General features: G+C 37.8%; 4 protein-coding genes, 1 non-coding gene and 1 pseudogene across 5 annotated transcripts; 1 reads left to right on the forward strand and 5 right to left on the reverse strand.

Moving 5' to 3' along the window:
* Nucleotides 1–21,773: 21,773 nt before the first annotated feature.
* Nucleotides 21,774–23,343, reverse strand: LOC143542438 (uncharacterized). Its single transcript, XM_077035022.1, has 3 exons — nucleotides 23,193–23,343; nucleotides 22,239–22,395; nucleotides 21,774–21,944 (listed from the first exon to the last, which is right to left on the reverse strand). The coding sequence occupies exons 1-3, from the start codon at nucleotides 23,193–23,195 to the stop codon at nucleotides 21,898–21,900; spliced, it is 207 nt and encodes a 68-aa protein (XP_076891137.1). The 5' UTR covers nucleotides 23,196–23,343; the 3' UTR covers nucleotides 21,774–21,897.
* An 866-nt stretch (nucleotides 23,344–24,209) lies between these two features.
* On the forward strand, nucleotides 24,210–24,291 carry TRNAS-UGA (transfer RNA serine (anticodon UGA)). Its single transcript has one exon. It is a non-coding gene; the product is annotated as a tRNA-Ser (tRNA).
* A 663-nt stretch (nucleotides 24,292–24,954) lies between these two features.
* Nucleotides 24,955–27,837, reverse strand: LOC143542439 (calnexin homolog). The gene is made up of 6 exons (XM_077035024.1): nucleotides 27,742–27,837; nucleotides 27,580–27,649; nucleotides 25,803–26,917; nucleotides 25,651–25,722; nucleotides 25,444–25,560; nucleotides 24,955–25,363 (listed from the first exon to the last, which is right to left on the reverse strand). Exons 1-6 carry the CDS (start codon nucleotides 27,835–27,837, stop codon nucleotides 25,253–25,255), a joined length of 1,581 nt encoding a protein of 526 aa, XP_076891139.1. The 3' UTR covers nucleotides 24,955–25,252.
* Nucleotides 27,838–39,570: 11,733 nt separating this feature from the next.
* Nucleotides 39,571–40,748, reverse strand: LOC143542436 (uncharacterized). Its single transcript, XM_077035021.1, has 4 exons — nucleotides 40,728–40,748; nucleotides 40,491–40,627; nucleotides 39,746–40,030; nucleotides 39,571–39,664 (listed from the first exon to the last, which is right to left on the reverse strand). Exons 1-4 carry the CDS (start codon nucleotides 40,743–40,745, stop codon nucleotides 39,571–39,573), a joined length of 534 nt encoding a protein of 177 aa, XP_076891136.1. The 5' UTR covers nucleotides 40,746–40,748.
* A 1,254-nt stretch (nucleotides 40,749–42,002) lies between these two features.
* On the reverse strand, nucleotides 42,003–43,647 carry LOC143542440 (pentatricopeptide repeat-containing protein At5g61800 pseudogene; annotated as a pseudogene).
* A 1,474-nt stretch (nucleotides 43,648–45,121) lies between these two features.
* Nucleotides 45,122–48,862, reverse strand: LOC143542453 (calcium-dependent mitochondrial ATP-magnesium/phosphate carrier protein 2-like). The gene is made up of 4 exons (XM_077035034.1): nucleotides 48,242–48,862; nucleotides 46,622–47,404; nucleotides 46,451–46,541; nucleotides 45,122–45,531 (listed from the first exon to the last, which is right to left on the reverse strand). Exons 1-4 carry the CDS (start codon nucleotides 48,669–48,671, stop codon nucleotides 45,339–45,341), a joined length of 1,497 nt encoding a protein of 498 aa, XP_076891149.1. The 5' UTR covers nucleotides 48,672–48,862; the 3' UTR covers nucleotides 45,122–45,338.
* Nucleotides 48,863–72,089: the final 23,227 nt, after the last annotated feature.

A 72,089-nucleotide genomic window follows, 5' to 3' on the forward strand; every position in this document is an offset into this window, starting at 1 on the left:
GGTTGATAACAGAAAGAGAGGCCGAGGCGGGTGTAACTACAAGTCGTTCAAGGGTTGTGACCAGCCGAAGCGAACTGGCTTGGGAGACACAATCGCTACTCTCCAATGGATAGCCCTAATGGAAAAGGTTATCCGAATTAGCGAGTGCCGCCCCGACCAAGCGGTAAGTTATGCCACTCAGTCGTTTGGGGAGGAAGCTATGTACTGGTGGGAAAGTGTGGAGCAGAGGAAGAGTAGGTGTCACACCCCGACCAAAGGCGGCGGAACATGCCGGGGTGAAACGATTGCCCATAAACGCATGACACTATTTAAAGCGACAATATTTAACAAACTCATTTCATTTCACAACATCGAAAATGTCACATAACCAAATATTCATAAATCAAATACAACAAAATATAACAAAATTTAGCAAATCAAATATTGTTCATTTTTGCTAATAACTTAAAGGTCTTGACATTCGTTTTCGCCACAAGCATAGAATCAACCGACATGTAAACCTGTAATATTTCAAAAAATAAAGTTTGTCAACACAAAGGTTGGTGAGCAATTCATAAGTTTGAGCATATAAGTATATAGTAATAAGAAGCCACAAAACTTGTATACAAAACAATAAATAAAAGCAACAACTTGGATAAATTGACAATCGCTAATAGAATTACGTTAGCGCCATCTAGCTATAAGGAGATGCCAAATAGTCTAGAATTTTATAGTTTATCGTTAATTACATTACGTTAAAGACACCTTGCCATTACCAAATGGTCTAGGATTTATAGTTCCACCATCCAAAAGCGATAAACACATATACAAATAAGCATAGAACATCAAATCGAGCAATTATTCAAGTAAAGTATACAATCACATTTGTGGGTTTAAGATTCAAGTAAATAAAGCATTTAGTTTGATAAGTATGAAATGTCACCCCAAAACGGAAGATGGAAAAAGGGGTATGAAAGTACTCACGTTCAAGTAATAAAACTTGAAAGATTGATTATTTGTAAATTTGCCGGAAGGATGAGTTAACGGATGAAGCCTAAAATAAAAGAAGTCTTGGATTTAGAAAGGTTGCCTTGAAGATCTTTAAATAAAATAATTGTTGCAAAAAGAAAACAATTTAAAGTTCAAGGTTTAAAATGTAACTATTTAAGAATTTATAATAATACCCTTTAAAAATGTTAGATTTCTCGAAACCGGGTTGAAGTATCTAACCTTAATATTTACTTAACCAATGTTAAGTAATAGGGTCGGAAAATGCTAAGATGCAAGTTCCATTGGGACAAAGATACTAAAACGAGTTTTTAACGAGTGTTTGGGTTGTCGGTTCGGGTATTGACAAGTGGTCAAACCAAAGTCAACTTTCCAAAATATTAATTATTATGAAATAACCCATTAAAACATAATAACACTTAACCAAGTATGTAGATCTATTGTTTTAGAACTAACAACGTACGTTAAGCGAGTGTTCGGTTTTGTCGGTCCAACTATGTTATGAGACCAAGTTGGATCCAACATTTCCAAGTACTTAAGAAAATGATTAAAATCAGTTTGTAAACTATTTTTAAAGAAATATACAAATCTTGATAGCTAAAAACACACTTGTGTGTCTTAAGCGAGTAAAATCAGATCGGTTCGGTTTCCATCTCACAACAAGTTCATAGATGGATTCTACATACCCATATATCATAGATCTTGTATAAAAATGTACAAATGAAAATATTTAAGTTCTACAACTAAAAAGGTCAACAACAAGTCTTTTTAACAAAAGTTCGGTTTGGTTCGGTTTCCATCTCACAATGAGTTCATAGATGGATTCCACATACCCAAGACTTGTAAATGTGACTAACAAACTAAAATGAGCAGAAGTTAGACATAAATAATATGTATAAATAAGTTATGTGTGTGTATATATATCAAGAACTCGAAGTCCTCCATGATGCTTTGCCTTATGACGTTCGAAACTCAACCAACCGGAGTCGGTGAAGTAACTAACAAAGGTAACAAGGGGTTTGTTTTATATATATGTTGTACCACCATATTCAAGAGTTAGTAATGTTAGATGAACAAGTTAGAATTAAAGATAAACTCAGTTTGACTTTTAGAAGTCAAACCTTCAAGAACACAATGAAAATAACCTTAAGATCTTTGAATTTGAGAGAGAAATTTGGAGTTGTAGCAGAGATTAATGGATGGAAAGGGTGGTGTATATATAGGGTAAGTTGAAATGGTCAAACATAAAGGGTCTTGCAAGAAAATGGGGTGTTTTGGTCACATGTTTACATAAAAATAACCAAAAAAACGAGCTGATGTGCAGGTGTGCCTTCGCGCTACCCGACCGGATAGGGTGTCCCCCGTCGCGGGGCGCGACGGGGTATATTTCCTGATTTTCCAATTTTTCAAAACTGGCTGTTTTGGCCCTTGAATTTCGTTTTAAGTGATTTTTTTAAGCGTTCTAAATACCGAATTGAATGTTTTCAAGACCCAACAAGTGTAAAATAATATTGCAACATAAAATCCATCATTTGATTATATCCAAAGTTTCGGTTTACAAAACGGGTCGGTTTACATTAATAAAGTTTATAAAACGAATACGAATCGATACCCGAAATTGACGAATGTCACAGTATCCCATACTTTAGGAAATTTCGTCCCGAAATTAAAATGAAGGCGACGATGCAAACAAATATGGATACTTCTCTTTCATTGCGTCTTCTCGTTCCCAAGTAAGCTCCGTGCCACGCCGCAATTCCCATCGAACTTTCACTAACCGAATTCGACTACGCTTAGTTTTCTTCTCGTTGTGATCCATGATCTCAACGGGTCGTTAAACCATAAGCATAGACTCATCAACATGAACTTCGTCGAGAGGTATATGAAGATTTCCCTCGGCTAGGCACTTTTTGAGATTCGAAACATGAAATGTCGGATGAACACCGGCAAGTTCTTGCGGTAGTTCGAGTCGATACGCTACTTTCCCAACATGTTCAAGAATTTTGAAAGGACCAACGAAACGAGGAGCTAGTTTACCCTTCTTTCCAAAACGGACTACACCCTTCCAAGGAGATACTTTTAGAAGAAAAAGATCGTCAACATTAAATTCGATAGGTTTTCGCCGTTTGTAGGCGTAACTCTTTTCACGATTTCTAGCGGCTAGGAGATTTTTACGGATTTGATCAATGACATCGGTTGCTTCTTGGACCATTTCGGGTCCCGTGATTTGGGCTTCACCGATTTCGTTCCAACAAATCGGGGAACGACATTTACGACCGTAAAGAGCTTGAAAAGGAGCCACATCAATGATAGAGTGGTAGCTATTGTTGTAGGAGAACTCGATGAATGGAAGATGAGAATCCCAATTCCCACCGAAATCAAGAACACATGCTCGTAACATATCCTCGAGTGTTTGGATTGTACGTTCGGATTGACCGTCTATTTAAGGATGATAAGCGGTGCTAAGATCGAGACGTGTTCCCAAAGCTTCTTGAAGAGATCGCCAAAATTGAGAGGTAAAACGGGCATCGTGATCGGAAGTGATAGACAATGGCAAATCGTGTAGGCACACGATTTCCCGAACATAGATTTGAGCAAGCTGCTAGACAGAATACTTCTCGCGGATCAGAATGAAATGAGCAGATTTGGTCAAACGATCGATGATCACCCAAATGCTATCGTTGCCTTTTTGAGTGTTGGGTAATTTGGTGATAAAGTCCATAGCAATGTCTTCCCATTTCCAAAACGGGAATCGGTGTTTGCTCGAGTAGACCAAAAGGTCTTTGATGTTCGGCTTTGACTTTTGAGCAAGTAAAACATTTAGATACAAACAACGCTAAGTCCTTTTTCATACCCGGCCACCAAAAGGTAGCACGAAGATCGAAATACATCTTATCCGCACCGGGATGAACGGAATACCGCGAATTGTGAGCTTCGTCAAGTATACAAGTACGAAGGTCATCGCGATCGGGAATCCACAAACGATTGAGAATGTACAAAAGACCATCGGGTTTGGTTTCGAGTTGAAGTTCGGCTCCACATGACATTTCGTCATACATGTTACCTTCTTCAACGGAGGTACGTTGAGCTTGAAAGATACGAATTTGAAGATCGGTTTGAACAATGACGCTTAGAAGCAGAACGGATTTAACATTATCCTTTCGACTTAGGGCGTCGGCGACAACATTCGCTTTACTGGGGTGGTAGCGAATCTCGCAGTCGTAATCACTAAGTAATTCGGCCCATCATCGTTGTCTCATGTTAAGATCTTTTTGGTCAAAAATGTGTTGAAGGCTTTTATGATCGGTAAAAACCACACATTTTGTTCCATAAAGGTAATGTCTCCAGATTTTAAGAGCGAAAACAACGGCACCAAGTTCGAAATCGTGAGTCGTATAGTTATTCTCGTTGACCTTAAGTTGCCTTGATGCGTATGCGATAACTTGACCTCGTTGCATGAGAACGTAACCAAGGCCTTGATGGGAGGCATCGCAAAATACAACAAAATCGTCGTTTCCGTCGGGAAGGGTTAGAACGAGAGCATTGCAAAGCATGTCCTTGTTGGGTCAAGAATTTGACCCAAATGAGGAGATTTGACCGAAAACGAAGAATATGGAAGATTGGAATCTTCTCAACCTCCTCAGAAACTGCTAAGTATTGAATCCGAGCACACCTTGGACCTTCGAGTAAGCTTTTACTTAGCCGAGTACGAGATTTTGCCTCCCAGGCAAGGTTTACTTCAAATAGACTTCTTAAGTGGATATCCGAGCAATGTATACTTTTTATTGATTTTCCGAGTAAGGATCATTGATTTGGCATATCCGAGCAAGGTTCACTTTGTCAAGCAGGATTGTTCTTCAAGACCAAGTATTTTACTCTTCCGAGTAAGGTATGGTCAACCAAGTCCAAGAAGCCAAGTAATTGGAAGACCGGGCAAGGTATTCTTGATGAGTTAATGGAATATCTCTAAGTTATATCGAGTAAGGTTCTGCTCAAGTAAGGTATGTATTCTCGAGTACGCCTTATCAATAAGTTATTCAATGACAATGAGCCGAACAGGACCATAGAAGAACAAGGTTGCTCGTAAGGATTTGTCGGGCAAAGTTTGATAAGTCCAAGAAGATTGAAGTCTACTCGGTGAATATTTTACTTGGTAAAATATTCTTTAAGTAAAGTCTACCCGGAAACTGATTCCGAGTACACTTCTATGTTTACCAAGTCCGAAGGAAGGCCGAGTACACTGCGTACTCGGAGACTGAAGATTAATGAAAAGCCTACCCGGAAGACTTGTTTTACACTTAGTTTTATTTTTGAATATGTAATTTGAATATGTACTATCGGATAGGGTTTCTAGAAGGAATGACAGCTGTCTTAGGTTGGCAGGCCTATAAATAGAATAATTAGGGCACGCCGCCGAGAGAGACACAGAGACAGAGAGACAGAATACACACGACACATTAATTGAGAATATTTTGTGTGTGTAACGGCTGTCCGAGGATTCCTTATAAACCCTAAATCGGTTACTCCTTTTGTATGACTAACATTATATAAATGGAAATCTTTTGAGTGAATCCTGTGTGTGTCTTCTATCTTTGAATATTCATTGCAACCGTATGTTTGTTATTGATTCCGCCTTTAACAAACGGTCATCTTTCTAAATATAGTAACCCGTCATTAACTCTCTTGTCAACACGATTAATTTTGTGTGAGTTATGACATGATTGATTAAAGATTTGAGCCGAATCGACCATAAAAGTGGGACCTGACAAGTGGTATCAGAGCTGGTTACTGCTATTTTAAGAAAGATTGTTGCTGATTGAAGATTTGAAGAAGAATAACGTAAGCAGAGCACTGTTCGATTGATTTGTGACGTCAGCTGCCCTGTTTTTCATTTTTCTTTCAGATCTACAATTTTCCGGTGTTTTCTCTTCCTTGTTTCATTTAAAGTTTTAATCTTTATATCTAAATCTTGTTCTAATCACATCAGACACATCAGATCTGAGCATTCTGGTTTCAGATCTGATTATTTTGAAAACTTTTTATAAGAAACTGATATTTGTTTTCTCAAAATGTCTGGATATGAGGAACAAGAGGTGTCTACTAACAAGATACCTAGGTTGTATGGACAGGAAAACTTTATCAAATAGAAGGTACTCTTTGAAGCAGCCGTATGCTACAATGACATTGACATGTGGAACTCTATCAAGAATGGTCCACAAACTACTGTTGAAGAAGGTGCAAATGCTACTGCAACTGCTGTTATAAGAGAAAATATGAGAAAGGTGGATGACAAAGCCTTGGCTATGATTAAGCTAGGTTTGTCTTGGGAAATTCTGACCAAGGTGGCTCATCACACAACTGCCAAACAAATGTATGATGCCATCCTTGAGATGGATGAAGGGAACACTGAATTGATGAACAATAAGAAGCAAAGACTGAAGCAACAGTTGGAAAGGTTCAAGTATAGAGATGGAGAAAGTTTGAAGTTAATACTAGAACGTTTTCTGAGTATTGTGAATGAGTTGAGAACAACTGATTATGTAATGACTGACTTTGATTTGAATACAAAGTTGCTCAACTCAATGCCAAAAGAATGGTATACTGCTTGTAAATTCATCCTTCAAAAGCAAAAATTTCAATGAATTGAAATTGGATGATGTGGTATGTTTTCTTCAAGCTGCTGAACTTGAAATGATTGAGAATGAGATGATCAAGGAAGATAGACCAAGTTTTCATGTTTCAAATGCTTTGATTGCACCAATGGGAAATATGTCCATCAATAACCAACAGCAAATTCCCATAATAGAAGAACCAGCTGAACATAATGTTGTGACTCCAAAATCTTTTATTGGGAGTAGCACAAGCACTCAAGGAAATCAGCACAGGTTCAATGTGCAATTGATTGATGATTCTGACTCTGCCTCTGTGTCTAATGGAAATGTTCCTAACCCTGGAACAGGACATGTTCAAAGCAATGAGACACAAGCTTTGTTTTTGATGTTTACTGAGTCATATAATGCCTTTGTTGCAATGAACATGATTCACACAAGTGTGGTTCAAGATGATTTGGAACAAATTGATGCAGATGACTTAGAAGATATGGATTTGAAATGGCAAGCTGCTATGTTGGGATTGAGAAGTAGAAGGCTGTACAATAGAACTGGTAGATCTCTGGTTTCTGGTCCAAATGACAGGATTGGGTTTGACAAGTCAAAAGCAATATGCTACAATTGTCAGCAACCTGGTCATTTTGCTAGAGAATGCAATCAACAAAGAAATTTTCAGATGAATCAATTTCAGAATCAACAACCAGGAGGTCAACCTCAATATCAAAACAATCAATCTAGAGGTCACCAGCATTACCAGCAAAATCAGCCAAGATTCAACAACAACAGCAATCAGATGAACAATTTCAACAACAACAACAGTTACAATCCAAACTTCAATCCAAACTTCAATAACTTTCAGTCTCAAATGAACAATCAACAACAGAACATGCAACAGAGTCAAGGATTTCAGCCTCAATGAATCACAATAAAAACCTTCAAGGAACTCAAAATAGTCAAAACAACAATGTTCCAGCAAATCAAAATTAGATCAGAAATCAAGGAAATGTAGCAGTAACTACACAACGTGAAGGAAGTTTTGATTGGAGCAGTCATGAGGAGGATATTGCTGATGACATCAGAAAGGCAAATGTAGCATTCATAGCCATAATTGAGAAAGAAAAGGGAACCTCCTCTCAGGTACACTCTGCTCCTACAGTTGATTTGAATGAACTTATTAGTGAACTAAAAACAAAAGTAGGCAAGCTGGAAGGTGAGTGTTTTAGAAAGCAAATTACCATAAATGAGTATGAGGCAAGTGAAATGATAAGTGATGAAAAGATTAAGAGCCTTGAAGATGATTGTATGATCATTTATAGATCTCAAACAAGATACATCACTGAGATTGATGGTCTAAAGAAGATGTTGATTGAAGAAAAGGTGCAAATCACAAGACTAAAGGTTGAAACTGAATTTCTTAAGAATTTGGTCTCAACTTGGGACATTTGTGGAATACTGAATCAAGTGAAAGAACAGGACAAATACAAGACAGTTCCACCTCCATTCAACAACAACTTTATGCCAAAGGTTGACAAAGAGAAAAGAGATGCATACTTACAACAATTCAAAGATGTCTTTCAAGACAGGGAAGAATTTGTTGATTTATACAAAAAGGTAGAAGTGAATGAAGATGGAGAGTTTGTGATTAAGAAATAAGTGAAAATGGAAAAGTCAATTGGAGTTCAAGTCTCTGAGGATGACTTTGATTCAGATGAGTTGGATCAAGATGATCTGAGTGATTTGAGTGATCAAATCACTGAAAAGGAAATTCAAGTTGCTGAAAAAGGAAGAAAGTATAAAAAACCTGAATCTGTTGATAAGCTTCCAAAGTATCCACCAATCCCACCAAAATCAAAGAAACAAAATGATAACATTAAAAGGGAACATGTCTCTTTTGATATCTGTGAAAGGAGAAAGATAAACTACAATGCAGTCAGACCTCCAAGCAAGACTGTATTGAATAGGATAAAGCAGAACAACAAGAAGAAGAATGTGAATGAAAAGACTAATACAGAAATCTTTATCCCGGTTTATCCAATCTTTTCTAGTCATGAAGTGTTGGATGTTGGAGAGGTGGAGACAATGGAAGAATATGAGAAAAGACAGTCAAGGGTTAGAGAAAGCAGTAATGAAGAACCTATGATTATGAAGAAGATTGTCATTGTCAAAAGCAATGTTGAAAGACAAGACATCAAGATTGAGGAATTTGTTCCTTTTTCAATTGACTTTGATGGTTTGAAGAATCAGAAGACTTTAGGAGTCAATACACCTAAGCCAAGTGAAAGATTCAAGAAACCAAAAGAACATGAAGTCTTCAAAGGAAAGGTTTGGTGCAGAAAATGTGATGAATATGGTCACCACACAGATTCATGTCATGAAAGATTCAAACTCAAACCATTTCATGTACCAGATGGAAAAATGTATGGTCAAGACTTTGCATTGTACAAACAGAAATATGAAATGTATTTGGGAAAAGGGAATGTCTGTGGAAAGAAGACAATTAATGAAGAGAATGTTGAAATCAAAGGAAAGACACATGTGACTGAGTGTGCAAGAAGAAGTAAGTCACCACAGAAGCACAAGAAGATGACAAAGAAGAAAAATCAGTCATTGAAGATTAATCAAGACATTCAATCAGTTAAGTCTGATGAATCATATGGATCATCAAACAGTGAAAAGACAAGAAGAAAAGATACTTATCAGAGAATGAAATCAACTGAGCTTACTGGTGATGAGAAGTTCTTGATGAAACATGGATATGAACCACAAGGTTTCACTTGGAAACCTAAAGCAGAAACTAAAATTGAAGCTGTGGCTGATGTAAGAGACTACTCAGAAACAAAGGACTATGTCTTGAAAGAAAATGTCACTGACTCAGTTGAGCCTCAATGTTCAGTTTCACTTTTCAAAACACCAAGAGAATGTGGCTATGAAACTGATCATTCTGATAATCTGGAAATCACTCATGCAGATCCTGAATCTACAACACTCACTTCCCAGGCTGTCACTGAAATTGACACTGATAAGTTGCAAGTTGATGAAACTTGCACCTCATCACCTGACTAATCAAATTTCTCTTTGTGCAGGAACAGGCCACTCCATTGAATGACATATGGTATATGGATAGTGGTTGTTCTAGGCACATGACTTGTGACAAGAGGTCACTTGTGAACTATGAAGATAAATATGAAGGTCCTGTTGCCTTTGGGAGTGATGAAAATGGTGGAAAGATTGTGGGTTAAGGAATCTTGACAAATGGAAAGGTGTCATTTGATAATGTGTTTCATGTTGAGGGACTTCAATACAATCTTCTGAGCATATCACAGATGTGTGATAAAGGTTACAAAGTTAGTTTTGATGATTCTCATTGCTTCATCTTAAAACCTGAATTTGTTATTCCACCTGAGATGATTATGATGATGGCACCCAGAAATGGCAACTTATATGAGTTGAATATGAAATAAGCCATTTCAAGAGGTGGTGCATGTTTTGTTTCCAAAGCCACTGAAAATGAATCAAAATTGTGGCATAGGAAATTGTGTCATGTAAACTTAAAGAACATGAATAGACTGGTCAAGGGTGAACATGTGATTGGTTTACTTACAAGAGAATTTAAGTTTGATGATCACTGTGATTCATGTCAAAAGGGCAAGCAACACAAGTCTACTCATAAGACAAAGCTCATCAATTCAATTGATCAACCACTTGAGTTACTTCACATGGATCTTTTTGGTCCTGTGAGTGTGCCAAGTATTGGAAAGAAAAGATATTGTCTGGTGATCATTGATGACTATTCAAGATATACTTGGGTCTATTTCCTAAGTACCAAGGATGAGTCTGCTGAGTTGATTATGGGTTGTGTTACAATGATTGAGAACAAGCTGAATACGAAAGTCAAAATGATGAGAAGTGACAATGGTACAGAGTTCAAAAATGGAGTTATGGAAGAATTCTGCACAAAGAAAGGAATATTTCAACAATTCTCAGCTCCTAGAACTCCTGAACAAAATGGTGTGGCAGAAAGAAGAAACAGAACTTTGATAGAAGCTGCCAGAACCATGTTGACTGATGCAAATATGCCTGTCACTTTTTGGGCTGAAGCAATCAATACAGCATGTTATGTTCAGAACAGGGTACTTGTAAACAAAAGGCATAACAAGACTCAATATGAAATTTTCAATAACAGAAAGCCTTACATCAAGTTTTTCAAGCCCTTTGGTTGCAAATGTTTTCTATTGAACACTAGAGATTATTTGAACAAGTTTCAAACTAAGTCACTAGATTGTTTCTTTGTTGGATATTCTACTCACTCAAAGGCATACAGAGTTTATGTGAAAGATCACATGAGTGTGTTAGAGTCATCTGACATCATTTTTAATGAAAATCAATTCAATACAGTCAGTGGTGCAACATGGCTGTTTGATCATGAGAGACTAATAAAGTCATTCAAGATTTCATCTGAAGACTTTGATGATTCATTCTACAAGACCAGTGTGATTGAAGAGAATAAGAAGAAAGAACTGGACTTGGAAGAATTGTGGAAGAAGGTTGCTAGAAAAGAAAAGGAATACACTTTTGTGAAGAGCTCCTCAAGCAATGCAATTGAACAAGATCTGGAGATAACAAGTCAAGACAGTCCTAATGTACAAAATGATCATGTTCAGAATGGGAGTGACACAGGCAACCAATCAAATGAAGATGAAGCTGCAACAACAGCAAGATTTCAAGACTTGTTTCAAAGCTTGAATCTTGGAAACAATGGTGCATCTACTTCAGGACAAAACAATGATGAAGCACCAGAGTTTCATGATGCAGAAGCTGATTTGATCATTGAAGAACCTGAACTTAATGAATCAAATCTTGACACAAATTTGTCTACAAATATGATAATACAAACTCCTACTGTTGAAAAGAATCATCCTGCTGAAAATATCATTGGTGACTTGCATGAAAGAGTAACAAGGAGTCATTCTGAGATAGCAAACATCTGTCTTTACTCTTGCTTTCTATCCCAATTAGAACCAAAGAATATTGCTCAAGCATTAAAAGACAACAGTTGGGTAGAGGCTATGCAAGAGGAATTGGCCCAGTTTAGAGATTTACATGTATGGGATCTTGTAGACAAGCCACATGACAGATATGCAATTGGAACCAAATGGGTGTTCATAAACAAAAGGGATGAAAGGGGTTTGGTTATTAAGAACAAAGCAAGACTTGTAGCACTGGGATGTCTTCAAGAAGAAGGGATAGACTTTGAGGAAGTATTTGCACCAGTTGCAAGACTGGAAGCCATAAGAATTTTCCTTGCATATGCTGCCTCAAAGAACATAAGAGTATTCCAGCTTGATGTTAAATCTGCATTCCTAAATGGAAAGATTGATGAAGAAGTGTATGTGGCTCAACCACCAGGTTTTGAGGATCCCATGTATCCAAACAGGGTGTATAAGTTAAACAAAGCCCTTTATAGATTGCATCAGGCTCCTAGAGCATGGTATGATGAGCTATCAAATCATTTACTTGAAAATGGTTTCACAAGGGGAGCCATTGACAAGACACTCTTCTACAAAAGAAAAGGGTCAGATTTGCTGCTTTTACAAGTCTATGTTGATGATATCATCTTTGGATCAACAAATGAAAATATGTGTTTGGAGTTTGAAGAGGTGATGAAGTCCAAGTACAGCATGAGTTCCATGGGTGAAATGAACTTCTTTTTGGGGCAACAAGTTCAACAAAAGGCTGAAGGGATCTTCATTAATCAAACTAAGTATGTGCAGGACATTTTGAATAAGTTCAACTGTCATGCTTACAAGACTGCTTCAACTCCAATGGACACCAAAGAAAAGATGATAGCTGATGAAAAGGGGGAGTCAGTTGATGAGCATGAATACAGAGCCAAGATTGGATCTCTGATGTATCTGACTGCAACAAGACCAGATATCATGTTTGCTGTGTGTGTGTGTGCTAGGTTCCAGTCAAATCCAAAAGTCTCCCACATGAATGTTGTTAAAAGAATATTCAGATACCTGAAGGGAAGACCAGACTTAGGGATTTGGTATCCAAAGAACCAATCCTTTGATCTGATTGCATATACAGACAGTGATTATGATGGATGCAATATGAGTAGAAAGTCAACAACAGGGGGATGCCAGTTTTTGGGAGAAAGGCTAGTGTCATGGCAATGCAAGAAACAGACTACAGTATCAATCTCCATTGCAGAAGCTGAATATGTTGCTGCATCTGCCTGCTGTGCACAAGTTCTCTGGATTCAAAATCAGATGTTGGACTATGGTTTGAATTTTCTAAACACCCCTATTCTGATTGATAATATTGCTGCATATTTTACTGTTAAGAATCCTGTGCAACATTCTAAGACTAAGCACATTGAAATCAGACATCACTTCATCAGAGATTGCAGTGAAAAAGGTTTGATTGAAATGCAAAGAGTTGATACAAGTGATAATTTGGCTGACCTATTCACCAAACCACTTGATAGAATCAGATTCAACTTTCTTTTGAAATCCCTGGGGATGATCAACTCTGATGAAATCTGATTAAGGATGTGTGTTTGGTTGGGTACCTCTATGTGCTACTTGAATATTTTATTAGAGGTTACACTTTCTGAATATGTTGCTGAATATGTTACTGAGTATGTTAAATGTTATGTGACTTAACTATTTCTATGTGTGTATCTCTGTGATAACTGATTATTTTATTAGAGATTACACATATTGAATATGTTTCAACTAAATGTTATTTAATATGTTTTGATTATGTCACTGTTTTGATGTTAACTGATAGGTGATTGAGTAACTATCTGTGCAATTTGCTTGAAATTGATGGTAATTCTTGACTATCATGTTAACTGATCTGATGTTATGATAAGTAGTTTGATCTGTTTAGGTGAAACTGAATGCTTATATGATGTCATGAGTAATCACATGTTTACGGTTACTTGAATATGTTCTTAATCTGATCTTCTGAAATAGTTAAGATAGGATAGACATTGAATGTTAGTACAGTCTGTTTTTCTTGATGATGTTAAGAATGATTAAGATTTAAGTATGTGATGCAACTGTTTGTGTCAAAATGAGTTTTATGTCAAAATTAAGTGATTCATTGAATTTTATAATGAATTTTGCATAAATACTATATTTTGGTCAAAACATGAGCAAGTTGATTAATGGTGAAGAGATATGATAAGATTATTCAGTTCAAGCTTTTAAGAAGCTTAAAAGAAGGATTTTTTTAAAAAGGGAAAGTCTCAAGTAGTTATTTTTGCTGAAAATTATGTCATTTGCCCAGTTAGAAGGACATGCACTTGTGTATGTTTGGTCCTTAAATCTCTACAGATTCAAAGGATAGCCATTGACCTGAAAACTGAATGCATTTGGGGCAATTATGACTTGTTTCTTATTTCTTCACTTAAAACTATGTCAATAACTCTGACTTTGACAGGACATATATTCACATGTATGTTTGATCCTGTTGACCACTTTTGGTCAAAACAGGATAGCCATTAACCTGATAAGAAAGAGATATTGGGGTGATTGAATATTAAACTGTGTTTTTGGGAAATGATAGTACATTGACTACTTAGCTGCTCATATGGAATTATTAGGCAAAAAAAAGGCCTTAGTATAGTCATTAACATGTATGGTTACTTTCCCATGATGATGTAAAATCTAAGGTGATATAAACATAATGAATATGCTAATCTTATGTGTAGATGCATAGTTGTTTTGCATGTCTCAAGATAGATCTCTCCGAATGATATGGCAGAAAAGTGATTACCCAGTCATACACGAGCCTGTTGTTATTTGGTCAACCAAAATGAATCATCTTTAAATATGACAAAGAACATGCTTAAGAAAATTTGAGAAAATATCAAAAACAAAGGGAAGAATGAATAAATCAACCAAAAGTTGATAAGTTTTTTAAATATTTTATCAAACAAGAGGGTTACAACAAGAACTACAAAGATGTTGGCAAAATCTGTCTCATCTTGAATGAAAGGCATGTTGCTAACTGTAAGTCCAACGTTCAACCTCTATGTAGGTTCCCTGGACGGATCACACGAGATATCCCGGTCTACTCAGGTGCGGAATCCCTGCGTAGATCGTTACGAGCGTAGAAAGCAAACCAAACAAACACACACGAATAAACCGAAACACGTTATATATCAATAACTGAACTCACGTGATATGAATCACTGATACAGACTCTCGGTTAACTCAAACGACTGACTTCACGATACTCTATCAACTGATTGATTAACTAATTAAACAGCCCGTAACCTATATATAAATACACGACAACTTCGCCTGATATGTTCAGGCGAAGTTGTCCATAACTTCGCTTGTTCAACAAGTTCGCCTAGGCGAACTTGTTAACAACTTCGCTTAAACAAAAACATAAATAATATTACAGACTCGATTACAGACACTAGACTATGAACTACTGACATTTATGCACCAACAGACTCCCCCTTGGCAGTAGCTTCATATCTTGATCTTTAAGCTCTTGTCTTGTAATCCTGTATCTTCACGCATGCACTCCTTCTCTAACACATACCGTGACTACTCGCTGATATTTCCTTGCTTCATCTTTCCAAGCAGGAATATAGAATATCTTCTTTTCATTCAACACTTGCAGATCAGCTTTCGATAAGTTAACAAGATGCATCGGATCATACACCCTCAGCACTTCTTGTTCATCTTCGTCTTCCATCACGGCTTCAGCAGTCTGGCAATCAACATACCACCATTTAAGATTCTTCAACACATCTTGAGGCATAATCTTCATTGGAACCTCCTTAATGCATCGAATCGGTTTGTACTTCATTACCATCCATGGCTTGCCATCTGCTCTCATTCCCCTTTCTTTATCTTCCACTAGCTTTCCCTTCTGTGGCTTTAATAACTCAAACTTCTTCTCTTTTATGCTTTCTTTCCACACGATCTTCCCAATAACCCTTGCTATGTTGTCGTCGCTTCTATTGATCAGCCCCAATCTAGCTAAATCCTTCACCTCACATTCCGGCAATGTATTGAGAGATCTCAACGTTCTTTTAAAATACTGAATCCCATCAAAACGTTTCACCACAAACAACTTTATCTGTTCATCATATATCCAACAAATAATTCCTTTCTTCGACTCAGCATAGCCTTTGATATTATAACTCTTCTTGAACATGGTTGGAACAGCAGGCTTCTTAGTTTTAATAAACCAATGAGCACAGCCTTCCTTCCACCTAGGCTGCTCCTCCCACTCAGTCTCATCATTTTCAGTACCCATATCGGCTTTCTCAACATATGGGATCTCGTGTTCAACATTTTCTTCAATTATTTCACCTTCTTCAATCTCATCTTCAATCACAATCTGTGCTCCAATCTTCTCAATCTCCTCAATAGGCAGCACATCATCATCAAACATATCATCATCATCCAATTCTTTCAAAGCATCGTTCACATCATCATCATCATCAACCATCACCACCTCATCACCACCAACTGCACCCGCAGACTCCCCCTGAGCTGTGGAAGTCCCAAGAGCTTGAGAAGTTCTTGGCAACTCACCACCTGCACCTCTCGGTGCATTGGGATCATCGTCTCTATCAAAACGCTTCTTCGTCCTTAACTCGTCGCCTCTACAGCCTGTCTCCCCCTGAGATGCAAAGAACTCCTTCATAGCATCTATAATTCGCCCATGTTCAACCAGGAGGGACGACTGTAGTTGATTCTCTGCTACAAGGCGTTGAATAGCCTGGGTCTGGATAAGATTCACCCTTGATTGTTCAGCCACGACCCGCTCAAGTGCAGCTATTCTCTCCGAGTTTGAGAGGGTTGCATCGAAATCAAACCTCATGTTAGATGTGTCTTGAGTATACTGAGGAGGGATCTCGAATGTAACCGGGACATCAGAAGCAGTTGTGGACGTAACCGCAGGTGGTATCGTGACCGACAACCCTGCAGTTGCAACAACGGTAGACTCTACAAATTGTGCCACCACCTCTGAAGTCGTAAGCGTTGGAGGTGGTAACGACACAATCTCCGGAGTCGTCGTCTGTAGTGTGATGGATGGGATGCTGACAGCTGATGTAGCCACCACGGGAACATCCGCGGCGCTTGTAACCTGTACAGAAGTAGGAACAATCGACATACCTGACAGTGCGGATGGAGCAAAACGTACAACCCTTGAAGTCTCTCCAGCTCCCATACCTGCACATGTCCTCTCCCGTCTTGAACGTCTAATCAACTTGTGAATGTCCTCTTCCTCTTCTTCTGATTCACTATCATCCACCGTTCTCTTTCTCTTTCCTAACATCCTCTCTCTAGTCACCAACATCCTCCTCGCCTCATCCATAACGTCATCAAGATCCGAGTCAGCCACCGTCGTAGCTGCTCTAGTAACACTCACTTCCCTAACCTGTGCAGCAGAGACCTGCACCTCTTCTTGTGGATCAAAACGATCCATGTCGAAGAATCCTTGGCCGCCAAATGCAGCATCAAGGTCTACATCCTCCTCAGCCGACACCACAGGCACAGTAGGTACATCACGAGTTGCTCCTGCCTGTTGTGGTTGAGGGTCTCTGAACTCATCCCCCCGAGCTGGCACATACCCCGGGTTTATTAAGAACCCAAAGAGTGGAGTATGCCTTGGACGACGTTCAGGCTTGCTCCTCGCACTCGAAGTACGGCATTGAGCAAAGATACGTTTGCTCACACTCTCCACGTATCTTATTGGGCGTCGTTGTGGCAAATTCGGAGCCACATTGTTCAAGATCATCTGGATGAATCTTGGATACATTATGAACCGCTCAAGAGCCATCGCCCTCCTCTGTCTATCGATCTCGTAAAAGACCATCTGACTGAAGCTATAACGTTTGTTATAGGTCAGAGCAGTCATTGCGGACTGCATGGTCGCACCCATACCGTCAATACCCGCCTTCCTCCCAGACATACACACAATCATGACGTGCATGAGGAAGCGCCACTGATCGAGTAGGAACCCCTTCCGTCTCTGGGTATTGCCCAATGGGCCAGAATAGCCCATTCTTAGAAATGCTCCATCGCGAAACGGAGCAACAAACTCCGTAGGGTCATCCCTAGTCTCCTCACCGAACCGTAAAGCCACTCGTATTTGTTCAGATGAGAACTGAACTTCTTGGTTGTTGACGGTTGCTCGCATAACCGGGGGCTCAACGCGGCAATCGTACTCCACAGTCTGCCAGAATCCTCGATATTGGGTAAGGATATCGGCAGAGTCGTCGTGATAGCGTGGAATATCCTCGAGCGAATGAGGAATGTGATGATCTCACGGTAGTCTTCAACTCCGCTCGTTTCCGGGTCTAAGGTGATGAACATGTTGTGACCCGGAAAGAATTGTCTCTGATTATCTCCGTCATCGCCTCCAGCACCTCCGGCACCTGCTACTGCAGCCATATCTGCAACAAACGAACTAAGTTAGATATACGTTAAGGTTTAACACAAGTTCGCCTATTACCATGAGCGAAGTTGTGATAATTTCTGTATAGGCGAAGTTAAAGTTGGGGCGAAGTTGGGAACAACTTCGCTTCATCTTTAAGTTCGTCTAATAATTTAAAAATTAACAGGTCCAGGCGAAGTTAATGTTAACTTCGCCTCACCACAACATCGCCTCAGGCGAAGTTTAGACTCAGGCGAAGTTACGGATAACTTCGCCTAAGCCTTAAGTTCGCCTGAATCTGAATCGGCAACAGTAAGCAGAATCAACATCCAAAAGCTTGGTGTTTCGGCCAATTTTGACGATTAAGGAGACTAAAACACAAGGTATTAAAGTTATCCGGACGATCAGTTTGTTCATGAACACGTAAAACAAGTTTTGAAATCGGGTATAGGTTTCGAACATCCGAGGTCGTTAACCGGGTGTCAAAACAACCTAGGATTAACAACATCGAACATCGAGTATAAGATATAGAACCCAAACACACCTTGAAAACTGATTGAAATCGGAAAAAAGATAATCGGATGAAAATCGGATATAAGTTCGCTGTGTGAATCGAGATAAGTTCGCTGATATTGAAAGTTATGAACAGGTGACTCTTGAAAATCCTTATATAGGGGCGAAGTTATACAGGCGAAGTTACGGTTAACTTCGCCTAGGTGAAGTTATTCACAAGTTCGCATGTTTAACAACATCGCCTATATTTACAAAATCAACCCTTATAATTCGAAAATTTTGCAATTAAGTTCTAAAACTTCCCTTTAAGAATTAAATGACACGATCAAGTCCAAGTAACCAGTTATAAAATCATAAAACTAACTAAGTACAAGAAACTTTTAAAAATAAAGTATAAGGGATCAAATTTCAGTCTCGATAGGGACTACTACGTTTTAGAAAAGATCCGAACAGGAATCATACTAATTACGTGACTGTCACATAGATCCGTGTTTAGCTGTATTATGACATATAGAGACAGGTTGTAAGCAGGTAAATAACTTAAGATGGTTTTCATCGTTTCTGTGATACGAGTTAAGTTCAATTAAGCTCAAAAATTAAGTGGGCAACAACTCAGAGATTATGATGCCTCCTATCTATTCTCAAAGCGTATTTGGCTTTCCCCAAGTCACCCCGAATTGACTTCGACCCTTAGTGTCTGATTAAGTTTGTAATTACTCTTCATCTCCTTCACGTTCTCTTTCTTACTCCATGATTAAGAAGTCTTGATATGTTGAACTCTAAAATGTTTCAATAACTCATAAGTTTTTTTTTTTTTTTTTTTTTTTTTTTTTTGATAAACATTTACATAGACTTCAGAGTAGTAACCAACTGCAAGTCCCGAATCTGGATCACTGCAGTTTCTTGAAACGCTATCTTCACGGGAATCAGAACACTTACGGGCTCGTGTATGACTGGGTAATCGCTTTTCTGCCTATCATTCGGAAAGATATATATGAAGACATGCAAAACTCGTAAGGAGTTTCCACGTAAAATCAAGTAGTTTTAGTTTGTATCACATCTACTTTTACGCACCATAAAAAGTTACCATGACATACAATGACTGTCCTAAAGCCTTTTAAGCCTAATAACTTCACTAGTTAAGCACACAGAATCAGTATATCTATCATTTTCCATGGTTGGATCAACTTTCTGTTAAACATAGCTAACGAACTTCTTACAAAGTAGTAGACTTGAAAAATAATTTCATTTCCCAGAAAAAATTTTTGACTTCAATCGCCCCGATCAAGTCAAGTCGTCAGGTTAACGGCTATCCCGAAGATCCAATGGATCAGCTGGACCGACCACATACTAGTATGTGTCCTTCTAACTAATTAATATGATCGACTAATTTTAAGCGAAAGAATGAAAACACATCATAAACCGCCCCGGTCACTTTCAGTCATCTGGTTAATGGCTATCCTCAAAATCTACAAGTAGAAAATGAGGACCAAAACATATCTGAAGACAAGTCCTTCAAACTGAGGTAACCGACATATTTTAAGCAGTAGTGACGTTTTTTTTTTTTTTTTTTTTTAAATATAACATGAAAAGCATGGTTACTCGGGATTGATCATCCCATTCAGCTCGATAAGGTTTTGAAATCGTGTTTTGTCAAACGCTTTAGTGTAAAGATCAGCGAAATTATCAAGCGTATCCACCTTTTCAAGCACAATCAGTTTCTTCTCAGCACAGTCCCGTATAAAATGATGACGTATGTCAATATGTTTAGTTTTACTATGCTTCACGGGATTGTTAGTTACTGAGATAGCAGCTGTGTTATGAATGCAAATAGGTGTAAGTAAGAAATTCAGACCATAGTCGCGCAATTGTTGTTGAATCCAAAGAACCTGGGAGCAGCAGTTGGATGCTGCCATGTATTCTGCTTCACAGGTTGAAATTGCGACCGAAGTCTGTTTCTTGCATTGCCACGACACCAATCTGCCACCAAGAAACTGACATCCTCCAGTTGTTGACTTCCGACTCTGATTGCACCCTCCATAATCAGAATCTGTGTAAGCGACTAGCTCCAAGTCTCCTCCTCTCGGGTACCACAACCCCAGCTTCGGTTTGCCCTTGAGATACCGCAAGATCCTCTTCACACCCTTCATGTGAGATTCCTTTGGGTTTGCCTGAAAACGAGCACAAAGACAAACAGCAAACATTATATCAGGCCTAGAAGCAGTTAAGTACATTAAAGAACCTATAATAGCCCGATACTGAGTTGGGTCCACATCTGCATCACCGTCTGACTCAGCACCCAATTTGTGATTGACGCAGATTGGAGTGTCGAATGGAGTGCTGTCCTCCATCTTGAAGCGTTTGAGCACATCATGGACATACTTGGTCTGATGAATGAACATCCCATCCTTCTTCTGATCAACCTGCAATCCTAAAAAGAAAGTTAGTTCACCCATAGCACTCATTTCAAACCTTTTCTTCATGACGTCCTCAAACTCCTGACACATGGAGACTTTAGATGCAGCAAAGATAATGTCATCCACGTAGACTTGCACCAGCAGGAAGTCGCTTCCTTCTCTCTTAACGAACAACGTGCTATCAATCTTCAATTCGAGTTTGATCAAGTCCTTAATCTAGGTTAGAGAAATTCAGACTTGTTAAATTCATTTTATTTGACCGTTCGTAGTCGTATTTAGAGGGTTCAGGTATGATTTTTATTTTTATTTCTTTAATCTTGATTGGAGCTTATGTGGTTCACTCAATTATAGTGTTGAAATGGGTATATAGGATTCAATTCTAAAGTTTTAGGTTCATAAAGTTGATGTTTCAAGGAAAGTGATCGGAAGAGAACCCATGAATGAAAAGAGATTGAATAAGATCAATTGAAAAAACAAGTCTTCTAACCTGCTACCCCGCTCTACCCTGTTTTGTCCGGTAAATTAAACGACTCAACTCAAGAACTCTTTTAAAGAACTGAACACTCGATCTCCGTTACCCTCACTGTCGTCCACCAATCCACTGCTTATCCACATAAAGATATATGAAATCAATAGCCATGTTATAAGTGAGATTACGTTAGCTCCGTTTATTTGTTGGTTGGTTGAAGCACAATAGATTATCACAAACTTTTTGTATACAATAATTACACAAAAAGTATGTTAATGATGGGTTCTAATAGATATAATTCATTTTCTTGCTATAAAGGTGAAGATCGCATATGCGACCCAGTCTCGAGTAAAAGCATTGACCCACGATTAGAAGATATATCCCCATAATTTAGAAATTACTAACCAATCCTTCAACATTTTAATACTCGTTTAACCAACAAAACAAATAAAAAAAAACCCGGCTGATGACAATTCATACGCTAAGCCATGCCCCCGCTTGTTGCTGTGCGAATTATCTGAAACAAAGCTGCCACAAGGTATAGAAAATTCAGATGCCAACTAAATAAATAAAGATTAAAACTGTTGCATATCATTTTATTAATTTCGCACTTTTCTTCACATTTTTAGTTTTACACAAACTAATTTATCAAATAAAATTATAAAAACTATAATGTTAAAACTATCAACAATCTAGGATGTTTAAATTATTTATAAAAGCATTGGACAAACTTTCCCCTGTTTGATCAGATCGACCCGTTTGACCTTTGGTAGCAAAGTTTCAAAATCTTGACGAGAGAGTTTAAAGAACAGATAAACTTACAGGATCCTATGACAACAAAGACGAAAAACCCGATCACTATAGGGCCGACAGGGTAGTTGTCTTTCTTCTTGGAGGTTGTTTCAGGCACGGAACCACGTTTCTTGATGTTCTTCTGAAACCTCTCCACCTTTCTATCGGATAAACGCTTTGATGTTGTCTACAAATATCACAGTACATGTCAGTTAATTAAAAAAAAAGGCTCAGATGCTATATAATCTTCTCAGTTCAGTTAATCCATTATTAAGAATCAACTGAGTTTTACAAAAAGATAGAACTTGAAGTGGATACAAAATAACATGCATACAGAAATTACGGAACCAACGCAATTGAATTAACGTGATGCAGCCGATGAGCCAAAATGAGGTAATTCGGCTGTAAACCAAAACAATGCACTCTAAAACACATATATTAATCATGTTAATGAAATATACAAGAAATTGTATGCTAATCGACGAAAACACAATTATTAACCAAATCGAATGAGTAAATAAGCAAAGTTGCTAAACACGAGAAAGCGTGTTTCGAGAATCAACACACGTTTATCCCTTTCGTTTTCAGCTCCCTAGCCCTAGAGGCTGTGGAGTTCCTAATAGGGTTAACGGGTCGTGCATAGTAATTTCTCGGCCCCTAAGACCCAAAGCTTTGTTTTCCGTTACGATCAGTTTTGCTATTCGAAAAGGGGTCACGGCAAAGCTTGTTGCCCGTTTACCAGCCACTTAATTGTAATCGTTTGATTCGTTTAAATGGTAATTCTATTAAAAAAAATTTAACAAATCAAACACAGAAAAACCCTAAGGCGTGAACGAAAGATGATGATTATTGAATGGATCTGATCGGAATTTACATGCAGATTCATCGAATTCGTAAGATGGAAAACCTAATTAAGCAAAAGGATGTGCTGACTACAGGTATATGCAGATAAAAACGATGGGTAATTTGGGATTAATGGGTTACCATTGTAGGGTTTGAGAAGATCTGCAAGCAAGAGAGTTTCCAGACAGCAGTCCTGCAGTTTCGAAGCACACAGAATCAAAGAATGTATTATTATTATTATTAAATAAATGGGGGCATTTATATTTATGAGACGGTTACCTAATTTTAGGTGGGTTGGGTGCGGGTTGTATTTGGCAAACACCACCCTGTTTTTGTTCTCGAGCGGCTTGGTGAACCCGATGAAAAGAGATGGTTCACAAGAAAAACGTAGAAATTGGTACCGACACAAAATACTATGGTATTGGCCTTAAACACCATTATGTGTTTGTTGGTACCGATTGAACACTTCACCCTGAATCATCCTTCATGAAACCATTCTGTTTAGCATAATTAAATAATTTTTGTATAATATAAAATGTTTTATAAAAAATCTAATTTAGTAAAAGGAAAATTCTTTTTATTAAAAAAAAAGGAGTATTCTTCTTATTATTGTTATTTTATAATTATTATTTGAATGATACAAATATATAAAATTAAAACACGAACTCAAAGCAACAAGCTAGAGCCTAAGAATATGTACAAGAAATTAATAAAATTGAACATGTACCAAGAGTACTTTTAGACAAACTTTAATTTTCTTAGTTGATCTTCTATCCTTTTTCTTTGATATTATGTATATTTTATTGGCCTTTTATTTTACAATTCAATTTGTTAATTTCATATTTTATATTGTTCATATTGATTTTGCTCTCTTTTTTAACTAGTCTTGTAAGTTGTTTTAGCTTTGTTGATCTTCAAGAGTTCTAGTCTTTAGTTTTACTTATATGATAAGACATTGTTTTCATAATAACTAACATGTATATGATAATAATGATCTATCATAAAAATAAGTGTGCAATTGATTAAAACAACAGAAATTTAGTTTTTATAAGTTACAAATTGTATATGATTTGAACAAACATCGGTTAAAAAGCTATTTACTAATTGCTTAGATTCTTACTACTTTATTTGAAATGAAGGTATCAAATAAACAAACAAGTCGATATGTCCGAGTGGTTAAGGAGACAGACTTGAAATCTGTTGGGCTTTGCCCGCGCAGGTTCGAACCCTGCTGTCGACGAATTTTTTTTTTTTATAAATTTTTTGGTGTTTTATATTTGGGAGCACTTGATCCGATCGAAACAATGTTATAACAGTCTCATGCATCATGTTCCCGTCAACACAGCATATTGTCAACATATTTAATATTGCATGATGGAATGATTAAAACTAAATCACTACATAAAACAATAAAACTTTTAAAAACTTGTTTGGGTTAATACTTAATATTCAAGTACAATGTATCAAATTATGAGATAGAAAACCTTCCTAGATTCATAAACTTCCTATCAGATAGCTTACAATTCGTTGACTCCACATACCAATATGGTTTTACAAAATGCAAATTTGCTCTGTTGCGGGTTACACACATTGTATCAACAGTAACCCAGTGCTACTAAACAGCGACTGATTAAAATATAACCGAAAATGGGCTATTAAGACATGCATAAATAGTAAATACAACGAACATGTCCATTTTAATTACTTTTTTTTTTGAAGGATTCATTTCAACCTAAGCTAAATTTATCAATATCCCGAACTTACATTCACTCAGTCTCGTTTTGACCTGAACCTAATGTGATCGACGCCGAACCTGCTGTCTTCCCAAGTTTAGATATATATAAAAACACACTTCCCTTTTTCTGCTTACACATTTTTATAAAAAAGCGCAATATTAAACGATGGATGAACCATTTAAATAAGCAATCTTAAGTGACCATGGTAAGTATTCAAAATTGTGTCTGCATTGTCAAGTGGCAGCGTCGATTTGACACCACGTTAAGTATTTGATTTTATTTCTACGTATAGCAAAAGAATCCACTGAAACGAGTTTGTCTACGAACGACTACTAACTCCAACTCTTATTTTTTCATAAAAACCTAACAAATTTATCTAAAAAGGTCAAAACAGAAAACAACTAATCAAGTCGCTTAAATCTTGAGCCAAAACTAAATCCTGGATCCTACCGCACGTTAACTAAATCAGTCGTCGCGCCTTGTAGTCCTTTTCCTAGACGCGCCTGCATCCTCCCCTACCTCACTGCTTGAAGTCTTGCCTGCATCCTTCTTTGGTGTCACATTTACCTTCTTCACCTGATAACAAATACCATAAATTAATCACTATTTTCTTTTATAAAAACTTATTTTTATTCACAAAATGGTTTGCTACTAACCGATTTCTTCTTGATGACCAACAAGATCTTCAACAGTGGACTAACAATCACAACTGCAAGTGAAACTATGATTCCAACTATTAAGTTAGGTTTCTTCTCCGCCTCTTCAATAAGTTCCTACACGTATTAAGTTTTAAGATTTTAGTAACCAGTAAAAACTAAACCCTAAACCATAAACCCTGAACGAGAACGAGTATGACAACTCACCACAACCTTCATCTTGTGGTCACCCAGTATAGGTAAATCAGCAATCTTGTAAAGGACATCAAACACCGATTTCTGCAATTTCAAACGAAAATCATTAAAAATCCATCAAAATATAATGAGTTGAAACTTGAAATGTGAAATTGTGGCATTACCTGGATGCCCTTGAGCCCATCTGCTTGTTCCTCAACTTTCTGATTCGCGGTTTCAACTAAAAACTTCGGCTTCCACGTTACATCCCTGATTGACTCCGCAGTCTTTTCATCACTCGTGATCAAAATATTATCAAACAAAATACCATTTTGCATTGTCAAGATCTCAATACCAACTGCAGCAACAGGCTCCAAATTAGGCCTCTCAACTTCAAAATACGCAACGTTTGGAATTTCACGAGCTTTCCAAACACCCATGTAATTCGGGTTATCGATCATTGGACCATACCATTTTCCTTTAAAATTCGGGTTCCTTATCATGGGTCTTTTCCACTCACCACAGCCCGGCCCGTTTTCACATTTCGGGTTGGTAATCTTTGGAACCTCCCACTCACCATCCTCCTCATCATCCCAATCTTCGGGCTTCGTTGCTTCTGGATCGTCGATTTCAATGGGCTCATCATCCAACCATCCCTCAGGCTTCACAGCATCTTCATCCGCAATATGCATTGGTGCATCTTCATCCCAATCATCGGGTTTTTCCACATTCGGGTCGAATATTGTCTTAACATCATCCCAGTCTGAAGGTCTTTTATCTTCCTGGTCAGGTACAGTTTTCGGTGGGATTAACGATGGGTAAAAATGATCAGGTGTCATGAAGTTAGCCGTCTTTCGTTCTACACCGTCGATCATGATAACCACTTCGTTATTCGGCTTCAATATGGCTGTGTACACATGGCTCATTTTGTCTGTAGGGACTAAAGGAGGTGAAATGAGGTGGTGTTCAATGTACTGACCGGTTACCGGGTTCTTGTGGTTAATAATAAAATGGACTTTGTTTGTGCTCGCACATCTGTCGGGGCCAAACATGATCGAGTAAGGAGAATCGTTGTCGAATGATTTAGGGGTCCAGCCGGATTCTTGTGGGCGGAGGAACTTTAAATATGCACCGCCACATTCAAGACCGTTTTGAAGGCGGGCTTCGAATTGTAGGACAATGCCATTGGTAATGCCCACTGGATTGGTTAGTTCTTTCACAATTGCATATTTTTTACCAGGCTCGGTTACTAGAAGCCCGTAATCCTCATGGCCTTCGCTCTTTGTGTGGTTCCATACACCTGATCAGTAACCACATTAACCAAGATGATAATTGTGTTGGACTTAATCATTTAGGTTAACAATATTCTAGAGTTGGTTTTTAGTTTATTTATAGACTTTTATTTTAGGATTTCATTGGCATAGAGTTTATTATGCTTGAAGTTTGGATCTTCTATTTAAAGGGTCAATTAGTCTTGTTTCTTAATCATTGTATTCAGTTTTGATTAATAAAAAGTGTCCATCAAAAATCTATCTTTCTGAATCCGTTTTTCTTGTTGCTGATCGATCTGACTATGCTGTTAAACAGTAGACACAAAAATTCACATACGGAAATTGCAAAGTGGCTTGAGGACAGAATCAAAGAAAGATAAGTAACACACTATCCAGACATTAATGACGTGTCGTATATATGACCGTGTGACATGACAAAAATGGTCATACTGGCCGTATGAAGGTGAGAAAACAACCATACGAGTCGTATAGGACTATAGGTGGCAAATCATAAAGCTACTATGATGTGTTTGACTGACAGACTGATGTGACAACTAACCGTAGCCGATTAAAAAGATTTAATGATTTATCAAACTTTTAAAGTCATAAAATAATCATCTTCAACGCTTAAAGCTTCTTGTAGAATCATGAAAATAAAATTGTTAATTAGATCCAAATTAAGAGATGTTACCTGAATATGCTTCATTCTCAGACACAATCCACCTCCCCTCAAACGATTCGTCAAACGGTTCGTAAAATATCTGAAAATATAAAACAAAATCATTCCTAAATCATAAACCATGATCGAAATGACTATACGCACACACACTCGTAGTATATATAGATCACTCACACTGCCAGAAGACGCGTATGTCTCAAAAGCGAATAAACTGATCAAAATCAAACATAAGAAGTGCAAACAACACATTTTCCGTTTGCATTCTTCCATAATCCAACGATAAAATTCTGTACAAATATATATTGTTAGTATGTTGTGAATACTGAATACGTACGTATATATACGGATCTCAAGTGGGGTTACGTCAAATTATATTAACCAATGATATCGGGGAAATAAGCCAATAAGGGATTGCCACGTACGTGTTTTCAGGCATGGCTCGCGTCGTCTGCATCATCATATTCCGAGATGAAAGGCTATGGTAACGGGTCATTTATATGAAATATAAATAATATAGAAATTAGAATTAAGATTAAAACACGTGTTAAAGTAAAATTAAACAAATGATGGATTGGGTGCCATTCCATCGGAGTGGTCATTTCACATGGCAAATGACGGATGACCCGTCCTTTGGCCTGGGTTCGAGTTCGGATGCCGTATAGATTTTACCGTTTGTTTTCAGACTCGTTCTGGTTAACTTGACTGTGCCTTCGGGCAGGTTGTGGTTGTCGAGTTTTACCAGGAACGCTCAAGCCAAACTCGGATGCCAGTGTGGATCCGGCTAAGACAACATAATCTGGTCTGAGTGGGATGGTGTGCTCCTCTCGTAGGAGTTGTGATTACCCTTAACTGAGAAAGTTACCGTTCGAAAACAAAAAAAAGTAAAATTAAACAAAAACCATTATACATATTCTCGCCAGCATATATATATATATATATACATACTAGTTCCCCCCTCCCCCATATTACGGGGATTGTTTTATATTATTTGTTTCTAATATTTATTTATATTTTGAATTTTTATACTTTTATTGTATGAAAGTTAATAATATACTTATGGTTTGATGATAAATTGTTTCACAAATAGATGAGATGTTATAATCCGGTTTAAAAACTATATGGGTTTGATAAGACCCAAGACCCGTTTATTTTTTACTATAAAATTGTTTTTTTAATTATAAATCATATATATCTTTTTTTTAAATAAATCAAATATTAATTTTTAGTATATCCCTACTTTATAGGATTTTTATATCAAATATTTGATGAGATTAGTTTTTAATCTAATGAGATGTTATAACCTGTTTAAAAAATATCTGGGTTTGATGAGACCCATACCTGTGAATTCGAGTCAAATGCATGAGAAGCCTCAGTTTAAAAATCAAGCAAATCTGGTGACTCCAAAAAAGGTGGGAGCGGCCACATCGCGACATGTAAGATTTTTATGGTTTCGTTTATATATATTATAGATTATAGAAAGTTTACTAGTTTTAGAGCCCGTGTCACACACGGGATGATTCAAATTATTAAATTACAAGTAAAGTAAATAATTACGGAATGTATATGAAAAAAATGTATTACAAAATGATTTTATTAGCTTATATTTATACTATGCGTACGTAAATTGATTTTATTTATATCACAAAATGATTGTTTTAAATGAACTTAATATAATACACGTGCAAAAACGTACCCGAGAACGCTCTTTGTATTGAAAATTTCATTTTTATTATCATATACATATAATTGAAAGAATTTTGGTTATGAACCAATTTAGGAAATAAGACTTCTCATATGATAGTAGTTTAACCACTTAGCCTAAATACAGAATGAGCGTTATATTTATTGAATTTACCACCAATCGAAGGAAATGAGAAAATTAGATTGTAACGACGGATGTTTTTCTAAGCTAAACCATGAAAAAGATTTTGATAAGTTTCAAGGAGCTTCTCGACTTTGTCATAATGACAACATAAAAATAACATGTTAACCATTAAATTTTGTGAATATTTTTCATAATTTGAGCATAATTTTGCATGACATGCTTCCTATATAACGTTCTGATCACAACTGAATGAAAAGTTAAGGCTGGCATAAATATTTTAAATTTGATAAAAGTTAGAAGCATTGATAGGCCTAGGTTGACATGTCGAAAGTTTTTGCATTCTCTTCTTAAATTTTAATATTCGAAGGAAAAATAGTCAATTTGTCAAATCTCGAACCTTTTAATTATTTCCTAAAATGCCCTTGAAAATAAATTTGAAACCCAAATCATGTTTAAACTTCTAACTTTCATCCGTTTGACTTTTTCAAATCAACAATTTGAACCCGTAACAAATTTGACGATAAGTCTATTTGTATTCTCAAACTTTTAAAAATGCATAGATTTCCCATTTTTTACCCGTAGCAAATTTTGACATAAATGTAGTTAACTAGTACCAAATAATTTATTTACCAACTTTTTGACCCATAAAAACCAAAATTAAGTTCCACAAAAAACTCGAAACAATCCTTGATAAAAAAACTAATAAATTAATATGATAAACTTTGTTATGTCATAAAGTAATTATTATATACTATCATTACATTTTAACATATATATAGTTTACTAAATTAATCGAAAAAATAAATGGATAGATTTAAAGTATATATTTATAATTTATAAATTTATATGACAATTTATAATAATAATAATAATAGATAAATTGATTGATTTAAAAAAATGATCGACTTTAAAGCATATATTTATAATTTAATGATAAAAAAAATTACTTTGTAAAATGAAAGTATATTCGAGTTTTGTTTTTTTACAACATTCTACGATATACATAGTACATTACGTTAATGATAGCATTTGAAATTATATTCTTTTTAATCTTTGACAAACATGGTTTGTTGTTAATTTTTGGATTTCCAGTATTTTGGAATATATAGTAAAATAATATGTTAATATTTATTTTTATAAAAATGTATACATATAATATAAATAGAGAGTAAAAGAAAAATGAATAATTATTGATCTATTACATATATTAAGGTTAATTAATATCTTAGTTTTGGAGGGAAACAAGTTGTGAAAATTAACCAAAACATGACAAGTGTGCACAATTATTTTACTTTATTAGAATAAAGTATATGTAGATTTTCATAAAATTCAAATGTCATGAATGCCATAGCAAATTGAACGAGCTAGTAAAATCCAACGTGGCATGAACTCTTTCATAAATTAATATGATAAACTTTGTTATGTCATAAAGTAATTAGTATATACTATCATTACATTTTAACATATATATAGTTTACTAAATTAACCGAAAAAATAAATGGATAGATTTAAAGTATATATTTATAATTTATAAATTTATATGACAATTTATAATAATAATAATAATAGATAAATTGATTGATTTAAAAAAATGATCGACTTTAAAGCATATATTTATAATTTAATGATAAAAAAAATTACTTTGTAAAATGAAAGTATATTCGAGTTTTGTTTTTTTACAACATTCTACGATATACATAGTACATTACGTTAATGATAGCATTTGAAATTATATTCTTTTTAATCTTTGACAAACATGGTTTGTTGTTAATTTTTGGATTTCCAGTATTTTGGAATATATAGTAAAATAATATGTTAATATTTATTTTTATAAAAATATATACATATAATATAAATAGAGAGTAAAAGAAAAATGAATAATTATTGATCTATTACATATATTAAGGTTAATTAATATCTTAGTTTTGGAGGGAAACAAGTTGTGAGAATTAACCAAAACATGACAAGTGTGCACAATTATTTTACTTTATTAGAATAAAGTATATGTAGATTTTCATAAAATTCAAATGTCATGAATGCCATAGCAAATTAAACGAGCTAGTAAAATCCAACGTGGCATGAACTCTTTCATAAATTAATATGATAAACTTTGTTATGTCATAAAGTAATTAGTATATACTATCATTACATTTTAACATATATATAGTTTACTAAATTAACCGAAAAAATAAATGGATAGATTTAAAGTATATATTTATAATTTATAAATTTATATGACAATTTATAATAATAATAATAATAGATAAATTGATTGATTTAAAAAAATGATCGACTTTAAAGCATATATTTATAATTTAATGATAAAAAAAATTACTTTGTAAAATGAAAGTATATTCGAGTTTTGTTTTTTTACAACATTCTACGATATACATAGTACATTACGTTAATGATAGCATTTGAAATTATATTCTTTTTAATCTTTGACAAACATGGTTTGTTGTTAATTTTTGGATTTCCAGTATTTTGGAATATATAGTAAAATAATATGTTAATATTTATTTTTATAAAAATATATACATATAATATAAATAGAGAGTAAAAGAAAAATGAATAATTATTGATCTATTACATATATTAAGGTTAATTAATATCTTAGTTTTGGAGGGAAACAAGTTGTGAGAATTAACCAAAACATGACAAGTGTGCACAATTATTTTACTTTATTAGAATAAAGTATATGTAGATTTTCATAAAATTCAAATGTCATGAATGCCATAGCAAATTAAACGAGCTAGTAAAATCCAACGTGGCATGAACTCTTTCCTTAATGAAGATTCCTAAATTATATTCGGAAGATCGGTTTACATGACTTTGAATCTTTGGGAGTGCGAGTTTAGAAAATTGGAATTTAAAGTATGAAAGCATCCAAATGTTTAAATTGGGTTAAAAATGTGGTGTCGATCGAAGTGATAAATTTAAAGCTAGTGATGGGTTGTAAGTTATAGAAAAATACTCAACTTACCCGATGCCAATCTTTATAGCAAAACTAATGAGCTCATAACGAGGTATCCTAGGTTCCATTGATCATAGCGAGAGTAATCAAAGTAAAATTCAACATGTTCTAAGCTCTTCCATCAAAGACAATAAAGATTCCCGAATTTTAAGAGTTTGATTTATTTGACTTTGAGGGAGAGAGTTCAGAAAAAATTGAATTTAACTATCTAAACAGCCAATGTTTAAGCTGGGTTCAAAAAATCGTGCTAAAGTGAGAACGCTAGTGACGGGTTGTAAGCTACAGAAAAGTACTAAACTTACCTAATGCAAATAGTGATAGAAAATCAAATGAGCATGTGACAAGAAGGTATACGGGTTGAATTAATCAAACTAAGAATAATCAATGTAAAATTCAATATGTCCATAGCTCTCCCCCCAAAGGCAATAAAGATTCCTAAGATATATTTAGGAGCTCGATTTATTTGACTTTGAGGAAGAGAGTTTTGGAAATTTTGAATTTTAAATATCCAAACACCTAGACACTTAAACTGGGCTCGTAAGGTGGAAAGAGAGTTACATGTAACTTATATGGTGCATTAGCGGTTTATAAATGCGGTTTATATACTATGATCAACAACATGAAGTTACCTCATATTTATAAGTTTATTTTCAAAGAAGTTTCGTCCCAACTTTCACCTAGTTTCCTTGTCCATTGATAGAATCATTGTTATTCGATGAAACAAAAGAGCTTATACTAGTTTCATCATAACTTTGGTACGGTCATGTATGTATAATATTATAATAGATATAAACACGTCAGCTTGAATCACAATAACTTATTAAAAAACCAATTCGTTTGTCTTCATCAAAACTTCCATCCATATTGTCCGGCTACAAGATGGGTGACATAATGGGCCAAAGAGACGGCAACAATCCACAAACCGGTATGTACATTCAAACAAGGCATATTGTCCATAGTGCGTTTGGTACCTTTTAGCCGACCTTTGCATTCGATGAAACAAAAAAGCTTGTACTAGTTTCATCATAACTTTGGTACGGTCATGTATGTATAATATTATAATAGATATAAACATGTCAGCTTGAATCACAATAACTTATTAAAAAACCATTTCGTTTGTCTTCATCAAAACTTCCATCCATATTGTCCGGCTACAAGATGGGTGACATAATGGGCCAAGGAGATGGCAACAAATCCACGGACCGATATGTACATTCAAACAAGGCATATTGTCCATAGCAATGTTTTCATAACCGGACCGGACGCCGAACCGGACGGCCTACCGGTTTACCGGTTCAACCGGTCAAACCGGCCGAACACATTTGCTCAAAAAATGGCAGGTCAAGCCTAAAAAATGATTTTTCAAAAAAATAATATTTTTTTATATAGAAAACCGGTTCAACCGGTCCGGTTTTCCGGTCCGACCGGCCGAACCGGTTCGGACCGGCCGGTTTCCAAAACAGCCGAGCGAACTATGTGAACCGGACCGGTTGGTGGACCGAATCCCGGTCGGACCGGTTCGACCGGCCGGTCCGGTCCGATCTCAACAACATTGGTCCATAGTGCGTTTGGTACCTTTTAGCCGACCTTTGCATTCGATGAAACAAAAGAGCTTGTACTAATTTCATCCCAACTTTGGTACGAACATTTATGTATGATATTATAATAAATATAAACAAGTCAGCTTGAATCACGCTAATTTATTAAAAAAAAACAATTCGTTTGTCTTCATTAAAACTTCCATCCAGATCATCCGGCTACCAGATGGGTGACATAATGGGCCAAGGAGATGGCAACAAATCCACGAACCGATATGTACATTCAAACAAGGCATATTGTCCGTAGTACGTTTGGTACCTTTTAGCCGACCTTTGCATTGGCGTATCCCTGATAAAGTATTTAAAATTCACATTATATTATTTTAGGAACAAGAAAGATAATTATGGAATTTTTTTGACATATTCATAGATATTCAAATGTCATAAATTTAAAAGAAGATAACTATGATAAATTTTATATACGTAACAAATCTTAACTAGGATATATATGATTTTATTAGAATTCTTTTGTAATTATCTCCACATTTCCTTATATCTCCATGTGTATCAAGATCACTTTCATTCTTCTGCTATACAACGAAGCAATATATACGTCTTAGTTTGTACTTCAGCCCTCCAGCTTCCAACATGATTCCATAACATCACCATCTCTATCGAATGTTTACAAACGACCCTTATTATATATCTAAAGAAAAGAAATCGTAGCTATGCATTCTGTTCACTAGTTTACACATGCTAATATGAGGTAGCTTACTCTTGTTAGTCCAATTGAAACATCGCAAAATTCATTTTATTTATTTACAAATACATGTCATATTGAGTTTTGTTCAAAATAATAATAGGTGTACTTTCATAAAATTATGCCCATTGTACTCATACAAATAGTTAATCAATAATATACATGTATTATGAGCTTTTCATTACTCTTAAAAATTCTTGCTTACTTCTTTTCTCTCCCTTAACATCACATTCACTATTTTCGCTAAGAGATGTTGGTTTCCATCTTTTCTCATCACCATCAGGTTGGGGTGTACACGGATCGGACAAGAGCATGTCCGTGTCCGCCCATTAATATCACACCCCGACCAAAGACGGCGAAACATGCCGAGATGTAACGATTACCCATAAGCACATGTCACTATTAAAGCGACAATATTTAATAAACTCATTTCATTTCACAACATCGAAAATGTCACATAACAATATTCATAACAAGTCTCAACAAAATATAACAAAATGTAGCAAATCAAATATTGTTCATTTTTGCTAATATCCTAATGGTATCCGTGACGTTTTCTTCAAGCATCCAAAATCAACCAAGATGTAAACCTGTAGCATTTCATAAAATAAAGTTTGTCAACACAAAGGTTGGTGAGCAATTCATAAGTTTGAGCAACAATAGTATATATAGTAAGAAAAGCCACAAAACTAGTATACGAAACATTAAATAAGAGCTATAAACTTGGATAAAATAGTTATCGCTAACAAGTTAGCGACACCCAACGATAAGGGGATGCCAAATAGTTTAGGATTTTATAGTTATCGTTAATTGCATTACGTTAACGACACCTTGCCATGAGGGGTTGCCAAATGGTCTAGGATTTATAGTTCCACCATACAAAAGCGATAAACACATAGGCAAATAAGCATAAAACACCAAATCGAGCAATTATTCAAGTAAAGTGTCCAACAACGTTTGTGGTTTAAGACCCAAGTATGAAACATTTAGTTTAGATAAGATGAAATGTCACCCCCAAAACAAAAGATAGAAAACGGGGTATGAAGTTAATCACGTTCAAGTAATAAATTTGAAAGATTGATTATTTGGATATTTGCCGGAACGACGAGTTTAACGTATGAAGCATAAATAAAATAAAGTCTTGGATTTAGAAAGGTTGTCTTGAAGATCTTTAAATAAAATAATTGTTGCAAAAAGTAAACAATTAAAGTTCAAGGTTTAAAATGTAACTATTTAAGAATTTATAATCGTAACCCTTTTAAAAATGTAAGTTTGCTCAAAACCGGGTTAAAGTATCTAATCTTAATATTTACTTAACCAATGTTAAGTAATAAGGTGGGGAAAATGCTAAAATGCAAGTTCCATTGGGCTAAAGATACTAAAATGGGTCTTTAACGAGTGTTCGGGTTGTTGGTTCGGGTCTTGACGAATGGTCAAACCAAAAGTCAACTTTCCAAAATATTAATAGTTATGAGATAACTCACAAAAACTTTATAAGGCTTAACCAAGTATGTAAATCTATTGTTTAGAACTAACAACATACGTTAAGCGAGTGTTCGGTTTTGTCGGTCCAAACTTTGTTATGAGATCAAGTTGGATCCAACATTTCCAAGTACTTAAGAAAATAATAAAAATCAGTTTGTAAACTATTTTTAAAGAAATATACAAGTCTTGATAGCTAAAAACACACTTGTGTGTCTTAAGCGAGTAAAAATCGGATCGGTTCGGTTTTCATCTCACAACAAGTTCATAGATGGATTCCACATACCCATACATCATAGATCTTGTATAATAATGTACAAATGAAAATATTTAAGTTCTACAACTAAAAAGTCAACAACAAGTCTTTTTAACAAAAGTTCGGTTTGGTTCGGTTTCCATCTCACAATGAGTTCATCGATGGTCTCCACATATTCAAGACTTGTAAATTTGACTAACAAACTAAAATGAGCAGAAGTTAGGCATAAATAATATGTATAAATAAGTTATGTGTGTGTATATATATATCAAGAACTCAAAGTCCTGCATGAAGCCTTGCCTTATGACGTTCGAAACTTAACCAACCGGAGTCGGTGAAGTAACTAACAAAGGTAACAAGGGGTGTGTATTATATATATATGTTGTACCACCATATTCAAGTGTTAGTAATATTAGATGAACAAGTTAGAATGAAAGACTATAGTTAATTTGACTTGAGAAGTCAAACCTTCAAGAATACATAAATAAACAACCTTGAATCTATAGAGGATTTGAGAGAGAATTAGGAGTAAGAGCAAGTGTAAAATGAAGAAGATGAGTGTGTATATATAGGGTAAGGGTCAAAGCTTATTTACAAGATTCTCTTTTATGTTTTGCATGAAAATAGGTTGTTTAAACAAACAAGCAAAGCACAAAACAACAAACAACAAACAAAAACGAAATGGTGTACAGGAGGCCCTAGACGCCGCGCGGCCTCCCATTGGCCCTCTGGTCGCGCGGCGTGGCGTGCTCGAGGGAGGGGGGGGGGGGGCTGGCCCAGCTCGTCTACTGGTTCGTTTTGCGTCCGAAAGTTCGTTTTTGATGTAATTTGCTCGTTTTAAGTCCATTTTCGAATCCGTAAAAGAGGTTTTTCAAATTAAACAAATGGGAACAATTTGGTAACATAAAAATCCAATATTTTATATATCATGAGTTTCGGTTTACAAAATGGGTCGGTTTACAACGTAAAACAATGCATAAACGAATACAAACAAGACCCGAAATTGACGAATGTCACAATTAAGCTTTTGACGGACAAATGGACGGTTCACGAACACTCTACCGTAAAATTCATGTCCATGTCCGTCCATTAAGAAATTGAGTTTTTTCGTGTCCGTCCATGTCCATCCGTTAATATTATAACGGACGTTAACGGACAATAATGAACAAACGTACACTAATGGAGATTAATGGACAACCGAACATGTGAAAACTTAATGGACAACGAACACTAATGGACAAATATAAACGGTAAACACTAGTGGACAAATGTAAACGGTTACATATTAATACCAAACATAAATCTAAACAACTTCACCTACAAATTTGAAATTACATCATATAACATCCAAATATACTTAATACTTAATATATTAACATAAAGTGGATCAGTATAATATAAGAGACATCAGACACGTGTAGTAATACAAAGTGATTAATAACACTAGAAATTCCAAAATTAAATTACAATATTTGATAAATCTAAACACTAAAGATACCGGACGAACATTACCGGACGTAACCGGACAAACGTTACCAGACGTTCACAGACGCTATCGAACGGACTTACAGCTATACGATCATGTAACTATTTTATCTCTCTTATTTTGGTTTTTGGTTATCGTGATGCATTGGACACACATGCAAATAATGTTTTAATTAACAATTTTTCTATGTCATTGTTGTGCTATCACATTAGTGACTACTTATATTTTATCGTTGTGCTACTACATATGTAACTTATGAATATCTTGCTTAGGCCACCATAGCTATGTTGTCATGCCTTCTCTTTTCTTGCTATATTAGTGACTACTTATATTTTACCGTAGCTTTGTTGTCCTTGCCTCTTGTTGCCCCATCAACAGTTTATATTTCTGTTCTAAGCGTCTAGTATATATCTTCTCTTTTCTATTAAAGAAAAAAAATATAAGGGTGAGAGTATTAGATGAAATATATTGAAATATAAATTAGAAATAATATTTAAAAAAATTTAGATTCTCTATAGTGTTCGATAAGAGATAGATAAGAGGGGAAGGGGCACTCATAGGTAGTACTCATGCACCGACCAATCATGCACAATTATCATATTTATACCCTTAAGTACCCATAATCATAAAGCAAGTGGAAACACATACCCATAAGTACTCTAAAACTTTTTTTGTTTAAATTTAAAAATAAAAAAACAATTAAATGTAATTAAAATTAAAATTTCATTGAAATATTAATGGGTGTTTAATTTTTCAAACACCTCCAATGGATTTGCGATGTGGTAAAACTTTGCTACAAATTGTAATTTGGCAAACTACCCATATAGTTAGGGATGGGTTTGTCATGTGGTAAGCAACCCATAAACCTTACCCACACTAGTGCCCTTTCCCCTCTAATACAATTACTCAATGACTAACACATATCCGTTCATTTACACCTAGTGTTCTTCATTAATCTAGTATGAAATTAGCAATTAAAATTTCGTTAATAGCTCTATACTAATTTTTGGCCTAATTCTTCATCTGATGATTGATTCCCTCAGATAAAAAATATATACCTTGAAACTTCAACTCTTCGAAAAGGTTAGTAATGAGTATAACGGCCCTATTGTTCCGATAAAGAGAGAAACCTATGCAGTGATGAAGCTTGAACAAGTTTGTCAGGAGCCGGACTCAAAATGTATTGCAAAAATCATAAACTCTGGGAATTTTCAGCCAAAACCGAATAAATTTACACTACGTATACAAATTTTTGGGCAAAGAAATGGTTTTTTAACACTGTCGCGCAAAAAAACCGGGGGGGGGGGGGGAGGCCCTAGTTATGCTTCGTCCCTAAAGCTAGCTTTTTGAGAAATTTCCAAACGAACAATTACTAGAAAATCTTTCAATTTTTATTTAACTGTGTTTAAATTTATGTATTCATAAGTAGCTATGTATTCATTAGTAGATTGAATGTATAGAAATCTCACCAAGGTGACTTCAAGAGAGAAATCAATAGATTCTAATAAGGAAAGGATCAGTACGATTTCGAATAAAAAAAACTATTTTGTAACCCCAAATCCATGATCACAGTTGAAACTTGTTAAAACATATATTTACAAACACAGCATTTGATCTTAAACCAGTCTTGCTAAACAACAAACAAAAGATCATCATCCTTGAATCCTTTCAAGGCATCAGCTTCAGTGTTTCAATGGAGGAGGCTCAACAAACGGCTTCTTCTCCACCTCCACTCCCACCGACTTCAACGACTCCACATACGGCTTCTTCTGGTGCCTGCAATTCACCAACCCAACATCATTATCCTGTAAATTAGCTAGTCTAATCCACTAAATTAATTACAAAACTTAATCATACATTGCGCAAGTATCGCCACGGATCGGATCAGCCATGATATCCTGGCGGTCCGCATCCTGCACATGGGCGATTTTCCTGAAGAAGGACTTGTTAATGAACTCCGCAGACTCTTGGGCAACCTTCTCCGGCTCCACCAGCTCCGGCAGAGTCTCTCGCTTCGATTTCCTCACGAACACATTCGGAGATCTCTTCAGCTGGTGCGTCGCCGTGTATGTCCCTATGCTAACCGACATTAGTATCAACCCCAGTGAGATGTACACCGGTACGTAGTCGCCTTTCAACGATCTGATCATTTCACCCACAAATGATCACTCTCATTAGCAACAAATCAAAAGACAATGTGAATTTGATGGTTGGAATTCAGGGTGTAATCGAGGTAACCGGCTGAGCTCCTTAGGCTAGTTTGATTGTTTGAGCTTGAGCTTTTATTAAAGCTCATTTTGTTAATGTTAATACATTACATCTATATTGCAAGTATTATTACGTATATATGATAAAAATAATTGATCATGTATAAAAAACATAATTATAAATATAAAATAATATATAAGTAGAATATAAAATCTAAATAATAAACTAGTCTAAGTTCGAGCATGAGTTTAAAAAACGACTCACAAGCCAAGCTATGAAGTTCTACTATGAAGTTCTAAGGGGGTAAAAACAAAAGCTAAGCTCTTGCATTGAGAGATCGGGCTCGACTCGAATCGTTTACACTTCTATAATAAAGTGAAGTAGAAGATATTACTTTGGTTTGGGATATTGATGATGATGATGATAGGCGTGATCGGCGGTAGGGGAGAAAGCCTTCAACTTGGGGGAGGTTGAAGTAGCAAATCCAAGGCTTCCTGATCTAGACCGGTTCACCATTGATTTCAATAAATTCTGCAACATTTATATAAACGAAAATAACCAAGTTACTTAATGAAATTAGTGGTTAACTTTATACATATTAATTGATGCAGTTAATTTATTATTTACACACAGCTGCTCTGTGTGCCATTGAAGTTGTAACTTTTGTGCAAAGAACGAATCGTTGATGGATTATTATTAATTGTTGCTGCTGCTGATGATGGTGGTGTGCAGGGTGTGTGTATGTTATGTATTGGGAAAGAAACGTAGTTTCCAGAAGAGGAGATGAAGACACGTGTCAGGGAACACGTGTACCGGTTTTGCTGGAGAAGTCTGGAAGTAACGCGTCATGGTCTTCCTGACACAAGACACTGTGTTTGGATTCTTGAACTATCTAGTTACCCAATCAACTGTGTCCTGTCTTTGTCTTTATCCGCACTTCATTCTAATACTTTTTTATTTTTTATTTTTTTACTACTTAAAACTAAAACTAATACTCCGTACTTATATATATATGCATGTTTTTGTATTTTGTCCATTTTATATGAGAAATTCACTAATTGAATTTAGTATATGAACATTGCGCTGGGGCACATCGATTACGTGATTTATATATCAGAACTAAAACAAAAAAAAAGTATAAAAAATTGAGGCTGACCAATGGCGTGGTGATGGTTGGTAAAACTCGGGCATTGGTAAAACCTAAGCGTTGTCAATCGTTGAGCTGGCGAGTCTACGCAAATTCGGTTGGTCTCCATCGCAGTAATTAAAACTAAATAAAAAACAATTTGGCATTTGGTTGTTTCCGTTACGTTCGTTATAGCCCTGGAACTAAAACAAAATACGGTGAGTCTACGCGAATTCGGTCGGCAACTGTCATGTTTGTTACGATACCGGAGCTATAACAAAAAAAGAAAAAAAAACAAATTGGCATTTGATTGATTTACGTTATTTTCATTATGTTACCGGAACTAAAAAACAAAAACATAAACGATTAAAAAAAAACTAAAGTGACCATTAAAGTGCCGCTAAGTGACCCAATCAGACACTTGCGGCACCCAAGTTCTCTTTTATATGTATTAATAATATGTCTTATATTTATAAGCAGTGATGAATGTAACAACATCAGCTACATATGCAATGAAAAGACTTGTATGAGCTACGACTATTATAGTAAGTGGTGTGAACGGTAGAACAATCAATTGGCTTGGTTTCAATTCCACCTCCAATCGAGCTTAGCGATTTACCAGATGATATGCTCTTTTGATAAGCGAAGACGTTTTGCTTCTCGAAATAAACTTCTTCATGCTGTGTTGAAACTTAGAAAAGAAACACCACTCTAGCATATACTATAACTACTATTTCATATATATAAATCTTAAACTCATTAACATATAGTCTTCGAAGTGTTCGAATTCAGTGTTAATTTCCATCTAAAGCTGCATTTGAAATTGTTGTTGTCCAATGCAATTCAAAACCGAATATATCTCCTCAGTTTGAGGATGCAGATCATCACCCACCACAAACTCATGTGTAACACCATCCAGCTGAATCAAACTACATCCAGCATTCTTCTTCACCCTCCTTGAATCCCTCAACCTCCTTATCTTTGTCAAATCATCCCACCTCTTTGCGTTCGCATATATACCCGCCATCGTTGAATAAACTCCACCATCTTCAGGACTTATCTCCGTAATATTCTCTGCAGCTTTCTCTGCAACCTCAACATTCCCATGAAGTCTACACCCTGCAAGCAAACCGCCCCAAACAAACACATCACCCGACATTGGCATACTCTCAATCATCTCCACTGCTTCTTTGATCAAACCAGCACGGGAAAGCAAATCTGCCATGCATCCGTAATGTTTACGCTCTTTAGATACACCATAAACTGACCCCATCTCATCAAAAAGTCGTCTTGCTTCGTTAACAAGACCAGCATGGCTGCAACCCACCAAGACACCAAGAAAGGTCACCCCGTCTGGTTTAACTCGGTTCTTAACCATTTTCGTGAAATAACTTAGTAGCATTTCACCATAACCGTGCATAGCCAAACCAACAAGCATTGCATTCCAAGTGAATATGTTCTTATCACGGCTAGCTTCGAATATGTCTCTTGCGGTTTCTATGCACCCACATTTGGCATAAAAGTCCACTAATGCGGTACATAAGAACGAATCTATTCGAATTCCATTACGTTTAACATAATCATGCACTTGTTTCCCCTTTTCCAGCTTCCCCAACCGTCCACAAGCCGAGAGAACAGAAACCAACGATACGTTATCACAAGGCGCGTTCACAACAACCATATGATCATACAAACTCAAACACTCATCACAACGTTTCATTTGCGCATACCCCGCCAACATCGTACCCCAGGTCGTCCCATCCCTAACGCTCTCAGCCATTCCATCAAACACTCGGCGCGCACGTTCAATGTCCCTAGCCTTCACAAACCCATCAAGAATCACATTATACGAAACCACATCTCTCACAGGACTTTCATCAAACACCTGGTACGCGTCATCAACACACCCACAATTAGCATACACATTAACAAGATTGTTACACACGAACACATCCGTCATAAACCCGAGTTTCAAACCGAGAGACTGAACCGTTCTCGCAAAGGAAATGTTATTAAGCTGCGCGCATGCTTTGAGAGCAAAAGGGAGCGTGTGCGCGTCTGGAGGCGCAAGTCGCCTGCGCATTTGTATGAAGAGAAACAATGCGTGTAGGGGTAAGGAAAGGAGGGTGTGGGAGCGAATGATGGTGTTCCAACAGAAGGTTGATGGGTTGGTTACTTGGTTGAAGATGTTGAGTGGGTAATGGTAATGGTAATGGTAATGGTGTGGAATTGGGTTGTGGATTAAAGAATTGAAGGTGTGGAGAATGGTGGTGAGTAGGTGTGAAATGGTGGATGGGTGAAGAGAAATGAGGCCTCTGGTGATGAACTGAGAATGGGTTTGGTGGATTTGGGTGATTGATTTGCAATGGTGTTTGAGGGTTTGAATGAGATCAGTTGATTGTTTGCAGTAGATCATTGGGGTTTAGTTTCATCTTCTTGGGTTCGATATTTTGAAATGCGGTATCATCTAACGTGATATATACAGTTTTCGGTTTGTTTAAATGGGTTTGGTCCCATTGTGTTGAATCGGGAATCTCTAATACCCGGTTGGGGGTATGAAATCAGGTTCAGTTACAATCAGGTATATTGGCTATGCTCGGATGGTTATTGGCTAGGAAAACCATATTTGGCATCACCGATTCTGGGTAAGGTATAGAACCGGGTACTCTATACCCGGGCATGTTAAGATCAACTTTTTGGTATAGAAAAAAAAAACCTAATTTCAGGTATTTTCATGTGCAAATTGGGTTTTTTAATGGGCTGTACATAGAGATGAGCAAATTCGGCACCAGTATCGATTGGTACCGGTACCAAATTGAGTTTGGGTATCGGTATGGTACAGTACAGCGTTACCTGTATTTCCCGAATTTTACCTTAAATACCAGTAACCAACCCGAAAATTTCGGTACCGGTACCAAGAATTTTGCGATTTTCCGGAATCGGGATTTTTGGTACCGGTACCGGTCGGTACCGACATGGTAACGATCTCATCTCTAGTTGCACATGTTCGTTAGTTGACTGGTTTATTTTTATATTTTTTTAATAATTGATAATGTGTTTTTGTCATAACTTTAAACTTCTTGTAACATTATTAGATGTTAAAAAGAAGCGTGCATGTACATAGTATGGTTAGTGTCAACTGCGAATACCTGTGTGTTTTTGGGTTCATGTGCATGGTGCGGTTTTTTTAGTTTATGTCGTGTTTCACTTGCCAGACTGTTGACACGTCTCATTTAGCATCCTAAAGTAAAGTTCATTGAATTGTGAGTTTGATTGCGAAAGTTGGGGCTAAACTAATCACAAATTCTAGTTGAGAAACAGTAAACAGGAGGGAATGCTCAAATGTTTATAAATATGAAATCAAATCCAGGCACAAATCATGCCAATCGCACCCGACTATCTTATATTGTTATCCCTGATATGAGTACACCCACAGAGTTGCAGTGCAGATAGATGTCATGTAAGAAGTAAGAACGGATATATCACTAGCATTCAGTTTAAATAAATCAACACCCAAATATCTAAAGTCTTGGCACCATTCAACAATGAACAATCAACATAACATAAAAACAATCAAACCATAGTCCCAGATAGGTGAGTGCAAGTATAACGGTCTGCAACAAACAATTGAATCAAGAGAAGAATGTATAAGGCGAATACGTCTTTGACCCACATGATTCCAGATAAATCTTATGTGGTGCATTACCATAAGGCTAAATTTGAGAAAAAAGACAAGAGGGCCATTAAGAAAATTACATCAATATATATTCACAACTGCTGATCATAGATCATCGCCCATCAATATCAGATGATGCTTAATAAATGCCATATACAAACACGCAAAAAGTTCATAAATTTAACATGTATCAATGTAACTATGTAAGAGAGAATTAGCAGCAAACTGTGATATATTCAAATATGGGGATGACCTATATAGTGTTAGTATACATGGGTCAATTATCTAGTCTCAATAATACACAATTAGAAATGAGATATTCCAGTAGGTAACCCTCTTGCTACAAAAATCCAAATCCCGAGTGAAAATACAGTTGATTATGCAACTCAAAACAATTCAAGAATCTTATTCGTATTCGTCAGCATCAATGTCGGCAGAAATCATTCAAGATCTAAAGTGTTTTTCATGGTCTCATAAACCAAATATGTAATGCTGGCTGCCGGTACAACTTTCAGAAGATTAGGTACAAGTCCTTTGTAGAACCCTCTAGTACCTTCTTTTTGATATGTTTTCAGGAACACATCGAACATACCTTTGTAAGCGGTTGAACCACTTGGCGTTTGTGCTTGCATTCTGAAAACCACATTATCACAAGTTAACCGAGTTGTTTTTTTAAGTCCTGAGACGGTCAAATAAAAAAATTAAGCTAATGCAGGTATGATAAAATCTTCTAAATCATTATATTAAAAAATTTAGATTTATTTCTATCATAATATTGTTTCGTAATCTTACTATTTCTAGAAAAAAATTATTTTAGTGTATATCCTTCTGCAAGTATATAATTATGTATATAGGGGAAAGCTAATATACAAATTATATTAACGTGCTAATTGTGCAAATCAAGTAGTGTAATTATGAAATTACATCGTAGTGTAATTACACTAGACTATAATTACACTATGTTGTATATATAATTACACTACTTGATACACACAATTAGCACGTTAATTTAATTTGTATTTAATCCAAACCCTACATATATATCCTTCAGCAAGTAAAAAGTTACATATACATATATCATTTTACATGTACAAAATTTCATATATATGCTAAATCTCAGTGCATAGTGTTCATTTCCTTTATACAGTAAAATAGATTGTTTGTAAGTAACTGATTTTGTTCAATTTAGTACGAAAAAAAATGATATTTTGAGCGTCCTCAAAGTGTTAATACAATATTATGTAACTCAAAAATATACTATATATATGAAACTTTGGACTTCTGGAAGATATGTATTTAAACTTACCCTCCAAAAATTACAAAAGAATAATATAGAATAAATTACAGTTTTCGTCCTTTATGTATAAGATAACTTGAATATTGTGCCCTTTAACTTCATTAAGTACAAAAGCATCCTGAAGTTCATATGTTATCACACTTTTCGTCCTATCCAATAACAACATTAGATTTGTCAGATAAATCCAGTCATGTGCAATGCACACGAGAGTATTTTGGTCAATTAACCTTCTTAACAAACAAAAGTGAATCTTACCTTGTCCTGACAACTTGCAACGGGTATACAACAGTGGCACCAAGAGCTCCCGAAACCGTCCCACAACCCAATTGCACCAAAGGACCAGGTTCTGCAAGACAAATCTAACAACTATTATATCACAACACATAATTAATTTCAAAATTCAATAATGATATTATCAAACCATACCACTATCATGAAGAACATATGTTCTTGACATCTCCTTTAAAGTCTCGTAAGCAGCCAAATCAATGCCCGCATAAGGAATTATCCCAAAAAGAGAAGGTATAATCCCTCTATAAAAAGCTCGAGGCCCCTCATTAACCCATATATCCTTTGAAAGTTTTCCCAAACTTGGTACCTTTCCGGGCCCGGGGCCAGTAACAAATGTTTGCAAACGTGTTTTCACTAAATCCATTGGATAAATAGCGGTTTGTGCAACCGCACCCGCCAAACCACCAGCAATAAGCCGCCCTGAAGTTCCAATATCGCCCTTATCGTCCCGACCGATAAAATTCTTCAACATTTCATAAGTGTAAAACTTAATAGCACTTTCAGGTGCAACTTTAATAACGTTTAATCCGTTACCTCTAAAAAATGATAACACACCACCTTCTTTCCATATGTTAATAATTGCTGACTTAATTGAAGAATTAGAGGTTTGAACTTGAAGTATGACTTTCAGGCGGTCAAGTGGGGCGGTGGCAGTCCGGGAAGCGGCTCCAGCAACCCCACCGGCGATCAAGTATCTGCTGGCGTGAGCGTGTTTGTTAATGCCAGCTGGAATTGTGGCGTGTTCACCTATATCTACATGGTATACACGTTCCCAGTATTGATAGATGTTTACAAGTGTTGTTTCGTGTGGATAAAGAAGAAGGAAGTCTCTCCATTCTTCAAAAGTTATGACGCCATTGTTATCTTTGTCAACTCGCTCCACAAAGCTAGCAAATTCTTTATCATCAATTTTAATCCCTGCAAATGAAGAGCTGCCATGGCTAATAAGAGGAAGACACCTTAAAGAACTGAAATGCTTTATGTACCGAGAACAAACAAACAAACATACACAGTAAAGTTTCACTTGTTGCAAGCACTTTGGTAGGGTCTAGGGGGATATGATGGGGGCAAATCTTTCTTCTATCCTGGAAGATAGAGCAACTGCTCCTAATGACACCCCAGTGTGTACAGAGCTTGGTTCTAATATGTGTGCATTAAGAGCGCATAATGCACACATCACATGATGTGCTGATAAAATCGCATCGCGCGATGCGGTTATATGTGATCTTACGCGTGATGTTGGGACTTATCTAGTGTTTTAACAAATTTCACAATCGATTGCCATGGATCTAAGTTTTTCAAATTTAATGGAACAATTTTGACCATCAAATAAACTTTTAGTATTTGAACAAATTAGACTAAGATGACGAGGATACGCTATATTTTAATGTTTAAAAGTTCATGATTAAAATGCAAAATATTAATATTTTTTTATAACAAAAACCTCATATAGTGCGTATCACGCTTGGCTGTTGGGATCACAGCATCGCGTGCTTTTTGCAACCAAACTACAAAGAGACTGCTGTTAACGACTACCCTTGATAAAATTTTGATTCATCCGTCTACAAAAAGAGAAATCAAAATTTTAGAAAGGGTAAACGTCATATCATACGCTCGAACTACAGACGAAAATGATCGCACGAGCCATATAACTGTGTGTGATTGTGAACTATTAACTGCTATCTAACATCTACTCATTGCAAAACTAAATTAAACCACACACAACATAATAAATATCAAAGTATGATATAATACCAGCTTTAACCAAAGCATCATACAACTCCTCTGGCAAAATACAGCCGTTATGTTCGACATCAATCGCTTGAAAAATCCGATAAAGTTCAAGCTCTTTAGCATCCATGTACCTCCTAAACTCCTGATAATCAACTCTCCCATCCTTATTCGCATCACAAACCCTAAACAACTCCTTAGCATACTTATAATCCAAGGGAATCGGCAACGCCGACAACCCGGCTTCGATCTGCTCAGAATCAAAGTAGCCAACGTTGGAGGTGTCGAAAAAGCCGAACAAGCCTCGAAACCTTAACTCTCGTTCGTCTTTTGTCTCTCGTAAGGCTAACAGCACGTGGTCTACTGTCACCGGACCTTGATTCTTCACCGGATTGCAGCATCCCGCGGGTAGACGGTGGTGATCCGGTGAGTGTTTAATTGCCGGTGATGCCATTAGTTAATTAATGAACAAAAAACCCTAAATTGATTGAAATCATGCAGCCCTAATAAATAGTTAGATCTGTATGTGGAATAATTAGGTTGGAGAAATGAAACGCATACAGTAGTAGTAGACAGACAGATATAATAATATTCGTAGAATCTTTCTTTCTTTCTTTCTTTGACAATAATTTGACCCGATTGAGTGACTTCTGGGTCAAATATTTGGAGTGGGAAGACCCGAGAATACAGTGGGCATGAAAACATCGTGGAAAGATGGATCCAGACACGTAGAGAATCCAGGTGGGTGGGTGGGTGGGTGGGTGGGTGGGTGTGAAAGATACTTTCCGTTCTCTCTCTCCAAACTTTTTTATTTTTATTATTTTTTTTAACTATCAACAAAACAAAGAAAGTATATTAATAACCGGCAAGAAGCTAGAAGAGATGCAGCATATTTAGAATTGAGTTTGAAAAATGTTTATTGACTTATATGTTTTTTCAAAAAGCCATTTTGAAAAATCAGGATTTTAGACTTTTGAAAAACTGTTTTTTAACCATTTCAAAAAGTTAAAATAAGAAAGTTTTTTGTGATTGTTAAACACATTTAAACTTTTTAGCTTTTTGAAAACACTAATAAGCCAATAAGCATTTTTCAAACTCAATCCCAAACATGCTACCACCAACAAGAACACCTAAAACAAGAATTACACTTTAAAACGACACAAATCCTTCCAAATTAGACTACTCATCATTCCTCTATTTTTAACCCAAAGAAAGCCCAAGACTTTTATTTGTTGAACTAAACCCGAAAGTTGAATCGGCACCCTGCTATGAAACCACGTCGCAATCAAACAAACCGCTTGAAGAACGTTTGCTTTGCTACTAGATAACCTCGAATATTTATGAACTTCCAATAAATCCCGAAAACTAAATAAGAGTAACTCGGAATTTTGCACCATTGTGATATCACACACCATTAAGATTGGGCTAAACCGTAAGAAATAAAGATATGCTCTACCGACTCTTCAAGTTCACCACATACCGGACATAGATTTGAGCGTACCGGTATATTCCTTTTTGCCAATGCAACAAAAGTTGGAAGTCGGTCAAGAACCGCCCGCAACGCCACAAAACTAACCTTCCTAAGAACCAAACGATTCCAATCGAACATGAACTCCGGCTCGGTGTAGACGTTCGCGGCAATCTTTACTTTAATATCACGGACCGAAAAGCCACCCATTTCATCACCCAACCAAAACACCATATCGTCCCCTGGTCTCATTCTTATATATTGACATAATTGAAGAAGACCACTTAACTCCTCAATCTCAACCACCCCTGCAATCTCATGAGACCACTCGCATTTTCCACGAATCCACTCATCAAGCATAAATAACCGATCCGTCATAAACAAGCCTTTGATTTCTCAATAGAAAATAATTTAGGGAATTGAACACACAGGGGAACCTGCCCAAGCCACCAATCAAACCAAAACCATGCTTTATTTCCATCTTTAATCTCATTCCAGAAGTCATTCCTTAAATCAATTCCCAACTCCCACAAGACCAAGTCAATCTTACATATGCGGTTCCAAGGACACGAGCTCGAAAGCTTAGATGGAATGGCGGACCATGATCTCGACGAATGGTAAACGGCCCAAATCACCTTCCACCACAACCTACCTTTTTCATTTTTAAACCGCCACCACCATTTCGCTAGAAACGACACATTAAAATCTCGTAAACAACCAAGATCAAGACCAAGACCAAGACCACCATATTCGATAGGAGCCGTAATTTAATCCCACGCCACCTAGTTCATTTTCGCCTTTTCTTCCGACCCTCCCCAAAATAATAAACGTCTCACCCTCTCAAGCTTATCCATGACTCCTTCGGGGACCTTAAACAACGAGAAATATAGTTTGGCAAAGAATTAAGAACCAACTTAATTAACATAACGCGACCTCCAAACGATAGTTGTTTTGCTTTCCAACAAGTCAACCGCTTACGAAATAATTCAACTACGGGACCCCATGCGTTCACTCCATTCATGTTTCTACCAACCATAAGACCAAGATGAGTAAAGAGAAAGTCTCCAACTACATCCCAAAACCACAGCCAACTAAGATTTCTCAAAACCATTTACCTTTGTACCAAAAACATAACATTTAGACAAATTTATTCTGAGGCCTGAAACAAGATAGAAACACCTCAAAATTCAACTTAAATTTTAGGCATTTATCGTGCTCCATTCCCCAAAAAAAATTACATCATCCGCGCGTAATAAATGGGATAGAACCGTGCCTTCCGACCCACATTTCAACCCCCGATATAGCCCCTTGTCTAAAGCTCGCTTCATCATACTCGAGAGCGCTTCCATAGCAATAACAAATAGGAACGGGGATAGCGGGTCCCCTGCCTCAAGCCCCGAGTACACTGAAATTCCCGTGTTGGAGAACCATTTACCAACATCGAAGCACGAATCGCCGATAAAATTGCCAACACCCATCTACGCCACCTCCCCAGGAAATTCATTTGCTCCATAACTGAGTCCAAAAATGCCAAATTTAACAATTCATAGGCATTTTCAATGTTCACTTTAAAAAACATCCCTCATTTCTTTGATTTATTTAGCCATGCAAGAGCTTCGTTTACGATTAACGGGCCATCAAGAATTCTCTGGTTTGCTATAAATGTCGATTGTTCCTTCGAATTAACCATACATCACCCCTTTCAACCTCCTCACCAGAACTTTAGAAATTACCTTATTCATACACCTAACAAGGCTTATTGGACGAAACCCGTTTAGGCCAGTTGGATTGGGAATCAGAGAAAAAAACGAAGACATACATCCAAAACTGAATGAATCCGCGTCAAATAACTCAACGAACACCTTCTTGAAATCATCCTTTAAATAATTCCATAAGCGTTTTAGGAACTTGAAGTTATACCCATCCGGACCCGACGCCCGATCACTATCACAATCCCACACCGCTTCCTTTATTTCCTCCACCGAGTTTAGCTTCTTAACATCGGTTAGAATTAATGCTGATCTATTTAGAACCAGTTCCTGGAACCTCTTTTCAAAAAACTGAAATGCAATCTCCTTAAGCAATACTGGATTCGAAACCCACTCAGCATCAATTAAACACCTGTGCATCCGGTTACTACAAACTCCTTTACAAAAGCCTTTTTGAGTGAAGCTCCAACTCTGTATGCGTAAGCGGTCTGGTCTCCCCCCTCTAATTCCAATTTCTGGACTTATATACGTCACATCCTTCAACTTATTGTGTTTAGCTAACCACCACTTAATTTGATTTTTTAACCACCCGAACTTAGTTGATAAGCTAAGTCAGTCGGGCCCTCAAATTTGAATTGACTGCATTTTTGCACCACGAAGTCTTCGAAACCCAACAAGTCGAGCCACAAGTTAAAAAACCTGAAGGGTGTTGTAACATCCCGTTTTCTCGCTTCGGTTAATAAAATAAAATATGAGTTGTTATGAGTCGGGCTAGTGTTGGGTTAAATATATATGGGTTATGGACTTGGATTAAAAAGGATGTAAGAAAAGACCTGGGCTTAAGCCCATGACCTATAATATATAAACATAAATTACTCATTAATCCATCCATTTCACTCATTCCATACACCATCCAAAACACACACTTAAGCTCTCTCTCATATTTCTCTTCTCTCTAGCCGAAATAACCAAGAAAACCGAGCATCGATCCGAGGTAATAATGTTATGATATCTTAGGGATCCAAACCCGCTAGATCTGTAACATCGTGAAATTTCGAGTTCAATTGTCAACTTTCCAAAGTCTAGGGACCAAATCTGTCAAATTCCAAACCTTAGGGTTTAAAAGAAAAATTCTGTTTTCTTGTCCTATCGCGATACGCGACGGGACAAAGGACAAGCCCATCGCGTATCGCGATGGGCTTGGTCAAAAGGTTCTAGAAGGAGTCAACAGCGATACGCGATCGCTGTTGAACCAACGTCATCGCGTATCGCGATAACGTGGCCTAACACCTCTGGCACACGCTCTGCCACGTGGCCACACGTGGCACGTCGTCCGCCACGTGTCAACAAGTGGCACACCGTCTGCCACGTGGTGCCACGTGGCAGACCTATATGGTGACTGGCTTGGGCTACTTCGCGTTACGCGAAGGGTGCCCAGGAGGCCATCGGGTATTGCGAAGGGCTTCCAGGTTTTGCCTATAAATAACAAGTCCGGGATTCTCATTTTCTCATCCCAAATTCAGTACATCTCTCTCTCTCTAACATCTCTCTAGAAACTCACAACCATATATTCGACCCACCTCGATAAGCGTGTCCCGATTTCTCGTTTTCCGTGCCATCGTTTCCTCGAAGTCCGTGCCACTCTCCACCAACATATCGACTAAGAAGGTGTTTGTTATATCTCGACAACAAGATGGTGAATCTCGTAAGGCGTGCCGACAAGTGGTGAGGGATTGGTGTTGTTGATTAGCGTGCCAAGGAAGGGACAACGAAAGGAAGGGTTAATCGAGAAAGAAAGAAGGTGAAGCGGCGTCGGAGTGCTGCTCGAATAGTTAGGGTTTCTATAAGCCAACAAAGGTAGACGTAACGCCAATGAAAATAATAATAAAATATTATAAAAGGCTTAAACCTTAAGTCGAGGTTATACTCGATGCCCCGATAAAATAAAAGAAAACATAACAAAGAAAGAATAAAAAGATATGATTGTGAATGTTGATATATATATATATATATGTATATGTGTGTGTGTGTTTGTGTATGTATATATATATATATATATATATATATATATATATATATATATATATATTCTTTGTTATGAAAATATTATTTAAGTAATAATAACTATTCTTAAATAATAAAAAGAAAGAATACGTTTCTTAGAGAAGAAGAAACATAAGATTTTATAAATAAACTAAAGGTTTATAAATTACTTCTAAGATAAAGGTTTTCAAGTAAAAGAGATTTATGAACTAAAGGTTCATCGAGGTAAAGTTTATAAAATAAGACTAAAGGTTTTAAGCCGGATTGTATATCCGACTAACATTTGGTTATACTCGTACTATAGGTGCGAGATAGCAACGGGAAAGACCCTCGGACGGTGATTGAGCCGATCCAAATCAAAAGGTGAATACGCCCCAACTTTTACAAACTTGTTTTCAAACGAGTCAACGTGTTATATGAAAAACTTTACATGAGACTAAGTGTCTCTAAAACATTTATAAACAAGGGTATAAATAATGGCCTCAGGCTATCGTGTACGTTTGTCTGGATCCTTACATATGTGGTGGGCACATCACACCTGGTCACAATTACGCTCGCCTGCGGGGAGTATGACCTTGTGTATACGTATAGGCACTCAACTAGTTGAACACTGCGGTGTTTCGCTGGGGGAACCGAGTATTGTAAGACCGCATATTCTACCCTCTTTAATATAAGCCTAAATGTACTAACTTAGAAAGTTCAGGGACTAAAAATGAAAATTCTGGAAATCTCCTCCCATCGCGGTATGCGACGGGATAACAATCAAACCCATCGCGTAGCGCGATGGGGTTGCTGAGTCATCGGACACGTGTCCAACACTGTGTCAACACGTGGCACAATGTGACAGACCACATGTCACCACCGCATAAGGCGGCGCAATATTGCGGCGTCGCGGTACGCGACCAGTCCCAAAGGACCGGGAGCGGTACGCGACGGGGCCCAAAAATGGCTATAAAAGGGGAGTGACGGGTATGAGCCTCGTTCATCCTAAACACACCTCTCTTTACACACACATAGCATTGGAAAGCGTGCCCCCCGTTTTCGTAACGAGCCGACGTGCTGTTTTCTCGTAATTCCTGCAAGAAACGAAGTTATAATCAAGGAGCAATCACTTAAGCAAGTAGATCAAGATCCTGCCTTTTTCTTATTATCAATCTAAGCATCCGAATTAAGGTAGGAGTTATGTTTAAGTTATTTGAATTATAGCTTAGACTATCAATCGAGGCTATGTCCTTTAACCTTGATCGTATTTTACAAACATTCATTCACAATCAAGTTTTCATAAAATGTTACTTCATGATGAAGTAATGTTAAATGAAAGATATATTTTGACGGGCATGTAGTAACTGGAAGGGAGATATCACTAGTAGTAAGTTTCTTGCCTAAGGAAAAGTAATTCGCATAAATCCCAATCAACCGAGGGACCCGTTTACTTACCTGGAGAAACTTACCAACGTGATAGAAGCTATTAGGCCAAAGCATGCTATCAAACGTCACATAAAACAAATGTTTTCATTCACAATCAAAGATAAACGATTTCAAGGTTAAGCTTACAATCATAGCTTAACATCATTCAAAACATTCATACGAACCTATTTATGTATAGGTTAAATATCATTCACAGTCAATCAATCAATCAATCGAGGTTTACAACACCGACGGTACAGGTGAATACGTCAACCTTTTTAATCAGTCAAAACATATTATACTCAATGAGACGAACGGGTGTTTGTCTTAGCGAGTCAATCAATGTCTACATGAGATCATACAATCTCTAAAACTTTATAATACAAAGTAGAAAATAAAGTCAACTCAGACCGAATACACATGTGTCTGGATCCAAACATAACCGTTCAGCCTAATCATTCTAAGGCTACGTGGCCGCGGGCTAATGGTCATAACTAGTCTCCCGGTAAGGGCTACGTGGCTCGGGAACAATTGTGTGTGTAGGGCAGTGGTACATAGACCAGAAGTAGAAATGCTTCTGCTGAGCTTGTAGAGAAAACTATATTTGTATTATATTCTCATTCAAATGTTTTATTGAGTCATACGTGTTCACCAGCATATAGCTGACGTATTTTTCCAACCCATTGCAGGTAATTAAGTATAAGTAGCGTTAACAAGGATTGGATTCTTATTGAAGATAGAAGCGCATACAAGATGGCTCCGTTTTTTATATAAAATCCTTGTAATATGAAAACATATCTTTTGTAAACCAATACTCGGGTATTTAATTCCCGAGTAAATTTTCAATGTAAATTAATATTATATTCAACCTAAAGTCTTCCGCTAAAAATTAACCTATAAACTCTTATATATTTACAAAACAGGTACCAACTTGTGGTCACACACCTAGGCCCTAAGTAGGGGTGTGACAAGTATAGAGACTTGAGTTTATAAAGTGCATTGTTTTAACTTGATTATTCTTAAGCCACGTTGGGCCGAGACCTACATAGTCTCGAGGGGTGATTAAGTAAAGAAAATATTTTTAGCGTCAACATATTCACCAGCATTCGTTGCTGACGTATTTTCTTACATTTTGCAGGTGACCAAGGTTCGCGCTTTGAGTGGCGAAGTGCTATAAATATTCGATGGCTCGGATCTTTTGTTTAAAACTTAATATAATGTAAAAGGTGGTTTTTGTAAAACAATTAATCCTTAAACATTAAAACGGGAAACTTTTAAATCCCGTCTTTTGTATATGTAAATATTACACTTTTAATCCACAAGTTTATAAAGTCTTCCGCTAATAAACGTAACTCTGATTTATTTACAATTGTGGTACCAACATAGGTGTCACACGCCTAGGCTGTGGTCTGGGGTGTGACAAGATCTAGTCGCGAACCGACCAACCGACATCGTAAACCGTTAAAGTCATGCGATCCGGATGGAATCGGGTATAAAAATGGTGAAAAACTGTGCAAAAATACGTTTTTCCGGCCACCACCCGGTTTTCCGGCACGGCGATGCCGGAAAGGCGGCGCGGATTTTAAGGATGTCAGAGAATGTTTCTGACATTCTCTGACCTAACCCTAATTCGTTAACGGAAGAATAACGAATTAGCATCAGTCCGTTATGCCCATTCGTTAAGGAAATATAACGAATTAGCAGCAGTTCGTTATGTCATTCGCTACAGAGAGATAACGAATGAACCCTCATTCGTTAGAAGGTTCATTCGTTATAGAGGGTCATTCTTTATAAGGGCCAGTTCGTTATAAAGGCCAGTTCGTTATAAAGACCAGTTCGTTATAAGGACCAATTCGTTATGAGGGTCAATTCGTTATAAGTTAAGGAGTAACGAATGAACGTCATCCGTTAACGAACTGGATAACGAATTAAGTTTGAAAGAATGATAGAATGGTCCCTGAAATTAGAAAAGAATGGATTAATTACAAAAAAGCACTCGAACTTTATAAGTTAGCAAATAAAATAATAATTAAGAATTCTAATGAAAAGTGTGTTAAGACAGTTAATGGAAATAAAATTTTTCCAAGCTGACCTGGCAGCTCGACCCCAGCCAAGGGCTCTGCCCCTTGGACTCTGCTAGGGGTCGTCGCCCCTAGAACCCCGCTTCTAGGGGTGCTGCCCCCTGACCCCCGTTCTTTGAGGGTTATAAATAGACTCGAAACGCGATATGGGTAGTGATAGTTAATTGATACGTGCAATTGTTATACAGTTAGTCGCACACAGCTAAAGAAAGGAATAATCATTAACGGTGAACGTAACCGCATTCAGGTGAGTTTCTAGCCCCAATTCCTTGTTATGTTTTCGGGGTTGTGTGCATACTCAATGTGAACGTTAATACGCTTACCTTAATTGGTAAGCGTATGCTATAATGATTAGTGTGATAGTATATATGAATGTTATGAATGAATGCTTGTCGGTGCATGAACGATCTTCGGATATTGTACGTATCGACAGGGAACGTAATATGAAGTATGCCTAGTATGAAATATGTATGTATGAAAGTGCTGAATGAAACGAGTATGTACGAAAGTATGATTATATAAAGAAAGGTATGTATGGTTATAGGACGAAATGAGGGTATGGTTAGAAAGGGAACCGACCCTAATAATATCGGCGAATGTAGGGAACCGACCCTAATAATATCGGCGAATGTAGGGGACCAACCCTAATAATATCGGCGAATGTAGGGAACCGACCCTAATAATATCGGCGAAGGTTATAGGGCGGAATTCTCATTAAAACGTATATGTATTGATGAAAGTATGTATGTAAGTATGAAGGTAAGAATGGAAGTACGTATGTATGTGAGTATGTAAATAAATATGAAGGTATGTACCTTCAGGTGCATATGTAAGTATGTGAATGTATTGTATGTCGTCTGATTAACTAGAACTCACTCAACGTAGCTGACTTTTAGTATGCACGCAGGTTAACAGACTGAGACAGCTGGTTTGAGTGGGACACATGGCAAGATTGAAGAGGCTGGCATCCGAAGATTTGTCATGATGTTTTGAATGCAATAATTTATGTTATGTTTTAAAAGACAAGTTATGGATGATTGTAATGAATGGTTGACCTTTTAATATTATTCCGCGAAAGTTTTAATTAACTCTGATATTTAGAACTATGTTTATGAGTATATCCAACGTCCAACATGAGGCATCAATAACGGGGCCTTACAGGTTTGTGTCCAAAATCTGATGCAACATATCTCTAAAGAATAGGCCGGTGATCAGATCAATCCTTAGAAAGCAACAATAAAGATGCAAGTGGCCACCTATTCATGAACTCCTCCTTACAGAGCAAGATTCAATCCAATTTGCTAAATTTATCCCCTTTGTCCTAGATATACGTGAACATACCACCACCCAGTGTTGTAAAAGTCGGATTCTAAGGCCTTGAAATCGGCGATTCCCAGGTCTTCGGACATCAAACTTGCCGTCTTTTCCCAACTCTGCCACCATTAGGTCCAACTCGGTCAAAATTCGGAGTACTCGGCCTCCAAGGTCAACTCAGCCACAATTTTTTTATTTTTTAGTAAAAAATTAAAAAAAAACGACAAAACATGAATTTTTTGAATTATGTATTTTTTCATATGAATTATGTTTATTTTGACACACACACACATATATATATAATATCCAATAATTATTTTATGTTATATTTATCATGTCCGAGTACAAGCCGAGTACTCCCTACAAGGGGTTCGGCCGCCTAGCGAGTTTTACAACATTGCCACCACCCATTTGGTACTCCTCAAGTTCAGCCCTTTCTATAAATTCATTAAAAGCATTAGTGTTAGCCGCCATGAACTCCGAATTCATTCTATCATCTGGACCCCGAACCTCTTTAAATTCCCCAACAAACACACACAAACCCGAAACCGTTCTTCTAATCTCCAAAAGCTCATACAACATAATCTTCCTCTCAGCTGGGTCATTCGGGGCATAAATATTAATTATGCTCACAACACAATTTAGTAGCCTAATGACACCGCTAGTTACCAAAAACCGACGATGCTTTAACGAACTAGTCATATGGAAGTAAGACAGATCCCAGATGCTAAGGATACCACCCGACCTCCCAAACACATCAATTGAGTCAAACTCATAAATCGATCTTCCCCAGAATCTATTCACGGCATATGACAGTAAACCGGTTGCATTAGTTTGTTGAATATTGAATAGCTACAAAATGTACACCATTACAGGTCTTCAAACCACGAATCCAATCAGCCTTTTTGGAGTCGCCAACCCCCTAATATTGATTGATAATAGATCATGTTGAACCGTTAAGACCACCCTCGCCAACAATAGTCGTTCTAACCAAGTCGTCGTGTTCCGATAACCCAACCCCAACATCAAACCCAACCCGAGTAGTCTCTCTCACCTCCGTCTCTAAATTATCATTGATGGAACCACCCTTTCACCATCCTCGGTTACCCTCAGTGGATCTACATAATTGCCATCGACTATCGATATTGAGCCTGGATGAGCACCCAACTTTGCACCCCCATCCTCACCAGAAGAAACCCCCACTTCATCATCCAAGTTTGGAAAAGGAATTCTAGTTGTACCACCCCTCGTCATCCCCAAGGTCCATTGGACTATCCCAATTTGAGCTTCTAGTCTTCCTAGGCCGTTTTCTAGAGGCGGGTGTGGATCCACAACCCCCACCTGCTCCACCCCGAAGCCCACTTTCTAACACCTTTACAGAACCCCCCTGTACCGACAAATAAGAATCCTCACCAACTGGATTATTACCGTTTTCATTCTTAACAACCTTGGGACCAGAGACATCATTGTAACACCCCGACCAAAGGCGGATTATACATCGGGGCGCCACATATTGCTTCATTACTCGCGACACTATTGGTGTCAATATTTATTAATACACATTTTATCGCGCACGCGCAGCGGGGAAAATAAAGAACATAAATTAAACATAAATCAATATATTATAAATTATAACATTCAAACAACATGAACTTGTCTTGATACATTTTAATTCTAGGTCCAAAAGTAAAAACGTCCTACGTGTCCACAAGCTCCAAAACAGCTACTGCAAACCTGAACATGTGTTAAAATAAACGTCAAACACTTGCGTGTTGGTGAGAAATCAAGTTTAATAGATAATCATAGATAATCACTGTAAATCTGCGCGCAACACGTGTATGTCTAGAGTTTAACAAGGGTGTAATCAGATTGTGATCAAGCCTAAGATAGTTCATAGATCATAGTTCAATCCATGCTCCCAATTGAGCATAAAAACGAGAAAACATCTGTGCAAGTGTAAACCAAGAAAACCGTAAACGATAGGTCTCCCGTGTTCAACTAATGGTACCAACGGAACTGCGGAATAGGCCGAACAAAGCGGTTAATGATACACACATACAAATAAACAGCCAAGTAAACGTCCTCAACACATGGGATACTGCGCGACTAAAGTTCATAAACAAGTTTAAGACTCAAGTTTTGTATGAACACATGAACATCCCAAAGCATTTAAAATAAAAAGGGATTAGATACGAGATAACTCACTTGATAAACGATGCGGTGATAGATATGCAAGAATCAACTCTTAAACAAGCAAAGTTAACCTATAATTAAAGATTATTGTTTTAACGATTGGTTTTAAGTCTTGATTATAAGTTAGCATAATTAATAAGTAAATTATAATATATATTACCGGAAAAGCAGGAAGAACAAGGAGGAAGACGGAGGCAGAGAGGAAGACGGCAGAGAGAGCAAGGAGCAAGAGAACAGGAGAGATTAAGTGTTTTGTGTGTGATGTGTTAGGAAAAAATAATACTATTATTTATAGAGAAACCCTAGGGAACACAATCCTAGAAAAGGGGAAAAGATCTCAAAAAGCAAAAGATATCAAAAGATATGGCAGCTGCAGGGGGCAAGATAAAGCTGACAGGGAACAGTAACAGGCATGGGCGGTTCAGATAAAGGTACTGGTCAAGCATGGCAAAAGCAGATTTCAAAAGATAATGTCAGTCACTTTTTCTACCAACCAATGGGGGTTGGTACGCATGCTGCGCCGAAAGTAACTATTCAGACATAAAGCAGATTAGGTCAACAGCTCAAAAGATAAGACAACACAAAAGCAAACGGCTAGATTTAAACAGAAGATACAAGGGTTAAGCGCGGGAAGGCTGAGTGCGCGAGCGCGAAGGCTGGCACAACAATCCTTAGCGCACTGCGGGAAGAATCACAAATCCTTAGCGTGCTGCGTGAAGAACAAGAATTCTAAGCGCATCGCGGGAAGAACATACATTCTTAGCGCATTGCGGGAAGAACATGCATTCTTAGCGCGCTGCGAGAAGAGTTCTCTTCACGCATCGCAGGAACAAGATGTCTTCACGCAGGCTTCCATGTAAGGAGTCTGGCGCGTGGAGCTGCAGACATCCTTAGGCGGGAAGAACCAAAGGACAAGCAAAGAGGAGGGAGACAAGGCTTAAGGGTGGGACGGCGACAAGAGGGAAAAGAAGGCGGAAAGAGAGAAGGAAGAGGGACGGGACGGCGGGAAGAAAGAGAGAGAAAAAGGCGGGAAGGAAATATATATTATTATTAAAAATAAAATATAAGTATAAATATTAAATAATAAAAGAGAGATCGGGTCAGAGAAACGGGTACCTGGGTCGGGTCGGATCGGGGCAGATGTCACAGTCTCCCCTACTTTAAGAAATTTCGTCCCGAAATTTATCTCGAAGTAGGTTGCGCAGAGAACAGGTGCGGGTACTTGATCTTCATTTGATCTTCCCTTTCCCATGTAAACTCGGCTCCGCGCTTGGACTCCCAGCGAACTTTCACGATAGGGATACGACTGCGCTTGGTTTGCTTAACCTCGCGATCCATAATCTCAACAGGCTTCTCAATGAAATGCATGGATTCATCAACTTGAACTTCATCAAGTGGAATGTGAAGGTTCTCGTCAGCTAAACACTTCTTGAGATTGGAAACATGGAACGTTGGATGCACATTACTGAGCGCGAGCGGCAGGTCAAGTCTGTAGGCAACTTTTCCCACACGCGCGAGAATCTTGAATGGACCAACATAACGAGGAGCAAGCTTACCCTTCTTCCCAAAGCGGACAACACCTTTCCAAGGCGACACTTTGAGGAGAACAAGATCACCAACTTGAAATTCGAGAGGCTTTCGCCTACGATCTGCGTAACTCTTCTGTCGGCTTCTGGCAGTCAGCAAATGATCACGGATCTTGGCGATTTTATCGGTTGTCTCTTGAACAAGTTCGGGTCCTGTGATTTGAGTTTCACCCACTTCGCTCCAACAAATCGGGGAGCGGCACTTACGACCGTAAAGTGCTTCAAATGGGGCCATACCGATACTGGAATGATAGCTGTTGTTATAAGAAAACTCGATCAAAGGCAGGTGTGAATCCCAATTACCTCCAAAATCAAGAACACAAGATCGGAGCATATCCTCAAGAGTTTGAATAGTTCGCTCAGACTGACCGTCAGTCTGAGGATGATATGCCGTACTCATGTCCAAGCGAGTTCCTAGCGCAGATTGGAGAGATTTCCAAAAGCGAGATATAAAACGGCCATCTCGATCGGATATGATGCTCAAAGGAGTACCATGGCGGCAGACAATTTCCTTGACATAAAGCTGCGCGAGATGCTCAACACGGTAGTTTTCACGAATGGGCAGAAAGTGAGCAGATTTAGTCAATCGATCCACTATTACCCAGATGCTATCATGTTTGCTTGCTGTCAAAGGTAACTTGGTAATAAAGTCCATCGCTATACCTTCCCATTTCCACGTAGGAATTTCTGGTTGTTCGAGCAAACCAGATGGGCGTTGGTGTTCAGCTTTAACTTTAGAACAAGTCAGGCACTTAGCTACGAACACAGCAATATCCTTTTTCATACCGGGCCACCAATAAGTTATGCGCAAATCCTTGTACATCTTATCAGCGCCGGGATGAATAGAATACCGAGATTTGTGCGCTTCACTCAGGATATCAGCGCGAAGATTCTCATCACAAGGGATCCAGATGCGATTGAGATAGCAGAGAATTCCACTCAGATTAGGGACAAAGAGTGCCTCCGCGCCACACGCTAACTCGGCGCGAAGGTTACCATTACTGATGGATGCGCGCTGCGCGTCACGAATACGCGATTCAAGGTTGCTTTGAATCGGCGCGAAGTGAAGCTGGGTGCGCGGCAAGATACAGTTAAGTTGGCAGGGTTTTCGGCTGAGCGCGTCGGCTACCACATTAGCCTTACCAGGATGATACCGGATCTCACAATCGTAATCGCTGATGAGTTCGTTCCATCGGCGTTGCCTCATGTTAAGTTCCTTTTGATCAAAGATATGCTGAAGGCTTTTATGGTCAGTGTAGAGGATACACTTAGTACCATAAAGGTAGTGTCTCCAGATCTTCAAGGCAAAAACAACTGCACCAAGCTCGAGGTCGTGAGTTGTATAATTCTTTTCATGAACCTTGAGTTGCCTTGATGCGTAAGCGATAACCTTGCCTCGTTGCATAAGAACACAACCGAGACCTTGGTTGGATGCATCGCAATACACGACAAAATCATCATTACCCTCAGGTAGCGCAAGAACAGGAGCTTCACACAACAAACGCTTGAGCGTTAGAAAGGCTTCTTCTTGCTTCGAGCCCCAAATATACGGTTTACCTTTGTGCGTCAGAGCTGTTAAAGGCAAAGCGATCTTCGAGAAGTTCGAAATGAAGCGCCGGTAATAACCAGCTAAGCCCAGAAAGGAACGGATCTCAGAAGGAGAGGATGGCGTAATCCAGTTCTTGATTGCTTCAATCTTGGATGGGTCGACATGAATACCCATCTTGTTTACAACATGACCAAGAAACTGTACTTCATCAGACCAAAATTCACACTTGGAAAGCTTAGCATAGAGTTGCTCGGCTCTAAGCTTTTGCAATACCAATCGGAGATGTTGCTCATGCTCGGTCTTGGTCTTAGAATACACCAGAACATCATCGATAAACACGATCACGAATTTATCCAAGAAAGGCCTACACACCCGATTCATAAGATCCATGAAAACGGCGGGTGCGTTGGTTAGACCGAAGGACATGACCAAGAATTCAAAATGGCCATAACGAGTACGAAAAGCAGTCTTCGGAACATCTTCATCGCGGATACGCAACTGGTGATAACCAGAACGGAGATCGATCTTCGAGAAACAGGAGGCACCTTGGAGTTGATCAAAGAGGTCGTCAATACGCGGTAAGGGATACCGGTTTTTAATGGTGAGTTTGTTCAACTCGCGGTAATCAATACACATGCGAAACGATCCATCTTTCTTTTTAACGAACAACACCGGAGCACCCCAGGGCGAAGAGCTAGGGCGAATGAATCCTTTAGCAGTCAATTCTTGAAGTTGGCTGGCCAATTCTTGCATCTCAGCGGGTGCAAGACGGTAAGGAGATTTAGCAACGGGGGAAGCACCAGGGACAAGATCAACACGAAACTCGACTTCACGAGCGGGAGGGATACCAGGAAGATCATCAGGAAAAACTTCAGGGAAATCACGCACAACAGGGATATCGCGAAGCTTCTTTCCTTCATCGGGTTTAACCACATGGGCTAGAAATGCAACACACTTCTTCCGCATGAGTCTTTGGGCTTCGGCGCAAGACATAAGTTTAAGACCGCGGGAGGGTTTTTCGCCGTAAATATGAAGATCACCATTTTCTCGAGGTATGCGAATCAATTTCTTGGCGCAAATAACTTCGGCGCGATTCTTCGAGAGCCAGTCCATACCAATGATAACATCAAAGCTTCCAAGAGGCATGGGGATGAGGTCAATCAGAAAATCGTTTTCGTTAAGGTTAAGCGTGCAATCTTTAATTACCGAGTTTATTAAAACAGTTTCACCGTTAGCCAATTCAACTGAAAAATCTTCTTTTAAATCGCTGCGCGGTCGCGCAAGCTTCTGCTCAAACGCGCGAGAAATAAAACTTCGATCGGCGCCAGTATCAAAAAGCATAGATGCATAAAATCCATTAAGCAAAAATGTACCATTAACTACGTCGTTATTCGCTTGCGCTTGGTGCGCGGTTATGTTAAAAGCTCGGCCACGCGTCACTTGGTTCGAAATTTGGTTCACCGGATTCGCTTGAGTAATCTGAACTTGTAGCCTTGGGCACGCGTTCCGGAAATGACTTGGATCACCGCAGTTAAAGCACGATCTGGGTCGTGGGTTTTGGTAAGTTGGCTGTGGGTTCTGCGGGTAAGCTGGTGGTGTTGGCGCAATCGGATTGGAGGGAGGGGTTCTACAGTACTCAACGGAGTGACCTACGCGGCCACATCGGTTACATTGTCGACACGGGACTTGAGGTGGGTGATGAAGTCTACAGGTTGGGCAAAAGGGTTGGTTTCCTGTGTAAGGTTTCTTAGTTGGCGGGGCAGGAAGTGCTGGATTGGTTAAGGCATAGTTGTGGACTACAGGAGGAGTTGGGTAGGCTGACAGAGGTTGAGGGGCGTATGCTAGGGGCTGGTAAGCGGGTTGCTGGACTATGGGCGGGTTGGTAAGCGCGTAAGCTTGTCTGCGCCTACGTTTCTGGTTATGGTTTGAGGGTTCAGGTTTGGTTTCTGCGGGTTCAGGGGCAGTTTTGGTGGGTTTGGTCTTCTCAGTTCCCCGCAGGAACAGGGTTCCTGCTCTGACATGGTTGTCGCTGAGCACAGCGGCCAATTCGATGGCGTCAGAGAGGGTAACTGGGTTTCTGGCCCATACAGAATCTTGAATTTCCATGGGGAGACCCCCAAGGAATTTCTCGATGGCTCGGCGGGAAGGGGTAACAAGGTGAGGGACCAGTAAGCTTAGCTCGTGGAAGCGCGTCGCGTACTCGCGCGCTTCACCGCTGTATTGCTTCAAGTTCCAGAATTCTTCCTCCAGGCGCTTAACTTCGTTGGGAGGGCAGAATTCTCGCGTAAGAATTTCCTTGAATTCCTCCCATGTCATGCTAGAAGCAGCCTCTGCGCCACGCGCATGAGCTACTCCATTCCACCATGTAAGCGCTCTGGATTCCAGGACACTGGAAGCATATAGGGTTCGTCTTTCTGAGGGGCATTGGGTATGGAGGAAAGTGTTTTCAATCTTCTCAAGCCATTGGAGCATCACGGTGGCTCCTTCAAGACCTGTGAACTTCGGAGGGTTACCCGCATTAAAGGACTTAATGTTATAACTGGAGGTATTAGCATTGTTTTGGCTCAAAGCTTGGGCTATTGCGGCGGCCATTTCCTGGGAACGTTGCTGTCTACGCATGCGCGAGGCTTCTCTTCTCTGAAATCGGCGAGATAGCGGAGGCATTCTATAAAAATTTTAATTTTAGTTAATATCTTGGTTTTAGCGCAAAGTTTTAATCTTATAAAGCTTGGTTTCACGGAGTTAGATACTATCAAAAGTTAAAGTAAAATAAATGATCCTAAATGCAGACTTAATAAAGGTAACAAATTCGAATCAAGAATCGACAATTCATGTATCACCATGACTTTCCGAATTCCCCATTTAAAATATACGAGCAAACGAGTATTGGAGATTGACGATTCATGTATCACCATGACTTTTCAATCTTCAATATAAAACATACAAGAAAATGAGTATTGGAGGTTGACGATTCATGTATCACCATGACTTTTCAAGTCTCCAACCTCAGAACATAATCGTAAATGGAAATTGAAAATCAACTATTCATGTATCACCATGACTTTTCGGATTTTCAAATCCATCAAACGAATATGTAAGTAAAATCAATAAAAATCGAAATTTAACAAAAATCGAAATATCGCGAAATAGAACATAAAATCATATACTGCGCAAGCGCGAGCATATTCATAAATAACGAGTAATTAACAATAAGCGCGCAAACATGAGATTTCTCTCATGCGCGAGAAGGGACTCTTAGGTTTTTCTAGGTCGTTACGTCTAACCACCTATCCTAAAGTCAACGAGCTCTGATACCAATCTGTAACACCCCGACCAAAGGCGGATTATACATCGGGGCGCCACATATTGCTTCATTACTCGCGACACTATTGGTGTCAATATTTATTAATACACATTTTATCGCGCACGCGCAGCGGGGAAAATAAAGAACATAAATTAAACATAAATCAATATATTATAAATTATAACATTCAAACAACATGAACTTGTCTTGATACATTTTAATTCTAGGTCCAAAAGTAAAAACGTCCTACGTGTCCACAAGCTCCAAAACAGCTACTGCAAACCTGAACATGTGTTAAAATAAACGTCAAACACTTGCGTGTTGGTGAGAAATCAAGTTTAATAGATAATCATAGATAATCACTGTAAATCTGCGCGCAACACGTGTATGTCTAGAGTTTAACAAGGGTGTAATCAGATTGTGATCAAGCCTAAGATAGTTCATAGATCATAGTTCAATCCATGCTCCCAATTGAGCATAAAAACGAGAAAACATCTGTGCAAGTGTAAACCAAGAAAACCGTAAACGATAGGTCTCCCGTGTTCAACTAATGGTACCAACGGAACTGCGGAATAGGCCGAACAAAGCGGTTAATGATACACACATACAAATAAACAGCCAAGTAAACGTCCTCAACACATGGGATACTGCGCGACTAAAGTTCATAAACAAGTTTAAGACTCAAGTTTTGTATGAACACATGAACATCCCAAAGCATTTAAAATAAAAAGGGATTAGATACGAGATAACTCACTTGATAAACGATGCGGTGATAGATATGCAAGAATCAACTCTTAAACAAGCAAAGTTAACCTATAATTAAAGATTATTGTTTTAACGATTGGTTTTAAGTCTTGATTATAAGTTAGCATAATTAATAAGTAAATTATAATATATATTACCGGAAAAGCAGGAAGAACAAGGAGGAAGACGGAGGCAGAGAGGAAGACGGCAGAGAGAGCAAGGAGCAAGAGAACAGGAGAGATTAAGTGTTTTGTGTGTGATGTGTTAGGAAAAAATAATACTATTATTTATAGAGAAACCCTAGGGAACACAATCCTAGAAAAGGGGAAAAGATCTCAAAAAGCAAAAGATATCAAAAGATATGGCAGCTGCAGGGGGCAAGATAAAGCTGACAGGGAACAGTAACAGGCATGGGCGGTTCAGATAAAGGTACTGGTCAAGCATGGCAAAAGCAGATTTCAAAAGATAATGTCAGACACTTTTTCTACCAACCAATGGGGGTTGGTACGCATGCTGCGCCGAAAGTAACTATTCAGACATAAAGCAGATTAGGTCAACAGCTCAAAAGATAAGACAACACAAAAGCAAACGGCTAGATTTAAACAGAAGATACAAGGGTTAAGCGCGGGAAGGCTGAGTGCGCGAGCGCGAAGGCTGGCACAACAATCCTTAGCGCACTGCGGGAAGAATCACAAATCCTTAGCGTGCTGCGTGAAGAACAAGAATTCTAAGCGCATCGCGGGAAGAACATACATTCTTAGCGCATTGCGGGAAGAACATGCATTCTTAGCGCGCTGCGAGAAGAGTTCTCTTCACGCATCGCAGGAACAAGATGTCTTCACGCAGGCTTCCATGTAAGGAGTCTGGCGCGTGGAGCTGCAGACATCCTTAGGCGGGAAGAACCAAAGGACAAGCAAAGAGGAGGGAGACAAGGCTTAAGGGTGGGACGGCGACAAGAGGGAAAAGAAGGCGGAAAGAGAGAAGGAAGAGGGACGGGACGGCGGGAAGAAAGAGAGAGAAAAAGGCGGGAAGGAAATATATATTATTATTAAAAATAAAATATAAGTATAAATATTAAATAATAAAAGAGAGATCGGGTCAGAGAAACGGGTACCTGGGTCGGGTCGGATCGGGGCAGATGTCACAATCATTACTAAGCTTGGAACCTGATCCCCCATGCATGTTCACCAAATCGTCTTCTGTTTTTTCCTCTTCCCCATACACACCATTCGTGGATCCCTCTTTCGGTTACACCTCCGGTGATACCGGACTAATCTCCCCCTCTTCCATTCTAGCCTCCCGATTATCGGAGTTAGCATCCTCTTCAGATGACCCATTAGTCCAAGCAGATGACGTGTCACCAAAGAAATTCGGCACCCATGTCTTTAACTCTTCAACAACCCAAATCGGAAACTCTTTTCCTTTCCACTTAACTATGATTTCTAACTCGATCCTCATCCCAATCTTGGTTAGTACGAAACATTCCCCTGTGGAATTATCGGACTTTTTCTAGGAGAATTCTGACGGGCAAACCTTAGATCCAAATAGTTCACCAGTTTTATCATATATCTCACTATCTCGGAGTAGTATTGGTAAGCCTAGCACTTTCAGGCCGGCCACCCGATCGAACAGAATCTCTTGACCCTTCCATTCGAATACCTCTGCTAAATAATTTTTCTATACCCCTGCCTTTTTTGTCACGAAATCGTTAACCTGAGTTGGATTTTTGAACACAAGTAGCATTTTCAAACCTCCAACATAAGATAGCAGCCACGAACCCCGCCTCTTTCATTATCACCTTCTCTTCACACACGGCTTGTACATTCTTTGCCACCCTAACTACTCTGTAGTCCACAATTTGTCCCGGATAGCAGAGGTTCAAACAATCAAGCGAAATCACCTTTTTTGGCAAAGCATCTTTATATTTAATACCTTTCTCAACCATAGATTTGTACGATACCCCCGTCTGCTTCAATGAGTGTTTGTGCACCCCGCTTCCACACCCCTCTCCGGCTCCGCCCGTCGTGTATATACCCCCTTCTGCCATTGATAACTACCCCTTTCCGGTCATATAACGCCACGAAAACTGACAGCGAACTCCGAAAATCTTCGTTCCATTTACTTCCTCTACAAACCTCTCCAGATCCACCACCCCTTTGAACCTAATGAAACCAAAACCCATTCCCCCTAGATCTTTCTTTTTCGCAACATAGGCATCAGACATGTTACCTCGGTGCCTGAATGCCCCCCACATATCAGTCTGAGTCACACCATGAGGAATGTTTGAAAAGTAGAAGGACGTTTCTCTATTCTCTCTCCCTTCCGGAATTCCTTCCTTTTTTCACCGCTAGACTCTACATTATTGTCTGCCAAAATTTTAATCAAATTCTTTCCTTTCTTTCTTTTTTTTAAAAGACGAATTTCTTGTATTTTGGCTGCAGCACTCTACATATTTAGAGAGTCTCGTTGTTCTATTATAGCCAGAATATGTTGTTAATGGGTCCTGCTGACTTTCAAGTTTGGCTTGGGCATTCCCCCGAGAAATCATACTGCCAGTTGCCACTTGACAGTCGTTGTGTCATCACAAGAGCAGAGTTCTCTAACGTAACACACGGTGGAACGAAAATCCGGATGAGCTCAAGGTTTAAACTGATAACCTTTGCACCATAAATAGCTCAAATTCTTTCCTAACCAATTCTTTTTTAGTGAGTGTGAGAATAGTGTGGGGGGAGATATCCTAATTTTTGTTGGATTATATAAAATTAGAACAAACAAATATTATGTAAGAATGCTCATGGAAGTTTCCCCAATCTCTCAGTAAAAATCTTAACCCAACGACCGACACATATAGAAAAGTGTTTGAATAACTCACACTAGACTCAATTTGTTCTTTACCATTTCTACCCAAAATGTAATTGCGGCTCTTTTTTCATAGATTAAAGTTTAAACCCAAATTAGAAAATCAAAACATATTAGACATATTGAGATGAATGTATGATCTTAAAAAGCAACTTAAAAGTTAAAACCACCAAGTTTTATGAAACACCTACGGTGCACATAAAACTAATTAGTTTTCTCTAATTTATATAACACCACACTTCGTAGAGCCTTTATTTCAAAATGTATCAACCTAGTCATTTAGGAATCATTCATATAATAAACATAAGGATCATAAACATGAATATACACTAACATACATCATAAATTAATGTGATAATTTATCACACAAACATAGTCAGTTAGTTAATAAAATTCAGAGAAGTTCATCACATGGTTTTTATAACATTGCAAAACTTGTTGGATTAATTTCTATTCCGGGTCACAAGTCGGTGAACCGGGCCTAAGAGGTTTTAACAAGTCGGTTAAAGTCTAAGGGGTATTATGAAACAATCTTTCATATGCTTGGTGGCCAAGTTCACATTGTTGGCCAAGTTGACCTTGTTGCCCAAGTTCACCTTGGTGGCCAAGTTTGAGTGGTGGACACACATTATGCTTGGTGACCAAGTTGGGTTACTAGTATAAATACATGTACAAAGTTAGTGTTAGATACAACAACAACAAACACAACTATCACCACCATCACTACCAAAGATGTTGTAATCAGTTTTTTGAGTTATATTTTCTGGTTATAATATAAGTCGGTTATTTCTAATTTGTGCGTTAATTATCGTTTATCATTATTGAATTGGTATCAGAGATCGGTTCAAGAACACGATAATTAACGGCAACAAAGAAGGTGTTTCGATCAAACAAGTTGGTTTGATTTCCCGAAGAAGTTAGCGTGGTTGATCGAACAAGTTGGTTTGATCTACCGAAGAAGTTGTTGTCATTGTCGATCACATAGTTCGTTCAGTTGTTACTTTATTCAAACAAGTTGGGTTTGAGTAGCCATGGGTGACACGACTCCACCGCCGCCGCCAAAAGGGAAAGAGAGCGGTCCATCTTCCGTTCAATGTCCAATGTTAACTGCAACGAACTATACCGTGTGGGCTATGAGGATGAAAGTAGTCCTAAGAGTTCACAAAGTTTGGGACACCATCAACTCGGGTGTCTCCGATGAAGACAAAAATGACATGGCTATGGCCTTGTTGTTTCAATTCATACCCGAAACCTTGATCATGCAAGTTGGAGATCAAGAAACTGCTAAAGCTATATGGGATTCGATTAAAACCCGACACTTAGGTGCCGAACGGGTTAGAGAAGCACGTATCCAAACCTTGTCAATGGAATTTGACAATATGAAGATGAACGAGTCAGATTCCATAGATAACTTTGCGGGCAAGTTATCGAGCATTGCCTCGAAATCTGCGGCTCTCGGCGAAGTTATAGATGAAGCAAGGTTGGTAAAGAAGTTTCTCAAAAGTCTCCCAAGATCGAAGTATATTCAGATGGTTGCTTCGCTTGAGCAAGTGTTGGATCTTAATAAAACGGGATTTGAAGATGTTGTAGGCCAACTCGAGCCTATGAGGAGCGA

Source organism: Bidens hawaiensis, unplaced genomic scaffold (genome assembly GCF_021521415.1).
Source record: "Bidens hawaiensis isolate Kalapana, Puna unplaced genomic scaffold, B.hawaiensis_p1.1 tig00012849_1, whole genome shotgun sequence".
Lineage (NCBI taxonomy): Eukaryota > Viridiplantae > Streptophyta > Magnoliopsida > Asterales > Asteraceae > Bidens > Bidens hawaiensis.

Coding starts and splice junctions, on each gene's coding strand:
- LOC143542438 (XM_077035022.1), bottom strand. Junction 21,945..22,238: donor CTTTGTTGTCATAGGATCCT/GTAAGTTTATCT, acceptor ACCTTGTGGCAG/CTTTGTTTCAGATAATTCGC.
- LOC143542439 (XM_077035024.1), bottom strand. CDS start 27,837: ATGGAAGAATGCAAACGGAAAATGTGTTGTTTGCACTTCTTATGTTTG. Junction 25,561..25,650: donor ACCACAAGATGAAGGTTGTG/GTGAGTTGTCAT, acceptor TAATACGTGTAG/GAACTTATTGAAGAGGCGGA. Junction 25,364..25,443: donor TGGTCATCAAGAAGAAATCG/GTTAGTAGCAAA, acceptor ATTTGTTATCAG/GTGAAGAAGGTAAATGTGAC.
- LOC143542453 (XM_077035034.1), bottom strand. CDS start 48,671: ATGGCATCACCGGCAATTAAACACTCACCGGATCACCACCGTCTACCC. Junction 47,405..48,241: donor TGATGCTTTGGTTAAAGCTG/GTATTATATCAT, acceptor CTTCATTTGCAG/GGATTAAAATTGATGATAAA. Junction 46,542..46,621: donor ATATGTTCTTCATGATAGTG/GTATGGTTTGAT, acceptor TTTGTCTTGCAG/AACCTGGTCCTTTGGTGCAA.
- LOC143542436 (XM_077035021.1), bottom strand. Junction 40,031..40,490: donor CATCAATATCCCAAACCAAA/GTAATATCTTCT, acceptor TGAAATGATCAG/ATCGTTGAAAGGCGACTACG. Junction 39,665..39,745: donor CGTGGCGATACTTGCGCAAT/GTATGATTAAGT, acceptor GGTGAATTGCAG/GCACCAGAAGAAGCCGTATG.